Raw genomic sequence first — 72,089 nt, 5'->3', positions numbered from 1 at the left:
TCAGCAAATGGCCCGACATCATCCAGATGACCGGTACCAATGCTCTGAAAACGATCAGTGCTTTTCAAGATGTTTTTGTCCAAAACGGACTACCGGAAGTTCTCGTCACAGACAACGGACCGCCATTCACAAGTCAGGTCTTCGAGGATTTCTTGAAACAACGAGGAATACACCACGTCCTCACTCCGCCATACCATCCGCAGTCAAATGGTCCTGCGGAGAATTTTGTGAGAACTTTCAAGACCGCTCTACGTCGGTTCGAAGAGGGAGGTGACAAGGACAGACTTTGTGACTTTCTTTTTAAATACCGAGTGACACCGCATGTCACCACAGGCCGTCCTCCTTGTGAGCTGTTGAATAACAGACAGTATCGTTCTCTACTTGATCTCGTCCGTCCATCTGAGGTGGCGTGTTCCGGAAGAGATAGTCTGGCACGGGAGCGTCAAAAGCGAAATTATGACAGACGAACGCAGGACAGACAGTTCTCTGTCGACCAAGGAGTTTGGATGTTGGACAACTCCAAGAAGGGACACTGGAAGACAGGGACGATTGTCAGCAAGCAGGGCTCCGTCATCTTTACGGTGAGAGATGCTTCGGGGAAAGTTCACAGAGTCCATAAAGATCATCTGAAACGGAGAGAAACTGTGGAGTCCTGGAAATGTTCGAAGAACATTCCCGCTTCCGATGTACGATGTCGTCCTGCAGCGATTGACGATTCTAATGAAGAGTTTCCCTTGCCGTTTCCGGAAGTGGAAGGGTCGTCACGCGGGACCTCCTCATAGTTTCCTCATTCCGACCGCCCTCATATCTTATCGACAGAAGCGGATCACAAAGACAGTCGCACTTCGACGGAGCGTCCGAGCGCTGTCACGGGCAGTCGTCGCTACCCGTTACGCAGTCGTCGTGAACCAGACAGATACGGTGTTGCTTAAAGGGGGAAGTGTGATAGAGCTTCAGGTGACGAAGCTAAGGTTGATTTTGGCTCGCGCTGAGGGTTGTTGCTTAAAGGGGGAAGTGTGATAGAGCTTCAGGTGACGAAGCTAAGGTTGATTTTGGCTCGCGCTGAGGGTTGTTGCTTGTGTGCTTGTTTTGCCGGTCCGCGCTGCATTCCAGTCGCGGTTCCACCTTGGAATAAACGTTGCTGTTGCTACTCAATGTCTCTACTAGTTATCACAACTGGCGACGAGCCTGACCTTCTACGATGCTAGTAGCGGACGAAGAGTCATCCAGCTCGACGAGTGGAGTACCTCAGGGACTTCGCGGCTTTCGTGGACCGGGAACGTTCGATCCTTCGAAGGAAGAATGGAACATGTTTCAAGTGAGGTTCCTCGCTGCTATTCGGGTAGGGAGAGTTACCGACGACGCCGACAAGAGAGATCTCCTCATTTCTTCGTTGAGCCCGGAAGTTTTCAGGCGCCTGTACAATCTACTGCAACCCAAGGACGTTATGGAAGTTTCTTCCAGTGACATCATGGCAAAGCTGTCGGTATACAGGCTGGTCATATAGCTAAGATGTGTCAGAATGGACGTGCATCGATGTCCACCGGGAAACACAAGCCCAAGCACTCGAGCAGAGTCAAGCTAGTTACGGACGTGTTGCTGGCAGATGAACAGGACGGACGATATCTGACTTGTAACCTTTTGGGCAAGGATATCAGACTGCAAGTGGATACTGGGTCACGGGCCACGTTGCTGGATGACCGCACGTTTATAAAGCTTGGGAAGCCGAAGCTAGAGTCTTCGCCGTATCGACTACGCGGTTTGAATAAGGGCGAAATTCCACTTCATGGACAAACGGAATTGGATGTTTCGTTCGGAAACCGAACGCAAAGGTTGCAGGTGTTGTTCACACGAATGGAACACACGAATTTACTTGGAAGAGAGTGGATTAGGCGACTGGATATCGACCTCAACAGGCTGTTTGTGGGGAGCGTCGGTATTGCCAAGGAGTCACTAAACGAGATTCAACATTCATTCTCGATTCTTCATCCCACAATCAAATAGTGCTTCCCATCTTCCTCCAATCCTCCTTCCACGACCCTTCCACTTCCTGCAGAATATCCAGAAGTTTGTGCCTCAACTTGGTTGGCACAACTGTGCGCATTCCCCAAAGTATGCAGCCCTTGTGCATCGTTAGCTCCGTCTGCCGCTGGTAAAACGGGGATAGATCCGGTGCATCATGACCTGGCCATCCACTTTCTCCACTCCTCTCTTCTTCGACCTCAACAGGCTGTTTGTGGGGAGCGTCGGTATTGCCAAGGAGTCACTAAACGAGATTTTGGGAAAATTTTCAGCGCTCTTCCGCCCTGGCCTCGGAAGGTGCACCAAGTTGCTGGTCCATCTTCATGTACGTGAGGGGGCACAACCGAAGTTCTTCAAGCCACGTCCTATCCCTTTTGCCACAAGACAGGCAGTAGAGACCGATTTACAACGTCAGGTGAAGAATGGAGTGTTGCAACCGGTCAGGTCCTTTTCCCCTACTATCGCCTTCGCCTCCCTGCTTGTTTTGCCGGTCCGCGCTGCATTCCAGTCGCGGTTCCACCTTGGAATAAACGTTGCTGTTGCTACTCAATGTCTCTACTAGTTATCACAACTGGCGACGAGTCTGACCTTCTACGATGCTAGTAGCGGACGAAGAGTCATCCAGCTCGACGAGTGGAGTACCTCAGGGACTTCGCGGCTTTCGTGGACCGGGAACGTTCGATCCTTCGAAGGAAGAATGGAACATGTTTCAAGTGAGGTTCCTCGCTGCTATTCGGGTAGGGAGAGTTACCGACGACGCCGACAAGAGAGATCTCCTCATTTCTTCGTTGAGCCCGGAAGTTTTCAGGCGCCTGTACAATCTACTGCAACCCAAGGACGTTATGGAAGTTTCTTCCAGTGACATCATGGCAAAGCTGTCGGAACATTACACACCGAAGCGGTTCAAAGAATTTGAGCGTTTCAAGCTTTTCTCGTCTCGACAGGAGGAAAACGAGTCGGTAAAGGACTTTGTGGAGAGACTCTCAGCCATTGTTGGCCGCTGTGAATATGAAGGCGAGAGGGACACCCGGGCTTGCTCGTTGTTGACAGCCTTCATCGTTGGCTTACGGGATCCGAGGGTGCGAGCAAGACTTGTCCTGGAAAAAGAGTTGACGTTGGAGTCAGCCATTCGTTTGGCGGAGAGTTCGTTGGCGGCAGAAGCAGAGTCACGCCAGCTTCATTCTGAAGTTCCTGCGGGACAAGTCCACAAGATTGCGGGACCAGAGACCGTCCGTCGCAGGTGTTTCCGCTGTGGGAATACCAACCACGGACCCGATGCATGTAGATTCAAGAAAAAAGAATGCCACTCTTGCGGGAAGGCTGCTCATATAGCTAAGATGTGTCAGAATGGACGTGCATCGATGTCCACCGGGAAACACAAGCCCAAGCACTCGAGCAGAGTCAAGCTAGTTACGGACGTGTTGCTGGCAGATGAACAGGACGGACGATATCTGACTTGTAACCTTTTGGGCAAGGATATCACACTGCAAGTGGATACTGGGTCACGGGCCACGTTGCTGGATGACCGCACGTTTATAAAGCTTGGGAAGCCGAAGCTAGAGTCTTCGCCGTATCGACTACGCGGTTTGAATAAGGGCGAAATTCCACTTCATGGACAAACGGAATTGGATGTTTCGTTCGGAAACCGAACGCAAAGGTTGCAGGTGTTGTTCACACGAATGGAACACACGAATTTACTTGGAAGAGAGTGGATTAGGCGACTGGATATCGACCTCAACAGGCTGTTTGTGGGGAGCGTCGGTATTGCCAAGGAGTCACTAAACGAGATTTTGGGAAAATTTTCAGCGCTCTTCCGCCCTGGCCTCGGAAGGTGCACCAAGTTGCTGGTCCATCTTCATGTACGTGAGGGGGCACAACCGAAGTTCTTCAAGCCATGTCCTATCCCTTTTGCCACAAGACAGGCAGTAGAGACCGATTTACAACGTCAGGTGAAGAATGGAGTGTTGCAACCGGTCAGGTCCTTTTCCCCTACTATCGCCTTCGCCTCCCTGATTGTTTTGCCGGTCCGCGCTGCATTCCAGTCGCAGTTCCACCTTGGAATAAACGTTGCTGTTGCTACTCAATGTCTCTACTAGTTATCACAACTGGCGACGAGTCTGACCTTCTACGATGCTAGTAGCGGACGAAGAGTCATCCAGCTCGACGAGTGGAGTACCTCAGGGACTTCGCGGCTTTCGTGGACCGGGAACGTTCGATCCTTCGAAGGAAGAATGGAACATGTTTCAAGTGAGGTTCCTCGCTGCTATTCGGGTAGGGAGAGTTACCGACGACGCCGACAAGAGAGATCTCCTCATTTCTTCGTTGAGCCCGGAAGTTTTCAGGCGCCTGTACAATCTACTGCAACCCAAGGACGTTATGGAAGTTTCTTCCAGTGACATCATGGCAAAGCTGTCGGAACATTACACACCGAAGCGGTTCAAAGAATTTGAGCGTTTCAAGCTTTTCTCGTCTCGACAGGAGGAAAACGAGTCGGTAAAGGACCTTGTGGAGAGACTCTCAGCCATTGTTGGCCGCTGCGAATATGAAGGCGAGAGGGACACCCGGGCTTGCTCGTTGTTGACAGCCTTCATCGTTGGCTTACGGGATCCGAGGGTGCGAGCAAGACTTGTCCTGGAAAAAGAGTTGACGTTGGAGTCAGCCATTCGTTTGGCGGAGAGTTCGTTGGCGGCAGAAGCAGAGTCACGCCAGCTTCATTCTGAAGTTCCTGCGGGACAAGTCCACAAGATTGCGGGACCAGAGACCGTCCGTCGCAGGTGTTTCCGCTGTGGGAATACCAACCACGGACCCGATGCATGTAGATTCAAGAAAGAAGAATGCCACTCTTGCGGGAAGGCTGGTCATATAGCTAAGATGTGTCAGAATGGACGTGCATCGATGTCCACCGGGAAACACAAGCCCAAGCACTCGAGCAGAGTCAAGCTAGTTACGGACGTGTTGCTGGCAGATGAACAGGACGGACGATATCTGACTTGTAACCTTTTGGGCAAGGATATCACACTGCAAGTGGATACTGGGTCACGGGCCACGTTGCTGGATGACCGCACGTTTATAAAGCTTGGGAAGCCGAAGCTAGAGTCTTCGCCGTATCGACTACGCGGTTTGAATAAGGGCGAAATTCCACTTCATGGACAAACGGAATTGGATGTTTCGTTCGGAAACCGAACGCAAAGGTTGCAGGTGTTGTTCACACGAATGGAACACACGAATTTACTTGGAAGAGAGTGGATTAGGCGACTGGATATCGACCTCAACAGGCTGTTTGTGGGGAGCGTCGGTATTGCCAAGGAGTCACTAAACGAGATTTTGGGAAAATTTTCAGCGCTCTTCCGCCCTGGCCTCGGAAGGTGCACCAAGTTGCTGGTCCATCTTCATGTACGTGAGGGGGCACAACCGAAGTTCTTCAAGCCACGTCCTATCCCTTTTGCCACAAGACAGGCAGTAGAGACCGATTTACAACGTCAGGTGAAGAATGGAGTGTTGCAACCGGTGGAGGTATCAGATTGGGCGACACCAATCGTGGTCGTGCCCAAACCAAACGGGATCGTCCGTGTCTGCGGAGACTTTAGTGTCACGGTTAACCCGCAGCTGGCCATTGCACAATATCCCATTCCAAGGCCGGAAGAGCTCCTGGCGGTTCTCAACGGCGGTGAGAAATTCACGAAGCTCGATCTCTCAGAGGCATACCTTCAAATGGAACTCGACGAAGAAGCAAAAAAAATGCTGGTTATAAATACGCACAAGGGTCTCTTCCAATTCAATCGTATGCCCTTCGGGATAGCCTCGGCACCTGCTGTTTTCCAGCGCACGATGGAGCAAGTTATCTCAGGACTGCCGTCTGTGGCTTGCTATCTCGACGACATTATTGTCACGGGCCGTAACGATGAAGAACATCTCAGCAATCTGTCTGAGGTCCTAGCAAGACTGCAAGAATTCGGATTCACTCTGAAGCGGGAGAAATGTGCTTTCCTGCAAACCCAAGTGGAGTATCTCGGTCACATCGTAGATGCCGACGGATTTCGGCCCTCTCCGAAGAAGGTGTCAGCGATCCTTAACATGCCACCGCCCAATCAAGTATCAGAACTACGTTCTTTCTTAGGCATGGTTCAGCACTATGGCAAATACCTGGAAGGTCTGGCGGATGTGTGTTCACCTTTAAATGATTTACTCAAGAAGGGAGCGTCGTGGTGTTGGACTTCTGCGTGCGTCGAAGCCTTTGAGAGCATCAAGAGCATGCTAGCTTCAGCGAAGGTGTTAACACACTACGATCCCACTAAGGAAATTTTCTTGGCAGTCGACGCCTCTTCAAAAGGTCTCGGAGCAGTTATCTACCACCGGCTCCACGGGGTAGATAGACCAATCGCGCACGCGTCAAAGACACTCACAGTTGCAGAGACAAAGTATGCCCAAATTGAACGAGAGGCCTTGGCCATCATTTTCGGCGTTAGGAAATTCCACCAGTACCTGTGGGGCCGGAAATTCATATTGTACACCGACCACAAGCCCCTTACGGTAATTTTTGGGCCATCGAGAGGTATCCCTGTAACGACAGCAAGCCGGTTACAGCGTTGGGCACTCATCCTAATGTCCTACAGTTTCGACATCCAGTTCAAGGGATCGTCTAAAATTGCGAACGCAGACGGTCTCTCCCGGCTTCCGGAAGGACCGGACCATGAATTTGACAAGGCTGCAGAAGAGGGTGTTTTCAGCGTTGGAACGGACGAAATTTTTGCGCTCCAAGATTACCACATGTCAACCCTTCCAGTGACGGCTAAGGACATTGCCGCTGCCACACTTGAGGAGCCCATGCTAACAAAGGTAGCGAAATATGTTTCACGTGGATGGCCAGGTCATGTTGCACCGGATCTATCCCCGTTTTACCAGCGGCAGACGGAGCTAACGATGCACAAGGGCTGCATACTTTGGGGAATGCGCACAGTTGTGCCAACCAAGTTGAGGCACAAACTTCTGGATATTCTGCATGACTGCCGTATCGGCCAATCGAAAATGAAGATGCTTGCTCGTTCGTATATTTGGTGGCCTGGTCTAGATAAGGACATTGAATCCAGGGTCAGGAACTGCGAGCAGTGCTCGGCAGTGGCTGCGCAGGAGATCCCTGTTCCCTTACATCAGTGGGAGCAACCTGACAAGGCGTGGCATCGCCTTCCCCACCAACTTTATATTCTGGGAGATTTATTCTTAACAGTGGCTACTTTTCGGAAGTATTTTTCGAAGCGGATTGTTACTTTCACTCGCGACCATACCACGTGACTGTAGCAACCGTAGGGTGGGTTTGGGGAGATTCTGATTTATTTGTCACGGTATATTCTTAACCGTGGATTCTTTAGCGGTTTTATTCACACGAGGATATTTGAGAGATTATTTTTGTGCGTGGGTTTTTAAGTGTATATTCTGGGAGATTTATTTTTAACTGTGGCTATATCCGGACGTCCGAGAAAGGTCCCAACGTCCCAGGTTCCAGAAGCTGCGTTCCTGGGACGTGTCCCTCGTACAACGCGGCTCTACTTGTTTTTTTGTTTTTTTTTTGCTAAGGAAGTCCAGTGGCGGATCCAAGGGGGTGGGGGCGGTTGGGCGATCGCCCTAAAAACGTCAGTTTATACATTGGATTTCCCTCTCCCCCTCCCCCACTACGCGCTCCGACAAAGAAACCGCGTGCGAGGCAGCGCGAGCTCGTCGCACTCTCCCAAGTTGTTGAGAGAAAGATGGAAAGAGCAGGTGGCCTGAGGCGTCCGCGCGACAACGGATCCTTGACGCCATTTGATTTGATGAGTTTCCATCGCATTTCAGAATAGAGTACGAAGCGCCGCAGCGGTTGACATTAATCTTCTCGGCGATGTTTACGATTGTGGTAATAATTCGGGGTGTTTGTTCACGTTATGAGGAATATGACGAATACAGACTGTGGCTTGCTGAAACTGATCTTTGAAAGTGGCGGGAAGGCAAATTTCCGTTGACACCTTGTCCTCCATGTTGGCGGTGCGTGTGCCATCCTAGCTTGTGAAGCACAGGCGAGAGCAGGATGGCGAATAATGTACCTGATTACTACCTTCGCATTACTTAAATGTGACGTTATGTACTGTGGTTTAAATGAGCAATGATCTGGACGTTCTGCACAGCATTTTTTGTCCGACTCAACGCGTGTACGTGCCTGTGTGCGACAGAGCTTGGTTGATAGGACAAGATTCCTGGAATGCGCAATATGCAACACATGAATTGGGTGTGGATTTTGCAAATATTTAGTATATTTTTGCTTTGTTTCCAGGCTATTTGACTGAAAGTCAGGGTGCTTCTTCAATGATGCCACCATTGAAGAAGTTGAGCAAGCGACAATGTCATGGTTGCACCGCGCAGGTTGCGCCACGAACGACAAGTTACTGGGGGAGTACAACACACAGTGAATCTGAAGGAGGACAGTGATGTCTTTTGTGTGCATCGGATATTTTTCCGCATTACTTTCTGATAGGCGTTTAGTGATGCAATATTCATTGTGTGTGTTTGCAATAGTGGTCTGTGATGAAGTAAGCCCATAGCAAGCTACGATGCTTGATGCAACCCTGGTTTTATACTCTGGTAAGTGCAGTGACGGATCTGGGGGGAGGGGCGGTTGGGCTATCGTACCCCCGCCAAAACACATTAGTTTATGCATTGCATTTCCATTTCTCCCCTCCCCACTACCCGCTTCGACAAAGAAACACCCTCTCCCCTAACCAATGGTCTGGATCCGATAATGCCTTAGCTATTGAATTTATCACTTATTATACAGGGTGTTACCCTATAAAAGTATACCCGTGCCGCCATGCCGTACTCGCCAATTACCCAATGCAGGTGGCACATTGTGCGATCTTCATATAGAGCTCATAAGGACATTAAATGTTGGTAAATTTCGAAGTGATAGAGCGCCGCAGCACGAAGATATAACTCATAACGTGCAATTCCCTAGTCAAAGCAATCAAGATGGCGGTGTTGAGACGAGCACTTGATATGCTGCTCCCCAGACAACGACGTGTCGCATATCCTGCCAGTCGGATGGAACTGTAGTTTTCGTTTCCCTTTCGTGTAACTGTCGTATTTTGCTCAGAAGTAAGCAACGTGAGTAACGAAAAATGCCGACGTACTCGGCAGACGACACCCAAAAGGGATGTCGTCTGCTTACTGAGAGGCGCCATCTTATCTGTTTTGAGTAACGGGAACCTCACGTTTTGCGGTATAACTTTGCGTTACGGTGCACAATCACTTCGATATTTACCATGATGGAATGTCCTTATGAGTTTTACACGTAGGCAGCACATTGTACGGCCTGCATTGAGTAACTGGCGAGCACGTCATGCCGGCGCGGGTAGACTTTTATAGGGTAACACCCTGTACATGTAATCTAGTATGGGGAACTAATAAAGGACAAGCGTTGATTATGTCGGAACAAGTGAGCATTTTCTGTTGTTTGATATGACCGTAATCTCTTCAACAAGGCTCCTCTCAAACAGCATGTATCAGCACATGTCCTGATCGATGCTTGTTGCGGCTTTGCTTCAGTTATAACTTTTTATTAAACACAAGTTACATCAGGATTACACTCATGTCTCTGTTCCGCCCACTCCGAGCGTCCCGCTCTCTCCTCCGGCTCCTTTCTCTTTTTCCTTTTTCCCGGCTACCCTATGTGGCGCCACTAACTAGTCACTACCAGTCACTACAGTTCCTCCCATCTTTAAATGAAGTGTTTACAGTGAACATAACTGATGCAGCTTTTCTTAGTGCATTTAGAGATTCAACCGTGTGGGAGGCTTTACCACTCTACCCGAGCGGGTTATATAACTAGCATCTAGACAATTCTGTCTCAGCTGTAATTCACTCGGTTCCAAACAGTCTCTCGATGGTTCGGTAGATACACAGCGCGAAGGATTGTCCAGGAGAATGTCTCGGTTCCGCGTGTGATCTGGTGGTTGCGTGAATTGAGTGCAACGACGATGTTTCGCTTTACGAACATATAGCTCCCCAGTGTTAGAATTCCGCACAAGAAAGGATGACCGTGAGAGTTGCTTCTCTATCACATGAACACAGGCGTTGTAGGTCGGCTGTAGTCCCGTCCTGCTCTGGATAGCTTGTATACCCTGTCACCGACCTTGAAGATGTTGTCCTTTACCTTGTGTTTTTGGCCGTAATACTCCTTCATTTTCTTTCTGTACTTTTCATTGTGCTTCAGAGCTGGTGTCTGCACCCTCTTTTCTTCATCATTGTTCTTTTTTTCCTCCCCATCAAAACTACGAAGTTTGGTTCGTATGTTTCGGCCGTACAACAAGACAGCAGGAGTTTCGTTCATTGATCTTGTTGGAGTGGACCTGTACGCCAGTAGTAGTTACAGGACACAGACTGTCCGCAACTCTACACGTAACTCTGAACACGTTTAATTAGCAATTAGAGCTAATTGGGACCCCCCACATTAATCAGGACCCTCCAGGGAGTCATTACACTAATTAGGGAGCATCTAAGACGTGTCCAGACCACGCTGTGCGTGGCGGACAATCTGTGTCCATAAAAAATAAAAAAAATAGGTAGAGATAGGGTGGAGAGAATGAGTTCCCAGGCGAAAATTTGAGCTGGGAAGCCAACTGGTACCAGTTCGTTCCCAGTTCGCACCAACTGGTGGTCAACTGGAACCAACTGGTACCAAACTGGTGGCAACTGGAAAGTAAACTGGTACCAGTTCAAGCTGGGCTGGTGGCAACTGGGCACTTTGTGGTACCAGTTCAAGCTGGACTGGTTGCAACTGCGAAGTGAACAGGTACCAGTTCAAGCTGGGCTGGCGGTACCTGGAAAGTGAACTGGTACCAGTTCAAGCTGGGCTGGTGGTAACTGGAAAGTGAACTGGTACCAGTTCAAGCTGGGCTGGTGGCAAGTGGGCAATGTGTGCAACCAGTTCAAGCTGGGATCGTGGCAACTGGAAAGTGGACTGGTACCAGTTCAAGCTGGACTGGCAGCATCTGGAAGTGAGGTGGTGCCAGTTCGAACTGGACCCGTTTACATATTTGGGAGGAAGTTTCGGTTTCAGCGCCAGGACAGGTTAATATGAAGATTGCAAGACGAAGTTATAAAAACGATCAGAAAGTAACTTTATTAGTAGAAATAATTATATTTCAATTTTTGGTAAAGTTCATTAGTGTTAACAAACGTTATTTTGGAACTCTTATATTTGTATTTTGTGCGTTCCTGCTCCCGCGTTGAATGATGCGTTTACTGTGCAACGGTCGCTTGCTTAGCAGCGTGCTTGTACAGCGATTTTTGCCCGTTATGTTCTTAGCGTGATGTGTGACATAGGCGTTGGTTTTATAATCTAAATGATTTGTCTGCAAGTTACGACAGTGCGACAGTACAATGAGCGCCAGCGGCCGGCGGGTGGGTGCTATAGGATTGCAGCTTGACTACAACTGTGGAGACCGCTTTATATCGTGAGTACTATATACTTAAGTGCTTTTCCGTTGTGCACCATTTAGAAATATTACTTCCATTAGAACATCATCTCTTTGTTCCGCGTCACATTCGTGGCACCTGCAAATGCATGGCGTTTTACGAGTAACATCCGGTTTATGTTAACGCTACCAGCAACTTTTTTCATTCATGTTTTTGTTTTTGCTTTTTTTTTCGTTCATTCTCGTGTTTTAGATCCTTCACACCACGGATGTTGTCGAACTAGCGTAGTGCGCCAGAGTAGTACTCATTGCCCCCGAAAGCTGGCGAATCTCTTAGTTGAAAGGTCCAACTACTGCACAACGAAAATGTTGAGAGATTCGCGTACTTTCCGGGGCCACGACCGCTCAGATTGAGTGACTGTCCAGGCACACACTACAATTACATGTTGTAATTGAATGCATATTCACTTGTGCCCTTTCAACTTTCCAGAAACCTTAAGCTGCTGGGGCTCAAAGGAAAATATCGATCCATTATGTGCTATTAAGAACATCTCAAATACTTTGTTGAATGATTCAAGATGTCCACAAGGCAGTCAAGCAAGGGACCAATCAACCATGAAGTATTATCTATTCCATGTAACTCTGTAGTTCATCTACTGCTATAATTTAATTACATTATAGTTACGCTACATGTACATTGAAATATGTGTAATGTTTGACTACAAATAAAATACAATTTTGCATTGCAGTTCTTCGGATCTGCCATTGCTGGGAGCAGCAATCCTACAAAGGGGCACCGGTTACAAACAAGCTAACCTCTGTCCGAACAGGCCGCTCTAAGTGAAGGCACTTCAACCGGTCCCAGCTCAACAATGAGGTTTGCAACCAGTTCCAGTCGAGACTGCGGCTGGTTAGAAACCAGTTGGGCCAACTGGTACCAGCTGAGACTGGGACCGGCCAGAAACCAGTTGGGCCAACTGGTACCAGTTGATCGAACTGGTCCCTGTTCGATAACACAGCTCACCCAGTCCCAGTTGAACTGGTCCAGTTGCAACTGGGACTGGGCGAACTGTGTTATCGAACAGAGACCAGTTCGATCAACTGGTACCAGGTGGCCCAACTGGTTTCTGGCCGGTCCCAGTCACAACTGGTACCAGTTGGCACAACTGGTTTCTAACCGGTCCCAGTCTCAACTGGGACCGGTTGAACTGGGACTGGGTGAACTGTGTTATCGAACAGGGACCAGTTGTCCCAACTGGTACCAGTTGATCTGGGACCGGCTGAACTGGTCCCTGTTCGATAACACAGTTCAACTGGTACCAGACCACTGGTACCAAAATTTTCGCCTGGGTTTAGTTGAAGATCAACGACGCCATCTTGAAGGAAGCGGCCCCGAAAGGCCGGGCCCATCGCCGGGCGACGGAGCACAGAGGCAGGTTGCAAAGCATCGCAGCTATGACCACAAGTTCCGGGCATCCTGTGACGTCAGCTGTGACGTCATCATGACATGTCTGGGCAGGTTAGGACAGCTCTGGACATGCAAGGAGAAAAACACTCGTAATACAGAGGCTGGGAAAGCAAGAGTATGCAAACCATCAATAGCTAACAAGAAAATAGAATTAGTTACACAACAAATGATCCCACCACAACAGGAGCGCAGAACAATGCGACTCCTCCATCCGAGAGGCAGGCAGAGAACTGACTCGTAATGTTTTTTTTCTCCTGTATAAAGCCCCGCAGCTGCATCCCCTAGCGGGTACTTACTCAACTAATCTCACAACAAAATTATTAAGAATCACGCCAGCACTACTCCCGTTCCCAAGGCAGAAGAAGATAGAAAATGGAGGGGATGCCCGAACAACAGCAACCAGCACCCGACGTGCACTGACACGAAAATCGCAAACAAAGCGGGAAGAAAGTTGGCGAAAGCATTAGTTACACAACAAATCAGCTCACCACAGCAGGAGCACAGACCGATGCGACTGCTCTCCGCGACAGCCAGCGAGAAAATGACTGGGACGCCGCTCCGTGGCCGCTACGCATGCGCGCTCCTAGCGCCCTTTGGGGCGACCACCTCCGAGAGGCTAAGAGAAGAGCATTCTTGCGCCCCCTGCTGGCCGTTCTCATTGGTCGTGAGGCTAAGAGAGAAGAGCATTCCTGCGCCCCCTGCTGGCCGTTCTCATTGGTCGTGACGTCATCCTATTGTCTCAGGGCTACCCTGTTTTTTTCCACTAATGCTCCTCTAGACAAGGTCAATCTGCAGTGAAGCCACGGTATGACGTCATCATGCACCTGCGTGGCTCAAGGACGCGTGTGCTCTAGACAGGGGACCTATTATTTATTGACTCACTATCCCAAGATTATTTTCGTTATTCTTCTATAACGATTGAATAGGAAACTATTGCAGAAGAGCACCATGCATGAAAGCTGATCGTAGGAATTCCAAAGTCTTACTAAATGAGACTTGCAAAAGAACAAAATATCCTAACACGTAACTCCATCAACGGCAAATAAGAGGACTAGGCAGTCAACAAATCAACACAGAGTACGAGTAACCAGGAACGCAGAACTCAGGGCAGCATTATCGTCAAGACAACAATGTTCCTTGTCAAAAAAGAAAAAAATAGAAAGCGCCAACAAAGGAAAGCATGCATGTCGGGGCATGTCAGAACACGTCAGGACAAATTGCACGACAGCTGGGCAACAGAGGAAAACAAACACTTGAACAGAGTGAAAAGACACCCACCATCATTTTTCACGTACACAGCATTCCCCCATTGTAAATCCGCTCGTCACAAAATCCACCTGCATTGTCGAACACCATTCACCAGTGACGAACCACACATCCGCACCCCATCAGAGGCAGACAGAACCCCACCGAAGCTACGCTCTTCCACTGACGGCCAACGCAATTACCAGGAGCAGAATTTGTGTGTCCAGACCCATCAGTGTTCAAGAGAGAAGTGAATCCTTGCGCCCCCTGCAGGCCGTTCTCATTGGTCGTGACGTCATCCTATTGTCTCAGGGCTACACTGTTATTTTCCACTAATGCTCCTCTAGACAGGGTCAACCTGAAACAATAGTCTCGCGGTATGACGTCATCATGCAGGTGCGTGGCTCAAGGACGCGTACGCTCTAGACACGGGACATGTTATTTATTGAATCATTATCCCTAGATTATTTCCTTTATTCTACCATAATGATTGCATAGGGAACTATGCAGAAAAACACCATAGACAAGAGCAGATTGTAGCATTTCATTCCCAAAGTCTTACTGTACAGGAAAAAAAAAAGGTTCAGCAAGACATGTCCATCCTAGCCAAGAGCCATGCACCTAACTGAATAATGACGCTTTGTTGAACATCACCTCTTATGTAATATATGTAATATGTAATAACATCGTCTTATGTAATACATGACCCTTTCTATGCTCACACGAACGTTGTCTGAGGCTACACCTGCGAGCAAAAAGGCGAGAAAGCCGGGTGGGCAAAGTTCCATTCGCGCATTGCGTGCAAAAAGGCGTGAAAGCCGGGAGCAAAGTTCAATTCGCGCACGCCAAAGCGCAAGACACAGAACGCATTTACGAGAACATGATGGCATTCCCATCATTTTAATGATTTTCTATCTTGCATTGCAGTTCAAAAAAACTACTACAAAACTATAATTTTAGGAGTCCATTAAAATTCTACTTTCTATGGAAACTATAATTGCCCTATTACTTGGATCGCTATTAATGAAGCGCTCCAATTTTTTTCTCTCTTCCCATTTCAGCCTTGTCATGCAGTGAAGCAGACTCACATCCAAAATAATTAATTTACACTGAGGGTGCCATGCTTCAGGAATTCCTATCCTGCGCTCAGATGCAAGCATTTCTTCACAGATACCTTTAACAGCTTACTTCTTCAACATATTGAGCTCCTAACAACATCAAACAAACAATTTGAGAAACCCTCTTCTCAGCTGCACCATGCGACTTTCTTCTGCGTAAAATCGGTGATTTGAGGAAGAGAGCAGCGAAAAATTGTGCGCACTTGTGCTTGACTTAAAAAACCTGAAGCATATGCTAATAAACTAAGAAAAAGACACTCATGTCTGGTGTCTGATAGTGCCACATACACAGACGCATTGTCCCTTCGTAAAGAAAGCCCAGTACAGGGATGCACAAATTTCCTTAGGTGAGCAGGGAAAAGGCTTAAGACCTCAGGTCACCACACATCGCCACGCGGCTAGCACAACATGACACTAACAAGATACTAGCAGCGGGTAAAATTGCAACACTGCTAAACATGCCCCAACATGCCATGATGACGTCGCAAACCAGGAAAAAAAGCACGCGCGCGCACACAGCAGCTCAGGAATGCACAAGGAGAGGTGCTTTATTAGAATTTCTCCTCCACGCTCACATACCAGCATTTCTGCACAAATACTTATAACTGCATATAGCTTACTCCATCATCATATCGAGTAAAAAACCGGCCTCGGTGGCTCAGTCGGTAGCGTGTTCGCCTTCTGATCCCGAGATCGCGGGTTCGAACCCGGCCGAGTACGCCAGCAACTTGGTGGCAGGGTACAAGTTGCTTAGACACGCCGTCTTCCGCGAGGGACGTTAAATACGGGGTGCCGTGTGATGCGCTTTCATCGCACGTTAAAGAACCCTCAGGTGGGCAAAAGCAATCCACAGACCGACCGCTGTGGCGTCGCTCATGATCTCAGTTGTCTCGCGACGTAAACCCCCAATTATTATTATTATATCGAGTAAAGCGAATACTAGAGGTGTGATAATAGTGAAATTCTCTAATTCGAATAGTAAACGAATACCTGAGGAACGTTCCTCCGAATATCGAATCGAATATCGAATATCTCGGCCCGGCAAAAATGCCTACTGCAGCCTTGACACTGAATTGTCAGGTCCAATAACCTCGCATAAACACTACAAATATGGCACTGTTGCTTGTCAAAGAGGTAGGAGCATAAGAATGAAAAATAAATAAATAGGGCCCTCAGTTTCCTGGGCATATTTCTACGGGAATCGAGGGTAAAAATCAGAATACAATTTAAGATCCATTTAACTGATCAAAATTAAGGCAAAGGAACTCGAGTCTGTATTATCTTTAAAAAAAATAACGAAAGCACACATAAACAAAATCAAATCGGCTAGGTAGCCTACCAGACGTTATGCCTTAATGTTGGCTGCACGAAATGCGCGGAAAAATATATATAATATAAAACGGAAAAATATATATATATATAATAAATACAACAGTGCGCCCGAACAGCGAAGCGCGCGCGGGCCCGGTCTCGCGGTTTGGACTCGCGACGCGCACGATTTCCCGCGGCGCGAGCGCAAGGCAGACCCGTTCTCGCGGTTTGGACGCGCGCGATTCCCCGAGTGAGCGCACTGTTTTATCACTTAAACAGCAACAGAGCTGACATCGTAGTACCCTCGCGATGAATCTTTTATTCCAGCGCCGGCAGAATGTATTCAGAAAAGGCTTCGGGTGTGTAAGGTCAGCCCAAGGCGTGTTGATGGGAGCGCGCTGCTCTGTTGGGTACCCAAGCTTGCAGCCAGCGATGCTGGAATGATTATTTTATTTGATTTTATTTGGAGTCATTATCGGCTCACCTATTTAGTGAAGACCTATGAACACGGTTTGGTTTAAAAATGATGAGAGCTACAGTGTGTAGCGAATGATGTTCACATTTACGCGTCTGTATAATGATCGCTGCGTAGAAGCACGGCACCGTTTTCTTCGTAGCGAACATGCATTCCTTTCTTTCTTTATTGTTTCGCGCCGGCCGAGTGGCGATATCCTTTTACATCCGGAACGAGGACCGATTATCTTGCGTAAGCATACATGTCTGTGCTGTCTTTTGGCGATGGTAGGATAGTTATTGACCTGAGGAATAATATGGATTTATGTGGTTGTGAAAATAGACTTTGTGTTTGTGAGTGTGAAAATGTTAGTGTGTGTGTGTGTGTGTGCGCGCGCGCGCACGCGCTGGGACCCCACTTGACAAGTAAGTGTTTGCCTTTTCGTGTGACACAAGTGATACATTTATGTACTATTGCGTGAAATAGTGGTTTAAAAAATAAGGGCAGTCGCGTTTGCATTGCTATCTGTAGGATAGGACGAGCGTTTTTAATGGAATTGCCTCGCGAACCTGGTGAAGTCTTTGTTTTGGGCAGCGTATTTTATGAGTGCCTGACGCCGGTCCTGCTGTTGTTTGTTTGTTTGTTTGTTAGTATGTATCTGTCACGTTCGTAGCGCTGTTCAAGCGCTAGCCGCGTGGCGATAAGCGGTGATTCTCCGATTATTCATGAGCGGTATGACTTAAGCCTTTTCCCTGCTCACTTAAGGAAATTTGTGTATCCCTGTCCTGCGACACAAATGCGTGTAATTTTTCGCGGTTCTTTTCTTCTTTCACTGCGTTTACTCAAAATGTAGGTGAGGGGGGAAAAAGTCAGCATCCAGGTAGAGCAGGAGAAAGCCGCTCGGCAGAGGAGAGTTCACGAGAATGGAATTTGTTTGTTTTTTGTTATATGTTGTTGAGTGTCAGTATTCACTAGAGGTGTGCGAATATTCTAAATTTAGAATATTGTTCGAATATTGTTGATATTCGTACCCAATTCGTATTCAAAAAATTGATAATCGAGAAATTCGAATATTCGAAAATTTCGAATAATGGAGCACAAGCGCCAGCATTCCCGCTAAAATGAACAGAATTCCAGGTATTGGGATTAATTTTGCGAAAATTCCACGTTTGGCACGTCCTTAGCGCGATTTCCATTTGAAATCGGACTTCATGTGCATCCAGCAAAACCGCAAGTTGGCTTCACAGCATGCTTCCGCGCATTCCGTGCAGCCAACTTTAAGGCATAACGTCTGGTAGGCTACCTAGCCGATTTGATTTTGTTTATGTGTGCTTTCGTTATTTTTTTAAAGATAATACAGACTCGAGTTCCTTTGCCTATTTTTGATCAGTTTAATGGATCTTAAATTGTATTCTGATTTTTACCCTTGGTTCCCGTAGAAATATACCCAGGAAACTGAGGGCCCTATTTATTTATTTATCATTCTTATGCTCCTACCTCTTTGACAAGCAACAGTGCCATATTTGTAGTGTTTATGCGAGGTTATTGGACCTGACAATTCAGTGTCAAGGCTGCAGTAGGCATTTTTGCCGGGCCGAGATATTCGATATTCGATTCGATATTCGGAGGAACGTTCCTCAGGTATTCGTTTACTATTCGTATTCGAGAATTTCACTATTCGCACACCTCTAGTATTCACTTTACTCGATATGATGATGCAGTAATCTGTATGCAGTTATAAGTATTTGTGCAGAAATGCTGGTATGTGAGCGTGGAGGAGAAATTCCAATAAAGCACCTCTCCTTGTGCATTCCTGAGCTGCTGTGTGCGCGCGCGTGCTTTTTTTCCTGGTTTGCGACGTCATCATGGCATGTTGGGGCATGTTTAGCAGTGTTGCAATTTTACCCGCTGCTAGTATCTTGTTAGTGTCATGTTGTGCTAGCCGCGTGGCGATGTGTGGTGACGTGAGGTCTTAAAGGAGTACAAAAAAATTTCAGATTAAGACATCTGCAGAAAGTGTGTGTGTCATTATACCGAATAGCGCGAAAGGTTTTGATGTGTGCAATTTGTTTCCCAGAAAAAAACTCACATAAACATAGCTCCGCGCCTTCACCCTTAACTCGCCACTCCAGCTATAACGAGGATGAGGAGGTATGATGGCACCTCACCGATGATGGCATAAGGAGACTCTTTCTGGTTTGCCGATCAGTGGGGGTCAGCGCATTGTTCCTTTGCCGCCGTAAACCTGTTTTGCCAGTTTTCCCGGAGAATTGGGGATACAAGGAGCGCCCGAAGCATTACCGAGCAAGGAGAAAGGCTTTATCAGAACCCCAAACAGCCAAGTAGCAGATGACAGCGGAGTAGCAGACAACATTTTTTCTAGGCCAGTCAGCCAGCGTTCTCCTTATAGCGTCAGCGCGAGGTTCCAGGCAGATCACAGGCTGGTACTGCTCTTCACCACCGTTGCGCACGGTCGCTTTTCACGGCATATTTTAAATTCAGTTTCTGCGATAATTATGACTCTGTGGTGTAAATTACTTCGCATGGTGCATCTTACTGGCAAACTTAACAGTTTTATAAGAAGAAAACTGGGTGTTAAAAATGACTTCTGTGCTACTTTAAGCCTTTTCCTTGCTTACCTAAGGAAATTTGTGTATCCCTGTCCTGTGCTTTCTTTACGAAGGGACAATGCGTCTGTGTATGTGGCACTATCAGATACCAGACATGAGTGTCTTCTTCTTTGTTTATTAGCATATGCTTCAGGTTTTTTAAGTCAAGCACAAGTGCGCGCAATTTTTCGCTGCTCTCTTCCTCAAATCACCGATTTTACGCAGAAAAAAGTCGCATGATGCAGCTGAGAAGAGGGTTTCTCTGATTGTTTGTTTGATGTTGTTAGGAGCTCGGTATGTTGAAGAAGTAAGCTGTTAAAGGTATCCGTGAAGAAATGCTTGCATCTGAGCGCAGGATAGGAATTCCTGGAGCACGGTACCCTCAGTGTAAATTAATTATTTTGGATGTGAGTCTGCTCCACTGCATGACAAGGCTGAAATGGGAAGAGAGAAAAAATTGGAGCACTTCATTAATAGAGATCCAAGTAATAGGGCAATTATAGTTTCCATAGAAAGTAGAATTTTAATGGACTCCTAAAATTATAGTTTTGTAGTAGTTTTTCTGAACTGCAATGCAAGGTAGAAAATCATTAAAATGGTGGGATTGCCATCATGTTCCCGTAAAGGCGTTCTGTGTCTTGTGCTTTTGCGTGCGCGAATGGAACTTTGCTCCCGGCTTTCGCGCCTTTTTGCACGCAATGCGCGAATGGAACTTTGCCCACCCGGCTTTCGCGCCTTTTTGCTCGCAGGTGTAGCCTCAGACAACGAATGTGTGAGCATAGAAAGGGTCATGTATTACATAAGCCTGGAGGTGATGTTGATTGGTTTCACTTATTATTATTTTAAAAGAGCAGTGGTAGTTTAGTGTAATTCTAATGACCATGATGAGCCTTTGGGGTGAAAATTGTTAATATGTAGGGTGCTTTTTGTTGAATTTTAATGAGAGAATGAATGTCATTAAGAGTAGGACAAAGGAAATAATCTTGTGATTCAATAAATAATAGGACACTTTGCCGCTGTCTTCTTCTTCTTCAGACAGGATGTGATGACGTCATGCAGTCTGTAGCAATGCATTGACCGTTACTGGAAAAAAGTGTAGCAATAGAAAAATGGTGTGTATTGCCCTGGACGGATTTATGATGAGCACTGTTTTTGAATAAGAGGAGTGCGTGTGCTTAGAAATAGTTTGATACTGGTTTTCTTCTTTGTTTCTTTTCGCTTTTCCCCCCTTGTTGTCTGATAAACATGCGCTGACATGACCGGCCCTGTTCTGACATGCTTTCCTTCTACATGTAGTTTTTTCTTTTTGTACAAGGATTATTCTTGACGATGACGATAGTGCTGCCTTGAATGGAAGTAGAGCTATTCTTAATAATTTTGCGATTCATTTAGTTCTGAGAGTAAGCACGAGAGGGACAGGTGTCTGACTTTATTCAGGAGGAACAAAGCGTCATTATTCAGTTAGGTGCATGGCTCTTGGCTGGGATGGACATGTCTTGCTGAACCTTTTTTTTTTCCTGTACAGTAAGACTTTGGGAATGAAATGCTACAATCTCCTCTTGTCTATGGTGTTTTTCTGCATAGTTCCCTATGCAATCATTATAGTAGAATAAAGGAAATAATCTAGGGATAGTGATTCAATAAATAACAGGTCCCCTGTCTAGAGCGTACGCGTCCTTGAGCCACGCACCTGCATGATGACGTCATACCGCGAGACTATTGTTTCAGGTTGACCTTGTCTAGAGGAGCATTAGTGGAAAAAACAGTGTGGCCCTGAGACAATAGGATGGCGTCACGACCAATGAGAATGGCCTGCAGGGGGCGCAAGGATTCACTTCTCTCTTGAACACTGGCGGGTCTGGACACGCAAATTCTGCTCCTGGTAATTGCGTTGGCCGTCAGTGGAAGAGCGTAGCTTCGGTGGGGTTCTGTCTGCTTCTGATGGGGTGCAGATGTGTGGTTCTTCACTGGTGAATGGTGTTCGACGATGCAGGTGGATTTTGTGACGAGCAGATTTACAATGGGGGAATGCTGTGAACATGAAAAATGATGGTGAGTGTCTTTTCACTCTGTTCAAGTGTTTGTTTTCCTCTGTTGCCCAGCAGTCGTGCAATTTGTCCTGACGTGTTCTGACATGCCCCGACATGCATGCTTTCCTTTGTTGGCACTTTGTATTTTTTTCTTTTTTGACAAGGAACATTGTTGTCTTGACGATAGTGCTGCCCTGAGTTCTGCGTTCGTGGTTACCCGTACTCTGTGTTGATTTGTTGAGTGCCTAGTCCTCTTATTTGCCATTGATGGAGTTACGTGTTAGGATATTTTGTTCTTTTGCAAGTCTCATTTAGTAAGACTTTGGAATTCCTACGATCAGCTTTCATGCATGGTGCTCTTCTGCAATAGTTTCCTATTCAATCGTTATAGAAGAATAAAGGAAATAACCTTGGGATAGTGAGTCAATAAATAATAGGTCCCCTGCCTAGAGCACACGCGTCCTTGAGCGACGCAGGTGCATGATGACGTCATACCGTGGCTTCACCGCAGATTGACCTTGTCTAGAGGAGCATTAGTAGAAAAAAACAGGGTAGCCCTGAGACAATAGGATGACGTCACGACCAATGGGAACGGCCAGCAGGGGGCGCAGGAATGCTCTTCTCTCTTAGCCTCACGACCAATGAGAACGGCCAGCAGGGGGCCCAGGAATGCTCTTCTCTTAGCCTCTCGGAGGTGGTCGCCCCGGAGGTGGTCGCCCCAGAGGGCGCTAGGAGCGCACATGTGTAGCGGCCGCAGAGCGGCGTCCCAGTCAGTTTCTTGCTGGCTGTCGCGGAGAGCAGTCGCATCGGTCTGCGCTCCTGCTGTGGTGAGCTGATTTGTTGTGTAACTAATGCTTTCGCCAACGTTCTTCCCGCTTTGTTTGCGATTTTCATGCCAGTGCACGTCGGGTGCTGGTTGCTATTGTTCGGGCATCCCCGCCATTTTCTATCTTCTTCTGCCTTGGGAACGGGAGTAGTGCTGGCGTGATTCTTAATAATTTTGTTGTGAGATTAGTTGAGTAAGTACCCGCTAGGGGATGCAGCTGCGGGGCTTTATACAGGAGAAAAAAACCATAACGAGTCAGTTCTCTGCCTGCCTCTCGGATGGAGGAGTCGCATCGTTCTGCGCTCCTGTTGTGGTGGGATCATTGGTTGTGTAACTAATTCTATTTTCTTGTTAGCTATTGATGGTTTGCATACTCTTGCTTTCCCAGCCTCTGTATTACGAGTGTTTTTCTCCTTGCATGTCCAGAGCTGTCCTAACCTGCCCAGACATGTCATGATGACGTCACAGCTGACGTCTCAGGATGTCCGGAACTTGTGGTGATAGCTGCGATGCTTTGCAACCTGCCTCTGTTCTCCGTCGCCCGGCGATGGTCAGTGGCCTTTCCGGGCCGCTTCCTTCAAGATGGCGTCGTTGATCTTCAACTAAACACCTTCTCTCCACTCTATCTCTACCTATTTTTTTATGGACACAGATTGTCCGCAACGCACAGTGTGGTCTGGACACGTCTTAGATGCTCCCCAATTAGTGTAATGACTCCCTGGAGAGTCCTCATTAATGTGGGGGTCCCAATTAGCTCTAATTGCTAATTAAACGTGTCCAGAAGCCTTGTAGAGTTGCGGACAGTCCGTGTCCAGTAACTACTACTTACGCCATGAGACGTCAGGGAGTTTCTTTTTCCAGTCTTGATTCACAGCTTCAACACATGTAATTTGCTTCTTTAAATATTGGTGAAAGCGTTCTATCTTGCCATTGCTTTTCGGGTAGTAAGGTGAGGTGCGAATGTGCCTAATGCCGCACATTTTCAAGTACTGGTCCATTTAACTGCTCACAAATTGCCTCCCATTGTCCGTAACGACTTCCATGGGATAACCATATCGCGCCAAAGGACCATGTAATTACAAAGGCATCTAATGACAGAGGAAGACGTGACTAGAACAAAGACCTCTGGAAATGACGAGTAGTAGTCAATAACCGTTAGGGGATACTCTGCTCCTATTGGTCATACAATGTCCATTCCAAGTTTCAACCAGGGCTTGGTAGGAAGTTCAGTTGGCTCCAGAGGGTCATCTGGTAGTAGTGGTTGTGTCAGTGTGCACAATTTCTGACGAACCTTGACACACCATGGCTAAGCGTTGGCCAGAAGAAGCGACTTCTGATGACTTCTTTCATTCTTTCGATACCCTGATGAATCTCCTGAGACGCTGCCAGTACTCTTCTCTGTAGCTTTTACCGCACTACAATTCGCGTTCCTCGCAAAAGGAGATCACCGGCTACAGAAGGCTCATCAAAATACCTTTGAAATTCTTTGGCTTCATTCAAACAGTCAACAGACCATTTCCCTGATGTCACTGCCTGGATGACTTGCTGGATGATATTGTCTTCTCTTGAGGCGCTTCGTAAATCCTCCAAGGTAACGGCGCTCAATTCCTCTTTAGACACTTCAAGGATGTGTGCTACGTATTCTTCTGCCAGACTTTTCTCTGCTGTTTCTTTCAACGGCTGTCTTGACAGCATGTCCGCAGCATTCGCTTTTCCATTTATGTACGAAATGTTGAAATTGTATGGGAGCAATCTCCAACTCAGACGCTGAATTCTTGGCGCCAACACAAGATTTCTTTGGCGTTAGCATATAGGTCAGTGGCTTATGGTCAGTCAGCAAATAAAAGGAACGTCCCCACAAATATATGTGGAAGTTTTCAACTGCCCAAACACAGGCTAGGGCTTCCCCCTCAACTTGGGAATACCGTCGTTCAGTATTTGTTAGCGATCTGCTTGCATAAGCAACAGGTTTTGTAGTTCTGTCTGCCTGTTTCTGCCAAAGTATCGCTCCTAGTCCGAAGGGGCTAGCATCAGCCATAACTGAGGTTTCGGCATTCACATCGAAATAGGCCAAGCATGGTTCCTTGCTGAGTTCAACTTTCAGCTTTGAGAAGGCTTCCTCTGCATCAGATGTCCAGTCCCATTTCTGTTTTTGACCTGACAATTCAGTGTCAAGGCTGCAGTAGGCATTTTTGCCGGGCCGAGATATTCGATATTCGATTCGATATTCGGAGGAACGTTCCTCAGGTATTCGTTTACTATTCGTATTCGAGAATTTCACTATTCGCACACCTCTAGTATTCACTTTACTCGATATGATGATGCAGTAATCTGTATGCAGTTATAAGTATTTGTGCAGAAATGCTGGTATGTGAGCGTGGAGGAGAAATTCCAATAAAGCACCTCTCCTTGTGCATTCCTGAGCTGCTGTGTGCGCGCGCGTGCTTTTTTTCCTGGTTTGCGACGTCATCATGGCATGTTGGGGCATGTTTAGCAGTGTTGCAATTTTACCCGCTGCTAGTATCTTGTTAGTGTCATGTTGTGCTAGCCGCGTGGCGATGTGTGGTGACGTGAGGTCTTAAAGGAGTACAAAAAAATTTCAGATTAAGACATCTGCAGAAAGTGTGTGTGTCATTATACCGAATAGCGCGAAAGGTTTTGATGTGTGCAATTTGTTTCCCAGAAAAAAACTCACATAAACATAGCTCCGCGCCTTCACCCTTAACTCGCCACTCCAGCTATAACGAGGATGAGGAGGTATGATGGCACCTCACCGATGATGGCATAAGGAGACTCTTTCTGGTTTGCCGATCAGTGGGGGTCAGCGCATTGTTCCTTTGCCGCCGTAAACCTGTTTTGCCAGTTTTCCCGGAGAATTGGGGATACAAGGAGCGCCCGAAGCATTACCGAGCAAGGAGAAAGGCTTTATCAGAACCCCAAACAGCCAAGTAGCAGATGACAGCGGAGTAGCAGACAACATTTTTTCTAGGCCAGTCAGCCAGCGTTCTCCTTATAGCGTCAGCGCGAGGTTCCAGGCAGATCACAGGCTGGTACTGCTCTTCACCACCGTTGCGCACGGTCGCTTTTCACGGCATATTTTAAATTCAGTTTCTGCGATAATTATGACTCTGTGGTGTAAATTACTTCGCATGGTGCATCTTACTGGCAAACTTAACAGTTTTATAAGAAGAAAACTGGGTGTTAAAAATGACTTCTGTGCTACTTTAAGCCTTTTCCTTGCTTACCTAAGGAAATTTGTGTATCCCTGTCCTGTGCTTTCTTTACGAAGGGACAATGCGTCTGTGTATGTGGCACTATCAGATACCAGACATGAGTGTCTTCTTCTTTGTTTATTAGCATATGCTTCAGGTTTTTTAAGTCAAGCACAAGTGCGCGCAATTTTTCGCTGCTCTCTTCCTCAAATCACCGATTTTACGCAGAAAAAAGTCGCATGATGCAGCTGAGAAGAGGGTTTCTCTGATTGTTTGTTTGATGTTGTTAGGAGCTCGGTATGTTGAAGAAGTAAGCTGTTAAAGGTATCCGTGAAGAAATGCTTGCATCTGAGCGCAGGATAGGAATTCCTGGAGCACGGTACCCTCAGTGTAAATTAATTATTTTGGATGTGAGTCTGCTCCACTGCATGACAAGGCTGAAATGGGAAGAGAGAAAAAATTGGAGCACTTCATTAATAGAGATCCAAGTAATAGGGCAATTATAGTTTCCATAGAAAGTAGAATTTTAATGGACTCCTAAAATTATAGTTTTGTAGTAGTTTTTCTGAACTGCAATGCAAGGTAGAAAATCATTAAAATGGTGGGATTGCCATCATGTTCCCGTAAAGGCGTTCTGTGTCTTGTGCTTTTGCGTGCGCGAATGGAACTTTGCTCCCGGCTTTCGCGCCTTTTTGCACGCAATGCGCGAATGGAACTTTGCCCACCCGGCTTTCGCGCCTTTTTGCTCGCAGGTGTAGCCTCAGACAACGAATGTGTGAGCATAGAAAGGGTCATGTATTACATAAGCCTGGAGGTGATGTTGAGTGGTTTCACTTATTATTATTTTAAAAGAGCAGTGGTAGTTTAGTGTAATTCTAATGACCATGATGAGCCTTTGGGGTGAAAATTGTTAATATGTAGGGTGCTTTTTGTTGAATTTTAATGAGAGAATGAATGTCATTAAGAGTAGGACAAAGGAAATAACCTTGTGATTCAATAAATAATAGGACACTTTGCCGCTGTCTTCTTCTTCAGACAGGATGTGATGACGTCATGCAGTCTGTAGCAATGCATTGACCGTTACTGGAAAAAAGTGTAGCAATAGAAAAATGGTGTGTATTGCCCTGGACGGATTTATGATGAGCACTGTTTTTGAATAAGAGGAGTGCGTGTGCTTAGAAATAGTTTGATACTGGTTTTCTTCTTTGTTTCTTTTCGCTTTTCCCCCCTTGTTGTCTGATAAACATGCGCTGACATGACCGGCCCTGTTCTGACATGCTTTCCTTCTACATGTAGTTTTTTCTTTTTGTACAAGGATTATTCTTGACGATGACGATAGTGCTGCCTTGAATGGAAGTAGAGCTATTCTTAATAATTTTGCGATTCATTTAGTTCTGAGAGTAAGCACGAGAGGGACAGGTGTCTGACTTTATTCAGGAGGAACAAAGCGTCATTATTCAGTTAGGTGCATGGCTCTTGGCTGGGATGGACATGTCTTGCTGAACCTTTTTTTTTTCCTGTACAGTAAGACTTTGGGAATGAAATGCTACAATCTCCTCTTGTCTATGGTGTTTTTCTGCATAGTTCCCTATGCAATCATTATAGTAGAATAAAGGAAATAATCTAGGGATAGTGATTCAATAAATAACAGGTCCCCTGTCTAGAGCGTACGCGTCCTTGAGCCACGCACCTGCATGATGACGTCATACCGCGAGACTATTGTTTCAGGTTGACCTTGTCTAGAGGAGCATTAGTGGAAAAAACAGTGTGGCCCTGAGACAATAGGATGGCGTCACGACCAATGAGAATGGCCTGCAGGGGGCGCAAGGATTCACTTCTCTCTTGAACACTGGCGGGTCTGGACACGCAAATTCTGCTCCTGGTAATTGCGTTGGCCGTCAGTGGAAGAGCGTAGCTTCGGTGGGGTTCTGTCTGCTTCTGATGGGGTGCAGATGTGTGGTTCTTCACTGGTGAATGGTGTTCGACGACGCAGGTGGATTTTGTGACGAGCAGATTTACAATGGGGGAATGCTGTGAACATGAAAAATGATGGTGAGTGTCTTTTCACTCTGTTCAAGTGTTTGTTTTCCTCTGTTGCCCAGCAGTCGTGCAATTTGTCCTGACGTGTTCTGACATGCCCCGACATGCATGCTTTCCTTTGTTGGCACTTTGTATTTTTTTCTTTTTTGACAAGGAACATTGTTGTCTTGACGATAGTGCTGCCCTGAGTTCTGCGTTCGTGGTTACCCGTACTCTGTGTTGATTTGTTGAGTGCCTAGTCCTCTTATTTGCCATTGATGGAGTTACGTGTTAGGATATTTTGTTCTTTTGCAAGTCTCATTTAGTAAGACTTTGGAATTCCTACGATCAGCTTTCATGCATGGTGCTCTTCTGCAATAGTTTCCTATTCAATCGTTATAGAAGAATAAAGGAAATAATCTTGGGATAGTGAGTCAATAAATAATAGGTCCCCTGCCTAGAGCACACGCGTCCTTGAGCGACGCAGGTGCATGATGACGTCATACCGTGGCTTCACCGCAGATTGACCTTGTCTAGAGGAGCATTAGTAGAAAAAAACAGGGTAGCCCTGAGACAATAGGATGACGTCACGACCAATGGGAACGGCCAGCAGGGGGCGCAGGAATGCTCTTCTCTCTTAGCCTCACGACCAATGAGAACGGCCAGCAGGGGGCCCAGGAATGCTCTTCTCTTAGCCTCTCGGAGGTGGTCGCCCCGGAGGTGGTCGCCCCAGAGGGCGCTAGGAGCGCACATGTGTAGCGGCCGCAGAGCGGCGTCCCAGTCAGTTTCTTGCTGGCTGTCGCGGAGAGCAGTCGCATCGGTCTGCGCTCCTGCTGTGGTGAGCTGATTTGTTGTGTAACTAATGCTTTCGCCAACGTTCTTCCCGCTTTGTTTGCGATTTTCATGCCAGTGCACGTCGGGTGCTGGTTGCTATTGTTCGGGCATCCCCGCCATTTTCTATCTTCTTCTGCCTTGGGAACGGGAGTAGTGCTGGCGTGATTCTTAATAATTTTGTTGTGAGATTAGTTGAGTAAGTACCCGCTAGGGGATGCAGCTGCGGGGCTTTATACAGGAGAAAAAAACCATAACGAGTCAGTTCTCTGCCTGCCTCTCGGATGGAGGAGTCGCATCGTTCTGCGCTCCTGTTGTGGTGGGATCATTGGTTGTGTAACTAATTCTATTTTCTTGTTAGCTATTGATGGTTTGCATACTCTTGCTTTCCCAGCCTCTGTATTACGAGTGTTTTTCTCCTTGCATGTCCAGAGCTGTCCTAACCTGCCCAGACATGTCATGATGACGTCACAGCTGACGTCTCAGGATGTCCGGAACTTGTGGTGATAGCTGCGATGCTTTGCAACCTGCCTCTGTTCTCCGTCGCCCGGCGATGGTCAGTGGCCTTTCCGGGCCGCTTCCTTCAAGATGGCGTCGTTGATCTTCAACTAAACACCTTCTCTCCACTCTATCTCTACCTATTTTTTATTTTTTATGGACACAGATTGTCCGCAACGCACAGTGTGGTCTGGACACGTCTTAGATGCTCCCCAATTAGTGTAATGACTCCCTGGAGAGTCCTCATTAATGTGGGGGTCCCAATTAGCTCTAATTGCTAATTAAACGTGTCCAGAAGCCTTGTAGAGTTGCGGACAGTCCGTGTCCAGTAACTACTACTTACGCCATGAGACGTCAGGGAGTTTCTTTTTCCAGTCTTGATTCACAGCTTCAACACATGTAATTTGCTTCTTTAAATATTGGTGAAAGCGTTCTATCTTGCCATTGCTTTTCGGGTAGTAAGGTGAGGTGCGAATGTGCCTAATGCCGCACATTTTCAAGTACTGGTCCATTTAACTGCTCACAAATTGCCTCCCATTGTCCGTAACGACTTCCATGGGATAACCATATCGCGCCAAAGGACCATGTAATTACAAAGGCATCTAATGACAGAGGAAGACGTGACTAGAACAAAGACCTCTGGAAATGACGAGTAGTAGTCAATAACCGTTAGGGGATACTCTGCTCCTATTGGTCATACAATGTCCATTCCAAGTTTCAACCAGGGCTTGGTAGGAAGTTCAGTTGGCTCCAGAGGGTCATCTGGTAGTAGTGGTTGTGTCAGTGTGCACAATTTCTGACGAACCTTGACACACCATGGCTAAGCGTTGGCCAGAAGAAGCGACTTCTGATGACTTCTTTCATTCTTTCGATACCCTGATGAATCTCCTGAGACGCTGCCAGTACTCTTCTCTGTAGCTTTTACCGCACTACAATTCGCGTTCCTCGCAAAAGGAGATCACCGGCTACAGAAGGCTCATCAAAATACCTTTGAAATTCTTTGGCTTCATTCAAACAGTCAACAGACCATTTCCCTGATGTCACTGCCTGGATGACTTGCTGGATGATATTGTCTTCTCTTGAGGCGCTTCGTAAATCCTCCAAGGTAACGGCGCTCAATTCCTCTTTAGACACTTCAAGGATGTGTGCTACGTATTCTTCTGCCAGACTTTTCTCTGCTGTTTCTTTCAACGGCTGTCTTGACAGCATGTCCGCAGCATTCGCTTTTCCATTTATGTACGAAATGTTGAAATTGTATGGGAGCAATCTCCAACTCAGACGCTGAATTCTTGGCGCCAACACAAGATTTCTTTGGCGTTAGCATATAGGTCAGTGGCTTATGGTCAGTCAGCAAATAAAAGGAACGTCCCCACAAATATATGTGGAAGTTTTCAACTGCCCAAACACAGGCTAGGGCTTCCCCCTCAACTTGGGAATACCGTCGTTCAGTATTTGTTAGCGATCTGCTTGCATAAGCAACAGGTTTTGTAGTTCTGTCTGCCTGTTTCTGCCAAAGTATCGCTCCTAGTCCGAAGGGGCTAGCATCAGCCATAACTGAGGTTTCGGCATTCACATCGAAATAGGCCAAGCATGGTTCCTTGCTGAGTTCAACTTTCAGCTTTGAGAAGGCTTCCTCTGCATCAGATGTCCAGTCCCATTTCTGTTTTTGACGGGTCAGGCTGGATGCCAGTCTTGGAGATGACGTGACCGAGGAAACGAATCGAAGGAACACCAAACAGGCACGTCACATTCCGAAGGTAGATGAGTCTTTAGACCACATCTGTAGCATCCTTTCGCTGGCTCGTTTTCTTCTGAAGTTTTTGAAGAATTAGGTCTTGGCTTGCTGCCTTGATCCTTTGTGTAGCGATATTTCCTTTCTTTTTCTTTGTGGAAAACTCTGTGCAGGTTTTACTGTTCAGAAGGTTCACGCTCTTCAACGCTTCTTCATGCCTCTCGGCGATGGGTAGGGCACTGCTCAAGATTCTCTGCCTGCAGTAACTTGTCTCTCAGTGACTTCGAATGGCAATGCTCCACCAACTGGTCTCGAAGCATTTCATCCTCCAATGTCCCAAAGTCATAGGTTCTTGCTATTTCTCGTAAAGAGTTCACAAAAGCTGCCGCAGTTTCGTCGGGAAGTTGCGTTCGGTTCCTGAACATGTGCCGTTCCAACACCACGTTTTTCTCGGGGGTGTAGTATTCTTCTAACGCTTTGACTGTTTCGTCGTAGGTTTTCCTTTTTCCTGGCATATTCGCCAAGCGTTTGCGGACTTCAGGTCCGATGCAGTGTAACAGCGTCGCCTTTCTTACTTCATCCGCCGCATTTCGGAGACCCGTTGCCACTTCGTAGTGTTTAAATCCATCCATCCAAAACTTGTATTCAGTATGTAAGTCCTCAGCGTTGACATTCAAAGGCGGAGGGGCTTGTAGGCGGTTGAAAGCAAGCGTTGTCTGACTTGCCTGAGGCGCGCTGGTCGCCATTATCCTTTGCTCTTTCAACGTGGTGAACTCTTCTATTCTTTGTATGGTGGGCTCTCACCAGTTATTTCAGTTCGTTGGCAATAAGAACGTGCGGTGTTCATCCTCGTCGCCATTTGTTGTGGGTTTGCTTCAGTTATAACTTTTTATTAAACACAAGTTTCATCAGGGTTACACTCATGTCTCTGTTCCACCCGCTCCGAGCGTCCCGCTCTTTCCTCCGGCTTCTTTCTCTTTATCCTTTTTCCCGGCTACCCTATGTGGCGCCACTAACTAGTCACTACCAGTCACTACAATGCTGTTTGAAAACCTCTACCATGTTGAACGCGGTAATAACAATCAGGCTAGCACCTCTGCAGAGCTGACATGCTGTGCAGGGAAGCCCGCTTCCAGTGAATGCATAACATCCCAATAAGGACTCCTAGAAGTGCAATAGAGATCCCAATGGACGTCCCTATAACATGAAAAACCACATCCATCGGAGTTTCATATAGACGCGTTTTGGACTTTTATTGAACCAAACTCGCACATCGCTCGGACGTCCTCAAAATCCGCAGAGGGACGTCCCAGAGATATTCCTCGGATCATTTTGTGTTATCTGGTATTTACGCGTTTATTTTTGAAAGCTTGTTTTTAAGCATTTAAACGGGGTACACCCGATATTTCCTTTAAAGATACCGATATCGATAAAATATCGATTATTTTTTCCGATGTTGATATATATCGATATCGAAAATTTCGAGATTTTTGCATCTCTAGGAGTAGGGCGAGAGACTGCAGGAGAAGGGCGCACCACAATGGCTAGAAGAGAGGAGGTAAATAAACTGAGCGGCCGTGTGCTTGAGACAAGTTCACTCTCCCAGATGCGATGCTCTGGAGGATCTGGAGCGCATCCTTCTTCATAGCGCACACAACCAACCTTCCCGAACCGCACTCTCCTGGTCTCTTAGTCAGCTGGGCTCTCGCCCCTTCTCCATATCAAATTGCTTGGTCCCTTGCCGAATCCAGCCCACGTACGCTCTGCGCTCAAAGCTCTTTTGACCTTTCTGGATACAATCGGACTTCGATCCTTATTGTGAAGGGGCTCATTATTTCGTTCCCCGCATCACCACCACCTCTGGCGATGAAACTCTCCATTCATCATCTTAAAGTTGTTGTTGTTACATAAATGACGATGGGATGAGGTGTTTCACCACAACAACTGCGGTACCATACCTCAGTGCATGTGGGATAATATACGAGGGGAATGACGATGAAAAAGATGAGGCATACACACATGCACACACACGCAAATGAGATATCACACACATGGGTGCGCCGTAACTGATGGGGGTAGTAGTTCATCCGGTTGGACTCCGGAGATGCAGTACTGTGAAGATCACATCGCCGCATACAAACCAAAATCTGTGAGGTCAGACGAGTTCAAACAGGCTGGTTGACGACAAAAACAGATAGAAAGAGTGCAAGCATTGACGGTGCTGCAGAGAGTTCGAACAAGGACCAAAGATTGCGAAGGTTGAGCGGCTTGTTGTGCAGACGGGTCAGTTGGGACTGGAGCATTGCTTTCTCCGAACCGTATAGAGGGCAGTCGATGAGGACGTGTTGGATGATTGCCAATGGCAATCGCGGAACAAAATGCAAAAACAGGCGTTCAGACACCACAAACGACCTTATTTTAATGATGATGATTGAGGAGATCGCCGGGGAGAGAGAGAGACTCGCAGACTCGGAACGGAGACTGGCAAATTACCATTGTAACTCATTGTATTACCAACCAAGTGCAGCATGTCGCCACACAAATAGGCTGACTCACCTTACGTGGAAATCTCCTCCCAATTGTTATCCCTGCTGGAAACCGTCTCATTCAAAATCCTATGAAAATCTCATTGAACCTATTGGATATCATGTACACAAATCTCATCCAGTGACTGCGAAAATTCTCATTCCCAATAGATGATTTGGGACAAATATTATATTGCAAATGGTGCCATATTCAATGAGTCTTAATGAGAAATCACAGTATGTGTTAATGAGATGTAATGAGGAATCACAGCAAGTGTTAATGAGATGTAATGAGAAATCATAGAAAGTGTTAATGCGATGTAATGAGAAGTGGTAGCTTCAAACTCATTGAATGTCCCCGTCATGTCTTCTTGAACCAATGAGCCCCAGCAGGATATTTCTCATTGGAATGGTTCTCCATTTCGATTCGCCAGTAGGTTTGTTGTGGTATGGTCCCATTAGATGTGTAGAGCTTTCCAATGAGTATAAATGAATTCCGGCAAAAATGAATTAGACTCAATTTGATTTGGATAATTTACTGAATCAATGCACTACATATTGTATTCTATACCAGAACATATTTAAGCTTAGATGTAATATTCTCAGTCGCACTGTGCCTTCACAGATGCGCAATGTTTGGCTAGTAATACTGTCGTGCATCAGATAGCGGGAAATCGAAAATCTAGAAGATGTAATTAACATTTAGCAGTAGCTGAAGGCGCAGCCTCTTTCACTCCTGCTTCTTTTCCAGGGATCACCTCATAAAGCGCAACAATGCAGTGTAAACCGAACACTAGAGAAGAGGTTGCCGGCAGTCACTGTATAGAATTAAGAGAAACAAATTTGAAGGTATCTTGGACGGAGCAAAGTATGAAGCATTATCCCAGCCCGGTTAGGTCCTGTCATCAATTGACAACTTCTCTTATACATTTAATACCGATGGGGCACAAGTAGCACAAGTTAGCTAAGTAGCACAAGTAGCAAAAATCAGCTTGGTCAATTGATGTGATGATAAATGAGCTGCCGCAAACTGTGAGGCAGATTGATGGTAAAGGAAAGCTGGACATGAACACCTTCCTGGTTTTTCTAGACGATGCAAAGGATATTTTCAGTGATGTGAGATTGAAGTCATGAAAGTCATGGAAGTCAGGAAGCATTATTGGACAAAGCAGATTTATTGGACTATGCTGCTACTATCTCTGCCCCCCATGCAAAACAATGTCGGGTTTCACGGGTACTGTGGATGTAGTTGGTGCTACCATGAAGGAGAGTGCAATGCCTCAGCCACGGACCCTATCACCACTAACACCCCAAGAGAATCGACTGGTGAAGCAGCAGTGAGAGAGATTCAGCAGTCATTAAAGGACAACCTCTAATGCCTGCGGATATAAAGGACCAGCTGCACTAATAAACATGCCATATTTTGAATTTGCACACGGTGTTCTTGGGCGTTGTACGGACTGCCACAGGTACGTGGGTGTGTGAAGCCAAAAAAGCATTCTGCAGGTGCTTACTTATATTCGTCACATAAATTGTAGTTAGAAACTAGCAAGGCAAAATAGACGCCGTTTTTGCAGTTGAGTAATATGGACAGGTGAACATTCTCCGGAAGAAAGTATGTAACTACAAGGTCAATAATTACCTAATAATGATTAATTAACTCTTTAATTATGGGATTTGGCATAAAAGCGAGGAAACAGAAAGGAATATGTTCCTCGTTGAAAGACATTCCATGTGGAAATATGTGTTAAATGCGCACTTGTGTTGAAATGTTCATCGCTCAATTTCGCAATGCAAATGAGCCGAAACAAGAAATACGCAGTTTGCAAACGCAGAAACGATGCGACCTTCGCCTTATCCGGGTAGAAGACCGGACTATCTGGCCATTAGCTCCTACATCAATCAGTTTCATCGCTCCAAATTACGTGACCCTCCCACTTGGGTTGCATGTCGCTCTTTCTGCGCAAGAAACGTGCTTAGTTCATGTTCCGGCTCATTTGCATAGCGAAATTCCGCGACAGATATTTCAACGCACGTGCGCGTTTGTGTGTTTTTTTCAACATGAAATTACTTTCGACGCCGAATATATCCCGTTCTGTTATTTCGCCCTTGCGTGAAGTCCCCTAATTAAAAAGCTAATGAACTTTAGGTAATTCGTGATCATATAGTTGCATGATTTTCTTCGAGCGAATGTTCGCCTGGCCATATAACTCAACTGAAAAATGACATCTATTTTGCTCTACTAGTTTTTAATAAAAATGTTGTAGCGAATAAAAACAAACACCCTGTATGTTAGCAAGAAACAAATAATAATCATCATTAGCAGAAGAATAATGACGCCACGACGCTCTTTATCGAAACCACCAAAGGACTTCAGAGAATATAGCTCTTGGAAGCCCTCAGAATGGAAAGGTTGGTTACTTTTCTAAGTTCACCCATGTATATAGGGTATCCTTACTGAAAACTTACATCAGATCTCGTTGAAGCAACTGATTCAAGATAAACTGTTGCACGAGGAAGCTGAAAAGGCTGAAATATACAGAGAAAATTATGAAGTGACAAAGAGCAATAAATTGGAAGATTTATTGTAAGAATGTGAGACAGTTTGGCTGCAAATGAAGACGCTATCTATGCGAACTCGTTTAAAAGAAAGAAAGGTGCATGAAAAAGGAAGCTAAAACAATGAAAAACGCCACTCTGCTTCATTAATTTCTGATCCAAAGTTGATCCACACTAACAGGTATGAAAACAGAGATACTACAAATATCCAGTGTACATACAGGAACAGTGACAACACTATAAGGGGATAATGTGTGACACAATTTGAAGCAGGCAAAACCTGATACATGCATATGAGAAATCACGAATGTCACTTATCCAGTAGCACCTTCTCATCTAATTGTCCGACAAAGTAAGTCCGTCTAGTGCAAGCGGGATGATGGCACATCATGAAGGCACTTCAGAGAACTATGGATAAATATCGGGTCACTAGAACACCTCTTGGTTCGCTTGGGAGTTGAGGATCAAGCGTCCGAAACACGCCGCTTACCTTTGTGCTAACAGAGCTCGTGCACGCCCAGGGAACACATGGTAGTCTACTAGACGTCTAAATGACGTCTAAAAAAGAGATAAGAAATGTCTATAGAATGTCTAGGCAATTAGACCAAATGTCTAGTATCCCTCCACTAGACGTCAAATAACACGTCTAACGTTACGCCACCTAGCCATCTAGCCCTAGACATCCGATGTCTATGTACCTAGCCGTGATTTAGACATTCTTTTGACCTGGATGTCTGGAACAGGGTCAGACACTTAACCATGTATTAGACATGAAGTCTAGAGCTAGACCAATTTTATCCCTCCATTCAGGCGACAGGTCTAGGGTTATACATTTCCTGTACCTTGCTTTAGCCACTCTTAGACGTACTTTAGACCACTTGGGTTGCATGTCGCTCTTTCTGCGCAAGAAACGTGCTTAGTTCATGTTCCGGCTCATTTGCATAGCGAAATTCCGCGACAGATATTTCAACGCACGTGCGCGTTTGTGTGTTTTTTTCAACATGAAATTACTTTCGACGCCGAATATATCCCGTTCTGTTATTTCGCCCTTGCGTGAAGCCCCCTAATTAAAAAGCTAATGAACTTTAGGTAATTCGTGATCATATAGTTGCATGATTTTCTTCGAGCGAATGTTCGCCTGGCCATATAACTCAACTGAAAAATGACATCTATTTTGCTCTACTAGTTTTTAATAAAAATGTTGTAGCGAATAAAAACAAACACCCTGTATGTTAGCAAGAAACAAACAATAATCATCATTAGCAGAAGAATAATGACGCCACGACGCTCTTTATCGAAACCACCAAAGGATTCAGAGAATATAGCTCTTGGAAGCCCTCAGAATGGAAAGGTTGGTTACTTGGTTACCCAGGGAACACATGGTAGTCTACTAGACGTCTAAATGACGTCTAAAAAAAGAGATAAGGAATGTCTATAGAATGTCTAGGCAATTAGACCAAATGTCTAGTATCCCTCCACTAGACGTCAAATAACACGTCTAACGTTACGCCACCTAGCCATCTAGCCCTAGACATCCGATGTCTATGTACCTAGCCGTGATTTAGACATTCTTTTGACCTGGATGTCTGGAACAGGGTCAGACACTTAACCATGTATTAGACATGAAGTCTAGAGCTAGACCAATTTTATCCCTCCATTCAGGCGACAGATCTAGGGTTATACATTTCCTGTACCTTGCTTTAGCCACCCTTAGACGTACTTTAGACCATGACTAGCCCTGCTACAGTCCTCGCCCGTATTACTCACTCAGACACATGAGCCTGGGCAATATAATTTATTTCAACTGATAAAATCATGTACATTTGCACTTAATGCTGACTAGACTGAAAACAAGCACAGTTCAAAGGCATAGCTCCTGTGCATAGCTCAACAAAACAAAAATAGTATATGCACTATCTGTGGCTTCACAGAGTAGGATTTATGTAGTCACTGAGGTCACACCTGGATGACATGTAGTCCTCCTTGCTTTTTCATACATCTGCACAAATATGTCAAGCAACACGGGGCAGGTCCAAACAAACGTGTACAGAGCATGCCAGCGGTGTACTTCGTCCCTGGTACGACGCCCTACCGGCGAGCGGAAATGGGCTCATTTACTCGTTCAGAGGGAGGTGAGTGTGAGCTGATAGCAACACGCTGCAATTTCGGTGTGCCTGCATGTTCTCGAAAGGTGGTCGGAATTGGTCTCCCTGCCAGCACACTCCTCCACCTCTATAATGAGTGAACAAGCCCACTTATGCTTGCTGCTAAGGCGTCGGACAGAGAAAACAGTGCTCGCAAGTTCTGAAAATTTGTCAATACCTGTATTGTTCACTGTTAAAAACAAACAATATATGCAAATGTTATCGTGCTACAAAAATATGCTAGGAAGCATTGTATTCAAAAGTAAAATGTGGAATTAAAAAAAAGCTGGTTTTTACACAGCTCATACTGCTGTCAGCACAGAAAGGCTCCCCCAAACCCAACTTCCACAGTACTAAATCTTAAAATGCTTGCAAACATGTGAGTACGAAAACTGGGATGTTATATTCAAAAGGTAATGGCTACTGTCCTGTTGAACACTGCGTGCTTGATCATCAAAGAAAATACATCTCTCGTATACGTAAGTTATACGTTTCTATTTACTGCCCAAAATCCACAAGGTACACGCCAACGAGCTCTATACGGCTGACATCCCCGGCAGGCCAATTGTATCTAATAACAACCTAACACACCAACAGAAAGACTCTCGAAATTCCTGGACCACTATTTAAACCATATTCCGACAACACTGCCATCGCATGTACAAGACACACCCCACCTCCTCAGAATAATCAGAGATATAAACAACACTCGTACATTTGGTAGGGACACAATACTAGCCACGCTGGATGTGACATCACTGTATACTAACATCCCACACAACGACGGAATCACAGCCCTCTGCAATACCCTTTCTACTACAAACACCAGAAAAGACACGGAAACCATACTCGCTCTAATGGACTTGGTTCTTAAACTGAACTACTTCGAGTTCAATGGCGAATACTACCTAGAAGTACACGGTACAAGTATGGGCACACCTGTTGCACCCACATACGCAAATATCTTCATGGGGTTCCTAGAAAACAAAGTTCTCAGCGCCCACTCATTAAAACCCACGGTGTACCTTCGATACATCGATGATATACTGATAATATGGGAACACGGGGAACATGAATTTCAAAAGTTCGTAGACCTACTGAACACCGCGCATAGCAACATAAAGTTCACATCACAACAGTCAACTCACTTAATTAACTTGCTCGACACCACGATATCACTAGACAACGGCAACCTCGTCACAACCCTGTACAAAAAGCCAACTGACAAACAACAATACCTTCACTTCAAGAGTCACCACCCGCGTCACTGTAAGGTTGGAATTCCTAATGGGCAGAGTGTAAGACTACGCAGAATTTGTTCAAACGACACAGATTACACTGAGAAGCTTGACGAACTCTGCAGTACACTTGCCCAAAGGGACTATCCAGACTCCCTCCTAACCGAATTCCGTCGCAAGGCACTCACACTCGATCGAAACGAGGTTCTGGAAAACCGAAAAAATCCCGACGCGTGCCAAATAAGCTTCATCACAAGATATTCCAACGCACTTCCAAACATCAAAGCCATTCTACAGAAGCACGAGCCCCTCCTCCAAAGCAGTGCCCGACTTAACAACATATTCACAAATCCCATACAGGTGACATACCGACGCGCAAGAAACCTGGCAGACTCCTTGGTCAATGCCAAAATCAGCAAAACGAGCGCCCCGTACACGGGAACACGACCCTGCAACCTCCCGCGCTGCAAAACATGCAAGCACGTTCAACACGCTAACTCCATCAAAAGCACTGCGAGCAATTACACCCATCCCGTTAACCACGCATTCACATGCACAAGCTCCAATGTTATATACTGCATTGAATGCGGCGACTGCTCTATGCAATACATTGGTGAAACCGGCCAACAAATGAACAACCGCCTTACCGGACACAGAACCGACACGTCCAACAAACTCCCCAAAGCAGTCGCCGAACACTTTAACGTTCCTGGTCACAATTTTGACAACATTAAACTATATATTCTAGAAACCGGGTTTAGATCCACACGTGACAGACGTGATAGGGAGTCTTATCTCATATACAAGTTCAACGCTCTTCACCCGTCCGGTATCAACAAATCACAAGGCACCCTAGAAACACTTCACAAATAAAATATGCTTTTCCCATCTACCTCCATTATCATCTGTTATGTTCTGCATGGCCACTGCTTTCTGCTCTCTTTATTGCATGCCACAACTTTGCATTACAAATATATATTTAAAAAAAAATTGCTCGTTCTGGAATTTTCCCCACGTAACCACTAACATCCTTATCTTTCGCTATGCTTGCGAATTCTTGCCTGTTGTCCCGTTTCGTCCACGTGTTCGTGAACCTTCCATTTTTCTGTAACCGGTCTGTAGCCTAGATCACTACGTTCACATAATCCCCTCCACACTCTAACAAAGCAGCCATTCACTCCCGCCGTAAAAACCCGTACGGACCTTTCTTCCCTCCGGGCTGTTGACCCACAATTCGCATGAACCTTTAAACACGTCACACCTAACCCTTTAAATACCATGCCAATGATGAGGACGGTGCCCAGAAGAAGAACAGTCTCTGTTCGAAATATCGGCGGCTTCTGTCCTGAGGCAACTCCCTTCCTACATCTCTACCGGTTCGCTGGATTTCTACCCATCTATGTTATACACTGTTTTCCTTGGTTTCTTGACTGTTTCCTTGGTTTCTTGACTGAAGAGTCTAGTTCCTCTGTTGCTGGTGTCTTCCAAGTCGGTGGTCTGTGGTGCTGTTCGGTGTAGAAGGCGCATGGTTTTCAGAACCGCTGTAAACAGAATATCACTTGATTAGCATACGATGACATGAAATAGGAATATGAGAGGCCCTCAAAAGAGCACAACAAAGTATTTTATATGCTTGAAACCACCATGCAAGCACATTACACCATAGTTCACTTGTGGAAAATTTCCAATGTGGCATTTCAAAATGAACCTGTGTCAACACGTCAGAACATTTACAGCTATGTAAGGCATACAATGACTATAAATACACGAGAAAATGCAGAGCTGATGGACTGCATGACCTGTAGCTGAAATGTAACAAGAATGGCATAGCAAATAATACTGCTGACCATACAGTTACCACACATGCATGTCACAGGGATTTTGGTGGTAGTTTTACTGTAACAAGGCTTGACAGTAGTATCATGAAGATTGCCAAAGGATGAGAACAGGGTAAACATACTTACCCTTTCTGTCTCAGGCTGATACGCGTTACGCAGTTCTTGAGCCAGGTTCGGATACAAGACTCAATTTCTCTGTCGGTGGCATGTGCAGTGCCCCTGTTCCGTCGAATGGCATCTGGAAGAGGTTACGTCCACTCATCATGTCTTGATTGTTAGCAGTACTTAGTCTCTGATTAAAGTCTGTATTTAACGGCTACAACGAAGCTGTGACAGCTGTAGAGCTGAAGAAAGGTACAAAGATTCCCATCTCTGAGGGCCTACCAAGCAAAAGAAACCCAGTTATATCGGACTTTTTGCAAGCACATATTTTGGGGGTCTGGATGGTAGTTTACTGCTCCTTTCCAATATTTGTCAGCAAAGAGGTATCAGTAATTCCTTTTGTTCATGAAACTCAGACTCCAAGTGGCAATACAGCCACATGAACATTTCATTTAGAGATGTAAAGAGGGAACAGGATGAAGGAGCAAGGAACAGGAGGAAAACCCAAGGAAAACCTGACAGCGCAGCCAGTGCCAAGATTCAACCCATTTCACCTCTGGCCCAGGTCGTGGCATGGACGGACATCTTAACATACCTGACCTCATTCCATCTTGCTCTTTCCAAAGCTCTTTCAAGTACTAACTCAACAAAATTTGAAAGGAGCCACAGCATCATTTTTACAGTTAACAAGAATTTAGCAGGCATCATAGAAGACTGCATTAACAGAACGAGCCCAGTAGGTTACTTGCTCAGTTTTCACTGATTTTTATAAACATGAACCAGCAAGACAGCAGCAGTGCTTTTAAAAAAATACATTCTGCAGCACACATGCAGTCAGATACATACCCATAACACCACATAATAAACAGTTGAATAGTAAACCATGTGAAGATTCAGATACTACGAAGATATAGCGGCACAACTAATTTCATCATACAAGAAATACTATTGTAATGATCTGAGACTAACCTTTGAGAACACCACAGATGTTGAGACTACAGAAGGGTCTTTTGCCTTTCGCACCAAAGCAACTGTACTGCTGGCCTAGACTGTCTGATAGAAGGCGCCTCATCATGACTGTTACCTTTTGCCTCAGTTGGTTGCCTCCAAGAAACGAGAATGCAGCGACCTGCAAGGTGTATTAGGAGCCATCGAGGAGGAGGAGGAGGGGGAGTGTCGTTGGGAGGAACCCGAGAGGTCTGCCTGCCTGATTAGGCGGCATGTTTCTCGGGAAGGGAAAGGTGGTGGAGAGGAGGAGAGGAAAGGGTGAAGTGGAAGACCGAGCGGAATCCGCTCGGGGGGAGGATAGCTGCGTCCATGGGCCGACTTCAGGGGAACTGTGCCGGCATACGCCTATTACACATCTGAGGGAAACCCAGGAAAAACCCCAGACGGCACAGCCGGCCCGCGGATTCAAACCGCGGACCTCCCAGTCTCCAAGCGCACGCGTTACCGCTGCGCCACCGGAGCTGGTTAGGAGCCATCAATATCAGTTCTGCAAGCATTTTAAAAGAGCCAATAAAACACATTCATTCCAAGCTCCACAATCTGCAGAGAGCTTGACACTACTGCATGACTTGTGCCTCCTTTTCATGAGTGCGCCTACCAGATCCGAGTAAAGCTCTTTATCTTCAAGCCGGGACTCAATGCTCTTCACCTCCTCCTCTGTGTGTAGTGGGAGGTCTTCCATCATCACTGTTGATGCCTGAGTGCCTTTCTGCTTCACAATTTTCATCAGCGCAATATTTTGTTGCTTGATGTCGTGCAGCTCACGAAGGATGGCACGGGCAGTATCTGGGGAAACTGATAATGGTATAATACAGTTCGTAGATAACACTAGAGTAACACTTGTGACGTCACCTTAGACACAAGGCTTATCACACGGACAGCCTTACACAAGGTCCATTATTGCAACTAGTGAACAAGCCCACTTCAATAAGCAAGTTCGTGGAACCCATTCCAGTGGATTTAGTTCAACAATGACAAAGTGACACAAGAGCACAGACTTTCACAATATCACCACATTCTATACCAAGCTCCAAATGTACTGGGGCAAGATAGTTAATTTGAAAAAGGCACGTATGTCTATCTTGCTTATGACAGCAGCTACAATCTCAGTTACCTTTGTCAGAACATGTGGGAGCAGAGCGGTCACCAGAATCTTCAGGGGCAAGCCAAACATCAGGGTTGGCCTCCTCTGCATTGGAATGATAGTACTTGTTAATGAAGTTTTCCCGTTAAAAAATTTATATTGATTTAAAGCAGTGACTGAACAGCAGACTTACCAGACAAACTGTCAGCAAAAACATTTTCAGAACTGCAACAGAATTGATGTCCATATGTGATCTAGAACACAATCCCTCCATTACCTTCTGATTGTGCGCGGCGCCAACAGTGGAGAGAGGTCGTCTGCGGCCTCATCGTCCCGAAAAGAAATGGCCCCAGCATCATAGCCTAAAACATACAGAAAAGTACTGTGCTGCGCTTAAAACTTCACAGTCGTAACTAATGATCTTTTGTAATGTCTGTAAAGTTTATAATGATGACAAGAGCAGCCAAACACGTCTTCTGTGTTAGGCTGGGTTTTCATCTTCTAGACCTTAAAACTTCATTTCATAGGACATTGTACAGTTCCTGTTCATATAAGAAAATGCTCTGAAGCCGTCATCTATGACAACCTATGATTTGCTTTATACAGATACAATAATTAACTTCTACTCACTTGTGGTTTTCTCTGGCCCTTGTCTCTGCTCGGGCCTGCAATAAAGGTGCAGTTAGTTTTTTTTCTCTTTCTTATAAAACATAACCACCCGTGTTTTACTTAGTTTTTAGCCTGAGGTAATTCAGCCTACGTTCTTAAAAATGAACTTCACCACATTGCACATTCCTCGTCTAGCATAATCTTGAATGATAACGTTATTTCCCGTGGCTTCAGGCGTACACCTTTTGGAGTGAGAATCATGAAAAGCATAAATGTCACAAAACAGTGTATGCCTCCAGTTTTCAACAAACCAGAGCAGATAACAATATCATTCGAGATTATGGTGGGCAAGGAACATGCTACACGGTTAAGTTAATTTCTAAGAGTGTACAGCTGAAAGCAGAGTTAACTGGAAAGCAGTTCCGACCAGCCGACGAAGGGGGAGCCACCTTGGCGGCATCTAGTAGAAATAAAGGGTGAGGAGGTTTTGACATTTCCATTCTAGCCTGAGGGGTGCTCGCTGTGACGTGCCGAAGAGTGTGCAATCAGGCTGGAGTTATCAACGCTGTGCTTGTTTGTTTTGTGCGACCATGTCTGAGGGATTGCGAAGAATGAATGATATCCCGTGCCAGTCCTCTCTCGCCTCTCCTAAACTTCTAAAATTAAAATTAAGGTGGAGTGACCCACATGTGGAAAGCTTTAGAAGGATTGATGTTGGGGCAAACAAAAAAAAAGCGATTTACAAAAGGTGGGAGAGGCAAAGGTCATGGTGAATTTGTCTAGCTCTGTTCATCATTCATTACACCAATAATAGAAGACCTTCACGGTGACTCCCTGCACTGTGTGCCAGCAAGCACACAAATCCCCCTAATTAGTTGTTCTTCCGAGAAACGCGAGATGCTACATTACGAAAGCATTGTTTTATTATTATATAAAAACTCATTACGATCCCTGCTGCGAACAAGAACAATGGAAGTCTGCATTCTTGCGCCAGTCTGTAAACATTACAGGGTAATACAGACAGCACCTGAATCATGCCCCACTGCTTAGAGGGAGACTTCGGAAGCATTCGAAAAAAATTTGGTGAGCATCATACCAAACACTGACCACTCCCTTGATACCGAACACAACATTTGCATTCATTTTGTGCGAGTAATTAATCCATAAATGAGAATACCAAACCAAAACTACCATGCAAAGTGCACAGCCGTCCACCAGAAGGAAAATACTGTGACGTCACCCGGCATTGTCGTCTGCTATGAAGCTTGCATTCTTCTATGCAATGGCCTGCAACTGACTGAGCCACAGAGGGGTCCAGAAAGACGCCACTTTGGACAGCACAATAAAGAAAATCGTGATTATACCTCAAAATGTGATTGAAATGCCAGTTTCACTGCAAAAGAAACTAAGTAAATATGGCGTTTTGCCCAATTGAAAATAAGCTGCCTAACATGCACAGTCGTGCGCGGGACTTGAGCTTTAACATTAATATTTAAGACTTGAGCTTTAACATGCCACAAGCGTTCTAGCTACCAACCTTTCGATTTTGTCAGTTGACTAGCACATATAAAAAAAAAAACACATGCTGATGGCTGGAACTAGAAACGCGGAACAACTTCATGAATTTCCCCCTAAAATGCTCTTACCTAAAACCTCGTGTCAACTGGAATGTAAAGAATGGAGTATCTTTGGTCTTCAGAATTACTGCCTCGAGAATGCCGAAGTTTGCCGACGGCGGATGCTCAGACATTATTGCACGGACCAGCTTTTGGCCTCTGAACGCTGACGGCGGCCAGTAAAACATGCCCTGTAGATAGCCTTTGGAGTTTTGTTTCGCATTTCCTTTCAGCCAGCAGGAGGGAACTACCGCTACAGCGTCCTCCTCCACAAATCTCACTACGCAGAACTTTTTCCTAAAACACAAACAGACGAAACTGGTAAAAAGCTACTGTTATGACTCCAACTTATAATGGACGCACAGCCACGACTGGCGCCATATTGTTCAAACGTTAGTTGAAAATGCTGACGTGAGGAATGCACAATACTCACATTTTGCACAAAGTTTACGAAGGACAACGGACGTACACAACTCCTGTTTCAAAATATTAATGTATATCTATTTAGTGTACTACACTGAACAATGAAAAGCACCACTTCCACAACTAGTTAGGCCTAGCTTCTTAGCGTTCGTCACATGTTTTGCAAGTGCGAGATCTAAATATCCTACAAATATTTAGACAAGACGTTGTCGACACAACGTTGCAACGAAAGGAGCGCTCACCCTTTTACGACGTGGCAACTTTTTTGTTGTTGCTGGCAAAGTACAACGTTATTACCGCGCACCGCCGTAGTCTAGCGACCTAACGACCTAACCACCAGCTTCTCCATTGTGGCGCACTCGATCGACTCACTCGCGTAGCTCGCGCGCTCGCGTTTCCTCTCGCCCACGTGACTCGATCATATGACAGCGCCACCGCTGCCGTTGTGTGCGTACCTGCACATTACGCACATGGCACGATGTGGATACGGTGGATACGCGCGCGCTTTCGACGCCGTCGTTCTTGATTGAGTGGTTGGGCTGGCGATCAGGCTAATAAATGTAACAGAAAAAGCAGTAAAAAACCACGTGGTTAACCGAAAAAACAACACTGTTTTCCTGAAACATTCGAGCGATGCTGCTGTGAAACGCGCCCCGTACAGTGCTCCTTCTTTCTTTTCTCCTTCTCTGTCTACTTTTGATTATTTCAGGGTGTTCCACACGAGATGATGTAACTAAATTCCGGGAAAAAAATACTACTTTGCTTGAAATACACGCTACAGACTGTTTGCATTCGTGTCACTCTATATTTCGGCTAATTTGCGTAATTAAACTCGAAAAATTGCCAAGCAAATGCGGCATTTCTTCCTGATTTCGGAAGGTTCTGTCTATAAAGCACTATTCCAATTCAAACATAGCAGTTTTTCACAAGAAGCCAACAAAAATTCGACAGACGAAAATCAGTCACTGAGAGAAGCACGCTCGCTGATACTTATACGTTTGCGCAACTGTTGGCTCCGTTCACTCAGTCCAGATACCCTCCCTCCTGTGTAAAAAGAAAAGAAACCACGCCACAATCACACAGCGATTACACCTTTAGCCTTTACCGACGTGACGCAAGCAGCGCGAAGAGGCTCTCGATAGGAATAAAACTGTCTCGCTCTGTCCACTTCGCATCCGTAAAGATGGAGTCAAGAGTTCCGCAAATGCAAATTTCACCCGACATGCTTCGGCCAGCGACTGATTTTTGTCTTTCCTTTTTTTCCCCAGAAATCTTGTAAAAAAACATCCATATGGGGCTCTTGGTAGAATGGCTTGACGATAGAAACGCTAGAAAGACGAACACAGACGACAAAACATAGGGCGCTTTATGTGGCGTCGTCTGTGCTCGTCTTTTTAGCGCTTTTATCGTCAAGGGTAGGATGCATTCCCCTAAACTTACGAATAAAAAGAGATCAAAATTGAGGTTGCGAATGGTTAAATATAGGTGTGAAATCTGGGGAGGAGGGAAGAAGATTTGACTTGAAGGAACATTCCACAAAAATGACAAACACCTATATAACGACATACCAAATGACATAATACCAATACAGGAATGGTGCACAGTGCCTTTGATCATAAACAATTGAAACACTGTCTCTTTCTCACGACAACGACTCAGCACCCTCCTCCATTTTCTTACGGAATTGATAACGTCAACCTACCTCGAACAGATCCTTACAAATTTCTTAGCATTCATATTCAACAATTACTGCACCATGACGTTAGTAAGCGCACTGAAAGCCAACCTTACCTCTCGACCTTAGCACCTTCGTGCCATTTCAAGGTTCTCCCTCTTTCACGGATTTTTCCATACCATTCCCACAGATCAATCGCTAATCGTTCGTGCCGATATCATATTTCCCCGTCTAGATCATGCTAAGAAATTGCGCGTATTCGTTGTAATAGAAACACATTCCCGAAGTCATTCTATTGTTCCGCCTTATTCATTTGGAATGACCTCTCAGAACACATAGCCACTACATCACGACCACCAGTCACTTCTGAACATCATACGCCCGTTAACCTTTTTCTTTTTAGATTACTTGCAAAGTATATGGAGTATGAAAGAACAATAAAGAACTGATGAGCAAAAGAGTGAGCAAAAATGTAAGAGTGAAAGGAGGATGAGTGAGAGAGAGTGGCTGGTTTGTCCCTTCAGATGACGCACCCTGGAAGTCGCTGCGAAGGCGTGTTAGCTTAGCTCAATTGGTAGAGCCCTGGACCGGCAATCCAGAAGATGTGGGTTCGAGTCCTACAGCTGGCTAACCTTTTCAGTGACTTTCATCTTTCATATGGAGTATGTTCGTGTTGTTCAATGGCGTAAAAACTCTTTCTGTATTATGTCGTCTTCTCTTTTCTTTCTCCTAATTGCAAAATGTTCACTGTATTTTATATACTGTATTCACTGCTTGATCACTGTATTTGTTCCAAAGTAACTGTACTGCAATTGGAACTCTGTTTTTCCCCATCCCTGTGTAATGCCCGTAAGGATCCTTGGGGTCAAATAAATAAATAAATAAATAACAGAGATCATGCTGTGCCGAACAAGAACGTTTTGGGAACCACTTGTGCGAAACTCAGTTTCACATTTCCATATCGGAAGACAACCTAGTGTTTGTGACGGCTGGTGCAATGCACGCTGACGCAATGCTCTCGTAATTCGAGGGTCACAGGTTGTCAGAAGTGGAAACTTATTAAATGAGTGACGCGGCCAAAAGACATGGAAATACGGGATGTCGCTGTACGACAGCAGACAGAAAGAGAGCTGTCTAGACGACGGCCTTGAGGCATCCTATCCCCAAAAGGGACTGTGCCCTTGGCAAAGAACACCTGCTGCAGACGACCAGCGGGAACAAGGGGTTCTGGGCAGAAAGCTGAGAGCGCCCACCCTTTATAAGGAGGACCCAAGGTCGGCACCGGGGAGCGTGAGATCGGACTTCGTCAGTAAGACACCGGCCCTTCTCATCGGTATATTCTCTTGTGTATTTGTTCGTCACCGCACATAAAAGTTGTTCGTCCAAAGGAACATGACATCATGTAAAACGGTGAGCTATCTTCCATTGACAAATTGTTTGCAGTGCGCTTGAAGAGTTCGCCAGAGGAAATCGCGTATGCCTGAAGTAATATTTCGAGTAGGGTTTCAGGGAACCTATGGCTTCCTTAGATCAAAATGCCTGCCTTAGTGACCCAATCACTCGAAAAAAATATCCAAATCACGATGCGTCTCTTTTTCTTTACTTTTTTTTCTATTTTGCTGAATCTGCCGAGCCATTACTGCATATGTGCCGGAAACATTCGATGTAACCTTACAAATTAAGACCTATTATTTCCGCAAATGATCCCTTCATCGCTCTTCTCCAAATAATATTTATACCAAGACAGGTAGCAGTTAACATTAAAAATTTTCACCATGTATCAGCTGGCCTGCACCCTTGCCCTTTTGCCATTAGCGGTAAACACGCCACGCTCTTTCCGAATTATTCCGCACTGGGGTAGTTTGCGTGAGACACACTGTATTGGCGATGTCACACGACAAGTGATACTCATTACAAAAGTACGGTAAACAAGGCTGAAAGGAAAACGACACTGCGCGATTTCCAACCGAATGCAGAAACGGCCACTGCTGCGCGCCCGCCCACGCCGGAACGCCAGCTAGCGCGTAGCGGTTAGCTCAACAGGTCACTGCTTCGTCATTGCTCCAGGTCACGTGGGATTCTCTGGCACAGTGCGGTTGCGGTCTCGAACTCTCGATTGCGATCACTGATCTCTATGCATAAAGGCTGGATCGCGCATGGGAGAGGGGCTTGTGGGGGAGAGGCGTGCATTAGGGCCGCCATGTTGGGAGGCCCTAAAACGCAGTGTGCGCCCATAGAAAACAATGGGAGGCAACGGAGATTGTATTTATTGCGCTGCAGGCGTTGATCGTTGTTTGTCATCACACAATTTTGTAAGGTGCCAGTATACTGATGTATCCTAACAGTGTTTCACAGGTGTCCTGTCGTTCGATTCTTAATTACGTTATGTTTTGCATTCCGAAACTAGACCGTCACGGCAGTGCAGCGCTGGCGATTGTACTACAGTACGTTTCCCAGCCAATATTTCAATAAGAAACGATGTGAGGTTAACAACAACCATGTATGTAATATCCCGTGCTGCGTTCTGGACAAAAATTGTTCCATAAAGAACGGTCGGGGATGATATATACTCGCATGGCAGAAAGAGATCGTACTGTAGAATCACAGCCGTTGTCTTAGTCGTGTATGGGTTTAGTATGATTTATATCAAGCATCGCTGCAGAAACAGTATTTTAGTAAACGACAGCGGTGCTTTGCCTCGCAAATATGGACACACCGAAGCAGCCCTAAATACTTCACGCAATTAGATCAGGCTCGTTAGGACAGTTAATCAGGTAGTGATGTAAGCTTAATCAATTAAGTTACTTAGAAAGTGGTAACACCTCATTGAGGCACAGGACTTATCTCTTTTTGAAGTACAGCCCTTCTATGTTTGTTTGCTTCTTCCTTTATTTGTTCTGATTATTTGCAGGCGCGGTTGTGCCAAACTGAATGTCCTTCTCCAGCACTCACATGCTTTTGTTGAATACAACTGCAGCGTGAGAAAAGTTGCTTGGGGACGGGGTCCTGCTATCCAGCGCTGACTTTGTCATGCTTGTTATGTGGAGCATGTTCCAAACAATGCAGCTCCACGTATGGTCTTCAAATTGCAACAGGACTATTTGGAGGTTGAAACAGTTGTGATTTTGTCATTTGGCCCTCGTGTGCCCAGTCTGTGAAACGCAAACAAAAAAGTCTAACACGATATGCTTTTGTAATGAAGATCACTGATGATGAGTAAAGAGAATATACGAGTTCAAGTTTATTCAATATTTTATATCATTCGTTATATTATTCAACATTTTATGTCAAGTTTATACAACATCAAGTTTATTCAAGTTCAAGATTTATTTCTTGCACTTATGCGTTTCAGGATACAATGAACGTGCAGGGAGGTCGCAAAAGGCTACATTTATTGTTTTGTGACCTTGCTACAATGGCAATATATATATTAGGAATGACAATGGTCAGGTACGCTCTCTAAATTTGTAGCACTCAATTTTAGGTTGGAATGAGCAATGAATAGCAACTTCCCCACTGATATTTTCTCATATATGCTAAATTTTAAATTTAATGTGATCGAATATGTGATAATATAATAATAATGTATAAGAATATAATATGTGATAAATGAATGTGATCAACAGTAGATGTAAACAACATGAGTAGCCAGAAAAGTGCATTTTCAATAAATACTTTTCTTCTTATAGCGTATATGTGCATGCCTATTAACTGAAACAATTATCACAGTTCCCTGACAAGTTTTAATTTCTGAGAGTGTACTGTAGAGGCTGCTTAGATCTACAACAGTTCATACAAGGTATTATATACTGTGAATGCCTTTAAAAATCCCATGTGACACATATGCCTTTACTTTCTGGAGGTGCTGTGGTAGTCAAGGTTTGTGGGCATTACGCAGGTTCTGCACCCATTTCTTGAGTATGTCGAGGCAGCTGTGAAGTAACCTGCATTGATGATGATTATTCCAATTTTTATGGTGCATCGACAACAAAGGAAATAATACATCAGAACATTGGTTTGGGTGCAACCAGTTAAAAATGAGTATGTTGTTTAATAAATGCATTGGACAAATGTTAAAACATCAGTTTAAAACATGGTTTACAATTCCTGTATCTTCTAAAAATTAAAAAAGATTAAAAACTATTCTATAAAGAATATGGGGAACTCTTCTAAAAAGAATTATAATCTCTAATTATTATATTGCTGGGTGAAGGAGCCTAAAGTGTAAGGTGTGATTCTGATGTGAACATGTAAGAAAATATGCAAAACTGAGAGAGGCTAACCACAGTGCGTGCACTGAGGTTGTTCCTTCCTGTAAAGTAGAAACCAGTGGATGAGGAACGTGATACTTACCTGTACACCCAGCCGTATCACACTGCACAGATTATTCACTGGGTAGCCCTCATGACGAAACCTGTATTGAGAGACCACTTTTGCCTTAAAAACTGCTACAAATAGCACGACACGCTACAGATTATTACTATTGTAACAAGCTGACGATACAGCTCAGACACAAAGGCGTTATTCAAGTCGCGCCACACCACCGTTACGTAGGATTCTTTGTCACAAATCAAATCAAACCAAGGCACAAAACAATACCACTACATGAAAAAAGGTGACAATCGTGGTCTCATTATGACGTAATACTGAACTTGTGCGCGAAGGTAATTCAAAGAAATGAATGTGGCACTTGCTTCCGCAGAGAACACCGTGTACCATGCTAGCAATGCATGCAAAAAAGCGCTCGAGTGCTTGCACATATATTGATGACAACACTACCTGTGTAGTGTAACATGTTCTTTCAAGCATATTATGCACTCAAACTGTATTTGCCGCCGGGTAAAATGCAAGTGTGCTCGATTGAACGTCGGAAGATCGATCAAGCAACCTGCATCCAGTGCTCGTTTTGGGCAAAAAAACACTTCATAATGGTCAACTAAATATACAGAATGGACGCCTATTTATTCCTTGACGAAGAGTGACTCACCTGTATAAATTTTGGCCCTGTAACCTTGCCAGTACGGTTGGTACGACCGTAATTGCAAGAAGTTGCCATGATCGCTGCGGCGACTGTTGTGGGTACAGTAAGATGGCGGCCGGTTTCTTCACGCTCGCGCTCCCTATCCGCGATCCAGCCTTTTACAATCGAGATCAGTGATTGCGATCCCTGAGTTGGCGGTAGTACCGCAAAAACTGGCATACATATTCGTACAATAGATAGCTCGAAGTAATCTTTAAAATTAATAAAATTTCGTTTTATAATTTTTAAATTGTTGGATTAAAATATATTTAGTACTGACGAATTAAACGTTGAACCGTACAACCGGAACAGCTACCGTTGTCGTGTGGATGTGTGGGTGGCGAAGGCATTATGGAGGTTTGGTCGTTTGGTGTCTTTTCTTGTTACGCAGGTTTGTGATAGATTTGCGCATATGGTATGCTAAAAACGGTAGGGAAGCTTCCATGCAGAATAATAATAATAAAAAAAAATACAGCAGTGTAATACCTGTTGAAATGCAAGTGGATGCTCATGGGAGTGCCTCGCCGTTGCTACGGGTGGCATAATATTCGGTTGATTCTGAGCAATTTAGCAGTAATCTTAGTGGCAGCATGACCCATCTTAGCGTTAGATGAGACTAGCTCGTGTATCTGTGCTTATACTTGCCAACAGATGTGAAATAGTGATTTTGAATTCTAGGTTTTCTGCCTCGGCCTGTCTGTGGAGCGCCGTTAACGGCACACCGTAAAGGGAAAGAAATGTCACCGCCGACAGTCGTCGACAGCCGTATGCTGCAATCAAAGATGAAGAGTAGGTAATTTTTGAAAATTCTTTCGTCATGATTAAGTCAATACAAATTAACTGCCTTGAGGAAAGTCAGGTTCTTTGAGATTTGTACTGCACAATATGACCCAGACTGTCGCCATGTAGTAGTAACATGTTCAGAAGGGCACTACATTTCCACCCATAGTGATTGCGACTCTGTTTCTGTTCAACTATGTACTATTACACCCCTGTCAATCTGCGCACTAATACCTGTGACATACGAGCAGAAGTAATGGCAGCCTCTCATGTTAGTCGGGTCCCGAATGCCATTTCTTTCGTTACTCACGCTACACATCAGATTGGATTAATATTAAATGTGATGATGGCTCTCTCGGTAACTGCGCAAGGGATGTCGTACTTGAAGAGCATAAACATGTTTAAAAAGATTGAAAAGATACTTATAATACCCCACAAAATGGGAAAAATTGGCTTTATTTCATAATCGATGGTCTATACAGGCGTCTCCACCATTAGCCTGAGCGTGTGGCCTACTTGCATTCCAGCGACACCTTGTGTCGACGCTTGGGCAAGCTGTGGTGGAGACTCTGGGGCCCCTGGTACACGAGCACACCCTCTTGACATGGACTCTGTTAGCATGTGCGAATCACCTACTCAGTTAGCTTCTCTGCTGACACCTCAGCGATAAGAAACTTAGTATACAAGTAAAAATGTCAGTGTGCCTTTGCAGTATTTGCATCCACACAAACACGTTACCAAATCTTTCCTCAGCCCCATCAAACAACATAAAAATTTATATGATAACACATATCATAGTGAGCAGAATGCTTAGAGCAAACATGGGTGGGCCTAGTGTGTTTGCATATTTCATAATATTGTGCCCCTCAAGATCACCCTTCCGCAAACCAGCATTTACATAAAGCGTGGTAGATAATGCACACGCACAGTTGTTGTGCTTTTCGGGTGAGAGTTGTTAGGTGACACTACACAGCAGGTGATCCATCCAACAACGCCAATTCCCTGAAGGCACGAGGTTGGCAGAATCTGCAAAGTTGGATGGATCTCCTGCAAACACTGTAGGCCCACCCATGTTCGCTCTAAGCGTTGTTCCCTATGATATGTGTTATCACATAAATTTTTATTTTGTTCCATGGGGCTGAGTAACGATTTGGTATCGTGTTTGTGTGGATGCAAATACTACAAAGGCGAACTGACGTTTTTATTGGTATACTGATTTTCTTATTGCTGAAGTGCTGGCAGAGTAGCCAACTGAGTAGGTGATCCGTACGCACTTTTGTATTGTGCCTTTCAGCTGACTTATCATCCCTTAATATATTTATACATATTAAAAGGTGTGAGTGTGACACGTTGGATTGAAATGCAAGTGTACATGTTCCAATCCCTCGCCATTGCCTATTGTGACTGTTAACATGATACAGTATTCCATTGCTTCTGATCAATAAGCATTCGTCTTAGTGTGTCGTGTCGTCCCTCCTCTGTCCCTTTCTCGGGTTCCAATTTTTTCACCATGTACCAGCTGGCCTGCACCCTTGCCCTTTTGCCATCTTAGTGGTAGTGTATCCCATGGGGGTGTTAAAGAAGAACTGTTTGTGTAACTGGGCTTGCCGACAGATGTGAAATGGTGGTTTTTAATTCTAGATTTTCTTCCTTGGCCCGTCTGTGTTAAAGAAAGGAAATGTCACTGTGGATCGTTGTAGACAACAGTCTGCAGCCATCAAACATGAAAAGTGAGTAATTTTTCCTGTCTTGTCCTGTTTCCTTTCCCAGTAGACAATTTCATTTTATGATGACTAAGGCACAGCCTCCACTGTAACGTAGACTGTCATATTCACTAAATATCTTAAACGTAAATAGCCCCCTCTTTTCCTTGCTCCCAGTAGCCTCATAGCGTGAGCCTCATTCCTATTTTAGCTACATAAGTTCACAGTCAACACCACTTTCTCTCAGAGGGCATGTAGGGTGTCCTAGGAAATGTCATTGAATTGTAATTTAAAAAAAATACGCCACCCAGAATCATACGGTCAATGGGATTTGTTCTAACTAGGTTTTTGCCACCACCTTGTTTGAATGTCATCTCACTTAAGTTTTATTATGTCAATTCTTATGAATGCAACTCAGAATTTACCAAGTAAATGTCACTTTTTTACCCAACCAATGTGAAGCACATGCCAAAATTATTCAATCTCACGATAACTAACACTGATTTTGAGGAGGTATTCCATCACAAAAAATAGCCAAACATTATGCATTTTGGAGTACCCTGTGCCTAGCGCTCAGTGGCTTTTTGTGTGTCCTTCGACGAAAGGAGGTTTCTAAACTCATCCCACAGAGGGATAGCAGAAAGAGATAAGACAGGCACGGCTTATCACATCTGGCTTCTGCTGGGATCATGTCCCAATTTCAAGGACTGTCCCTTTTTCTACTATCCATCTGTTGGTTGGGTTTAGCATGCCATCCATTTTAATGATTGACTGGCTTGCTGACTCCAGCTCTACTATCTCGTCTTTTTCCCCAAAATATCTAATAAGACCGTTAATGAAATTTATGTAATTAGTTGTCTAGTAGTTACATAAGCTTTCCCCAGGACGTCCACCTGGCTGCACAAACCTCCTGCAAAAATGGTGTCAGTGCTGCTCTCAACGTAAAAAAAAAATCACGTTTTATATGCATGTACACATAGCGCACAAAAAAAAGGAAAGTTTTATTAAATTTGCGGTTCATTTCCTGAAAAGGTTGATGCATATGGGTATTCCTGATATGGGCTACTTACAGGTAATAATGTGGCAGTAATTAGGATATCCTTAAGCAGTGAAAATAGGTTGAGGGATGAAAAGCATTGTTGTAGAGCACAGCCTTGGTGTTTCCAATCTGCAAAAATCAAAACTGCTATGAAACTTCTGTTCTCCAGTATACAAGTTGCAAAAATGTAAATACCAGTTCCTGTTGCTGTTCTTGGCAGTGACATTGTATTCTGCATGTAACCGAGCAGCATTTGAATTACATTCACGGACATAAATGTCCTTTAAGGTGCAATTTTCTTTCGGTTTGAATTTCCTTAGCTTAGTATGCACAGCTTAATACGAGACCTTAAGCCCTGCGTCATCCGTCTTTCCAGGGTACTGAGAGCTGCACTACCTGCCAACCAGAGACACCACAAAATGAAACGCTCGAGACGCCCACTAGAGGAGGTAACACGGACACAAAGGCGCAGACGCCGTGAAGAATACATTGCATCGGTCTTGCACTCAGTTGGTGAGAGGCATGAAGACACAGACTCGGACACTTCCGTTCAGCACACAGTTGGTGAGAGGCATGAAGACACAGGCCCGGACGCATATTTCCAAACCCGCTCCTGTACAACGGATCGCTGCCGCCGCCGCCTCCAGTTAGCGCGCCGGCGGCGGTACACTGGGTATTCCGGCGGCGGCAGAAAATGTCATGGCGGCCGCTATATTTGTGTTCGGTGGTTAGGAGCGTGTTACTGGACAGCTAATGAGTGAGAAGTAAATGATAGACGTGTTTAGGTGTCTTTGGATGGCATTAATCAATGTACAAGTCCTTCGGACATTTATGTGCCTTGCTTTTGAGAACGTGGGACCACGGATAGTCAACGTTTTGAGTGAAAGTGAAGACGTGCTGCTGCTCCGTGCCTCCGGTTTGCGATGGCATGAATGCCCATTGTCGTTCAAATTATTTTGAGAAACATAGCGCGAACAGGGAAAAACCGAATTTAGATGAAAGCTTTGTTGTGTTTAAGCACCTTCGATGGACTGTGTAGCAGTAAGAGAAATAACGGCATTCCTTTGGTAGGCGTTGCCATTCTGCAAGTCGTGTACCGTGGTGGCGTAAACACAACTGTTAAGTGTGTACGGATACGTTTCGAACAGCCTGCAAATTACCTTTAGTGCCCTGATACACAAAACACAATGGTTTGGTTACATGGCAGTGGCTGACATTAGAAAATCCACTTGTTCAGAGGTTCCAGGAAGCGGGGCAAATGGTCACAATTGTTGAAGTTCATATAAATCAGAAGTAAGTATTAAACAACAAAATGAGCGTGTGCACCACACTTATAATGCAGCGTGCAACTTTTTTGTTTGCACATTGACATTGCGCGTTGGCAGCACAATATGTAAAATACCCAGTTATACTGAAGTGAGGTATGTACTATACAAGTTAGAAGTCAGTGTTGGTAATCTGGGACCTGTACTTCTGTTTGATTATCTCAACTTGGTAAATGCCTAATATTAGCATCGGACATTGGACATCCTTTCATATTCACGCTTGCTCGTGCAACAATGACCTACTCTCATTAGATGTCCTGAATCTCCCTGGCAGGACAATTGAAAGGGCTGAAAGCCATAATGCTCATCACGGTCCCTTTGTAGCCCTTTACAACAAGCCAATACATGACTTTTGGCATGGGAAGTTTGGCATTGTGGATCAGAATAGTCTCAATATTTTGTACAAAATTTCATTTTAAAAATTACTGGTGGTGTTTTCAGAGCTTATCGGATAAAACCAAAGCCGTATCCCTAGTCATGCGATACTACCATCATTAATGTGCCGTGTTCTGCCCATCAGACTGAGATAATAAAAAGATACTGTAGTGGCAAGATAGGGAGAAGGCTGTTCAAGCGTTGGAGGTTGTGTGCAATAAGGTTTCAGTACCAAAACAAATGTTCAGTTACTAACACAACGACTTTATTTCAGTTACTATAATATGCATGTAGACCAAGCAAGTAATTCACTCTGCAACATATAGTGATTTTATGGAAAAGACACAGCTGTGCAACATTGCAATATCAGTCTGTCAGCACTTTAGATTGTGGAAGCTGGCATACGTTAGGAAACATGGTGAAGTGACGAAGACAAAGATGACGCATTACTTATCTGACATGAATAAGTTATGCATTTTTTTCATAGCACGGTAGCGCATGCTGTTTTTTTACAGGACTGCAGTGCTCTTGGAATTGCAAACACAGCATCCTGTGGCACTTAAACCTCAATTTACATGCATACATGTACGTGATGTAAGGAAGTAGCGACATGATGGTTTGAGTATGACCAAGATGAGGTCAAGTGAGTGTGAACACCGGTACTGGATTTTTAATATTTTTTTTTATTTAACCCCTACGCCGTCTACATATTCGCTGTCGGTGCGCCATATGTGCTCCGCAGTTCCGGTCCTAAACTACCACATACACATTGGCTATGACTACATTGTCTGCAACGCTTTCACCATAGGAACACCCTTCGTTGCCATCACTCCAGATTGGCTGTAACAACTTTTCGTTGGCTGCTCTCCTTGGCCTTGTCTTGCACCCCAACAGGTGGACTGTCACTGCCGCTCTCCTCGGTTTTTCTCAGAATCTCAGGACTCGTGAACTGCATGTGCCGTTGTTCTCGTGTCTCTTTCCTTCATTCTTTTTTACCTTTTCCTTCTTTTTCTTTTCAGTTTTTTTTTTCTTGTTTGGAATAGCAAGCCGGCTCTTTGCCTGGCTAACTTTTCGAATCTATTTTCTTAATAAAGATACGCCCCCTCCCCCTACGGCCTTGACCAGTAAACATGTAGACCTAGAGGTTTGCTTGCCCACTGTATCACTTCTTTCCTGGATAATAACCTGAGCAGGGATTTACACGAATATACACGTATGTTCGTTTTGCTCATACTCAAGCTTGTTTCGTCAGGGGTTTCGTCCAGTACCTAGACTGCGTTTATGTACTGAACTTTTGCGTAACTGCTTTATGCTAGTTTATCAATCACAAACGCCTTAGCTCCATGATTTATACCTGTGGCGCAAGTATCCGTTGCTGTGTTCTGCAGAATGAATGCGGCTTTATTTTACCTTATTATCCCTAACAAAATACCCACTTTTCTTTACAAAAAAATAGGATTTTGGTGCATTACTTTTGTACCACAAACCATGCAAAACAGTGCACATATTAAGGATTTTTACTGCATATTTCGAAGATTTGCATTGCATAGTTGCATGCTTATTTTGGCAGTGTTTAGTGCACATTGATTCATGCTCTAATAATAATAACAAGGATCAGTGTTGGGTGTAACTCATTACTGTAAAGTTACCTTTCTTTATTCAGAGAGCTGACCAGAAGCTGACTACATTGCGGGTCCCCCTGTATACTTCTAAACCTAATTCGTTGATTTTGAGTTCCGGTAACTTCTTGAAGAACTTGTTCCTTTTTAGGCTATTTTGTCAAAGTAACTTGGGGTAAGTTCCAAGCTCCTTTTGAGCCCCAACATTCCCACAAGGAGAAAATCCCAGCAAATCCCAGTCTTGTATTGTATTTCCTACATGATTCAGAACTGACAGCAGAAGGGATGCTGATAATTTGACCAGAACAACCAGCGAGACAAAGTACAACATGACGTAATGCACTAAACGCAGGCACTCCTCAGTGTTTGATGAATTCATTGCTATTGAGAGTGGGATATCAGAAGGAAAATCAAGAGGGAAGCTCAGCAGAATTAATTTACGTGAAATGCATGCAAAGGAGCATGCAGGTTCACATGGCGAGTGACAAAGGGCTGACTGTGGAGTGTGCAGTGGAAATCACGCTGCGAAGGTATACAGGCAGATCTGAAATTGACACATGATCATGACAATTGATCTGACACATGAGATACAAGGCGAAAATCTAATTGACAGACTGTAGTCGTCACAGACTGTAGGCAGTCGGCAGCAGTCATACGCTGTGCTAAAACTCTATCGGTACCTTTCTAGGTTTCACGGATACCTGTCTACGATATCAGCTGATAGGCAAGTTTTTCTTTTTTAAGAAGTCGCCGAGAACAGCATGTGATACAAGTCTCGCTACGCAAGTTGACATTGCAAAGGTTACACAAGAAGTGCTTCCGAGAACGGCGCAACCTTGTCGTCATCGACATCAAGCCAGCTACTATTCGATAAAAGCACGACGATCGACGAAGCACTCCGCAGTCGGCAGCAGTCATACGCTGTGCTAAAACTCTATCGGTACCTTTCTAGGTTTCACGGATACCTGTCTACGATATCAGCTGATAGGCAAGTTTTTCTTTTTTAAGAAGTCGCCGAGAACAGCATGTGATACAAGTCTCGCTACGCAAGTTGACATTGCAAAGGTTACACAAGAAGTGCTTCCGAGAACGGCGCAACCTTGTCGTCATCGACATCAAGCCAGCTACTATTCGATAAAAGCACGACGATCGACGAAGCACTCCGCAGTCGGCAGCAGTCATACGCTGTGCTAAAACTCTATCGGTACCTTTCTAGGTTTCACGGATACCTGTCTACGATATCAGCTGATAGGCAAGTTTTTCTTTTTTAAGAAGTCGCCGAGAACAGCATGTGATACAAGTCTCGCTACGCAAGTTGACATTGCAAAGGTTACACAAGAAGTGCTTCCGAGAACGGCGCAACCTTGTCGTCATCGACATCAAGCCAGCTACTATTCGATAAAAGCACGACGATCGACGAAGCACTCCGCAGTCGGCAGCAGTCATACGCTGTGCTAAAACTCTATCGGTACCTTTCTAGGTTTCACGGATACCTGTCTACGATATCAGCTGATAGGCAAGTTTTTCTTTTTTAAGAAGTCGCCGAGAACAGCATGTGATACAAGTCTCGCTACGCAAGTTGACATTGCAAAGGTTACACAAGAAGTGCTTCCGAGAACGGCGCAACCTTGTCGTCATCGACATCAAGCCAGCTACTATTCGATAAAAGCACGACGATCGACGAAGCACTCCGCAGTCGGCAGCAGTCATACGCTGTGCTAAAACTCTATCGGTACCTTTCTAGGTTTCACGGATACCTGTCTACGATATCAGCTGATAGGCAAGTTTTTCTTTTTTAAGAAGTCGCCGAGAACAGCATGTGATACAAGTCTCGCTACGCAAGTTGACATTGCAAAGGTTACACAAGAAGTGCTTCCGAGAACGGCGCAACCTTGTCGTCATCGACATCAAGCCAGCTACTATTCGATAAAAGCACGACGATCGACGAAGCACTCCGCAGTCGGCAGCAGTCATACGCTGTGCTAAAACTCTATCGGTACCTTTCTAGGTTTCACGGATACCTGTCTACGATATCAGCTGATAGGCAAGTTTTTCTTTTTTAAGAAGTCGCCGAGAACAGCATGTGATACAAGTCTCGCTACGCAAGTTGACATTGCAAAGGTTACACAAGAAGTGCTTCCGAGAACGGCGCAACCTTGTCGTCATCGACATCAAGCCAGCTACTCTTCGATAAAAGCACGACGATCGACGAAGCACTCCGCAGTCGGCAGCAGTCATACGCTGTGCTAAAACTCTATCGGTACCTTTCTAGGTTTCACGGATACCTGTCTACGATTTCAGCTGATAGGCAAGTTTTTCTTTTTTAAGAAGTCGCCGAGAACAGCATGTGATACAAGTCTCGCTACGCAAGTTGACATTGCAAAGGTTACACAAGAAGTGCTTCCGAGAACGGCGCAACCTTGTCGTCATCGACATCAAGCCAGCTACCAGGTCCTACATGATGAAGGAACCTACATACAAATAGGATCCTGTTTAATTGTGGGTCCTACATGCAAATGCGATCCTACATATAAACAGGATCCTATTTGATTGCGGGACCTACGTTGGGTCCTACATGCAAATAGGTTCCTACATATACGCTAAAATGGCGGAATACCAAGTCTCGCGTGGTGATCCCGTATAATTTGTGCACCCTATTGTGCTGTGTATATTAGGAAATAACAAATCATGCAGCTTCTTTCTTTTTTTTTATTGATATCGTTCATCATCCCTCTGACATGTCTGTTGAACAATCACACTCTTGCCTGATGTACAGCGTCTTCAACACCTTTACAGATCATGCTAGATGATAGCTCTAAGATATATTTCTTGGAGGCACCTGAAACAATAAAGCGAATTAGGAAGCTAGATTTAACAAGGAATAATACATTATGTGTCACATAAAATGTGCCAAAACCCGTGCACAGGTTAACCAGACTTCCCACATATGCTGTTACTTGAGGTCCAAAGACAATTGTTTTGTTTGTTAGCAGGAAGATCAATTAACTATGACAACTGGGGCTACAGCAAGGGTGTCAGTAAGGTATTACCTGAACAGGGTGAAAACAATGCACGTTGAGTTATAATATCCGCGATTATTTATATTCTGTGCATATTTCTTCCACACTCGGGGAAAATATGCATGACTCAAGCTGAGTTATTATGAATTAATAACCAAAAAAGGAAGATCTGTATCTTTAGAGCACCGGTACCCTGTAGCAGGGCCGCTGAAGCATCACACATGATATCTTCAACCTGATGTTAATTGATGATACAGGTTAACCAACAGGGTAAGAGCACAAGATTACAAATGGAGGATAAGGCAATAGGTAACAATAGGGTAATAATCGCACTGAGCGGATAAAGTTATAGGAACCCACACGCTAGGAAGAATACCAAGCAAAAGGTGCACGAAACATGGCATTACATGCACACAACTAACCTTCAATTCACGAAATCCAACGGTTTCGGTCTTCCAAGGTACACACACAGAAACAGGTCCAGATACCACTAGTAAGGCATGAAATACAGTCACAGCACTGCGGGGCACCAAAACCACCAAAACTACGACGAAAGACGCTTCCCGAACGAGAGCTCTCTGGACACACGTCCGAACGCTTCTAAGATTTCCCTTTCAAATGAGCTGGAGGCATTCCAAGCTCCAAGGCCGCGCCCGCGCCGCCTGTAACGGCTCTCCTCGTCTCCTCCATGCTCTCCTCGCGCTACATCCAGAAAGCAGAAAGTCGCGCGTACGGGCGACCAGCGCCATTGGAAAGAGGACGTTTTCCCCGTCAAAATAAGTCTTCAATCATATTTCTACGCCAACAAACAACCGATATCGAAAAAAATGCCCCCAGCCCCATGTATAACGAGCCGCTGTTGCCATGTTGTCCTCACTCGAGAATGGAGAGAGATAGAAAGATCCCGCAAGTTTCTAGCCGTTCGGTGTTCGGAGTGCACGAATCCGTTAATAGGTGATTCACATCTCCCGCAGGGTTCAAACCTAAAAACAGGGACGAAGGTTGCAGAAGGAGAGTCAGCCTAAGGAATTTCGGAAATAGCGCCATAACCTGTAGTAAATAGACGGGGGGTGCGAATTGAAAAGTTGTAGAGCAAAGAACGGAGAACGCGCATCCAAAATTTCCAGTAAATTGGACATTAGGTAAGCGAGATTACGGCACTAAAGGAACGGCACCCACGGAAGCGTCTCCGAGCGGGCGTCAGCCAGACTTGCTGGCGCCAGCTCCATAACCCTCCAACTCCAAAGCCCATATCTGGGGAACGGAACGTCGCGCGCTTACGGAATTAAAGCGGTTAGTAAGAGCACGTCGAGAGCTTCAAAACTATGTCAAACACGACTCTGTAGGTGCAATGGAAACGTTTTTAGGGAAAAAACGGCCGGCAGACCCATGTATTGGGAGGAGTGTAAACACGGAAACCGGCAGCTCGAGAACCAGAAGACTTTGACAGCTGTAGTAAATTTTGCCACGTTCACCGAGTTGAGGCGAGTACACTCCAGAAAGATGAAAACTGTCCGACGCGGGCTTCCTTCCGAAAAAGGGCCCCAAAGTTTAGAAAAACAGAGTTACGAAGGCGTCTCTGCCCACAACACCCGAACCGCTAAAGACCGATCCATGGTTCCATTTGACCGATCGTAGAGCGACTCAAGTCCTACTAGGACGGAAATTCTGGCGTCGACCTGACTAGCGGGGCGGATGTTACGGAGCTCCGAATTATCGGAAGTGCAGACGGAGGCCTGGAATTTCCAAGTATCTCGACTACTTTTAGGATTTCCTGCCAGCCGTGAGCGTGCACGTGAAGGGGAAGGATTGGGGAATCCGTCACAACAAACCACGTCCTGATAGAACAGGTTTAGTCCTAGATATTAGACCGAGAACCCCATCGACACCGCAATGTCGCTCGATGGGGTTCACCCGCCACCTCGACCGGTTGCGCATTGCTGTCGAAGTCTGTGCTTAAATAGCACTGAAAGGGATGCACGCATCATTGTATGCTTGATATTTCGTCGACTAGTAATGGACGTACTCTATGCATGTTCCATAAATGAATGCAACCAGTCCATTCAGTTGTTTTCAACCTTAAAAAATATATCATGGCAAACATGATTGAATATGACTAGTTCGTTCTGGGCCCCAGTTTTGAAGGATATATATATGCAATCAAATAACGTTTGTTGCTGTGTTAATATATCACTTCCATATCTCAAAATAATTCCCCACGTCCTCCCCACATGAAACCAAACAGGTCACGTAAGATCTGCTATAGCTCCTTTTTGATGCCTTGTAGGATCCTACAAGTCTCCTCGTAGCCGGATATAGGCAATGTAGTGTCCTACAACTCTCCTATATTGCCGCATATGGGACAAGTAGGACACCACAACTCTCCTACATAGCCTAATATGAGACATGTAGGATCGTATGACTCACCTATATGTGAATGAATATAGGACATGTAGGATCCCACAACTTTCCCACATGATACAAAATAGGACATAAAGGATCCTACATCAATTTGTATAGGATAAATAGGATCGCATACAACCTATTTGGCTTTTTTTCAACAGGGATTGCAAAGGTTACACAAGAAGTGCTTCCGAGAACGGCGCAACCTTGTCGTCATCGACATCAAGCCAGCTACTATTCGATAAAAGCACGACGATCGACGAAGCACTCCGCAGTCGGCAGCAGTCATACGCTGTGCTAAAACTCTATCGGTACCTTTCTAGGTTTCACGGATACCTGTCTACGATATCAGCTGATAGGCAAGTTTTTCTTTTTTAAGAAGTCGCCGAGAACAGCATGTGATACAAGTCTCGCTACGCAAGTTGACATTGCAAAGGTTACACAAGAAGTGCTTCCGAGAACGGCGCAACCTTGTCGTCATCGACATCAAGCCAGCTACTATTCGATAAAAGCACGACGATCGACGAAGCACTCCGCAGTCGGCAGCAGTCATACGCTGTGCTAAAACTCTATCGGTACCTTTCTAGGTTTCACGGATACCTGTCTACGATATCAGCTGATAGGCAAGTTTTTCTTTTTTAAGAAGTCGCCGAGAACAGCATGTGATACAAGTCTCGCTACGCAAGTTGACATTGCAAAGGTTACACAAGAAGTGCTTCCGAGAACGGCGCAACCTTGTCGTCATCGACATCAAGCCAGCTACTCTTCGATAAAAGCACGACGATCGACGAAGCACTCCGCAGTCGGCAGCAGTCATACGCTGTGCTAAAACTCTATCGGTACCTTTCTAGGTTTCACGGATACCTGTCTACGATTTCAGCTGATAGGCAAGTTTTTCTTTTTTAAGAAGTCGCCGAGAACAGCATGTGATACAAGTCTCGCTACGCAAGTTGACATTGCAAAGGTTACACAAGAAGTGCTTCCGAGAACGGCGCAACCTTGTCGTCATCGACATCAAGCCAGCTACCAGGTCCTACATGATGAAGGAACCTACATACAAATAGGATCCTGTTTAATTGTGGGTCCTACATGCAAATGCGATCCTACATATAAACAGGATCCTATTTGATTGCGGGACCTACGTTGGGTCCTACATGCAAATAGGTTCCTACATATACGCTAAAATGGCGGAATACCAAGTCTCGCGTGGTGATCCCGTATAATTTGTGCACCCTATTGTGCTGTGTATATTAGGAAATAACAAATCATGCAGCTTCTTTCTTTTTTTTTATTGATATCGTTCATCATCCCTCTGACATGTCTGTTGAACAATCACACTCTTGCCTGATGTACAGCGTCTTCAACACCTTTACAGATCATGCTAGATGATAGCTCTAAGATATATTTCTTGGAGGCACCTGAAACAATAAAGCGAATTAGGAAGCTAGATTTAACAAGGAATAATACATTATGTGTCACATAAAATGTGCCAAAACCCGTGCACAGGTTAACCAGACTTCCCACATATGCTGTTACTTGAGGTCCAAAGACAATTGTTTTGTTTGTTAGCAGGAAGATCAATTAACTATGACAACTGGGGCTACAGCAAGGGTGTCAGTAAGGTATTACCTGAACAGGGTGAAAACAATGCACGTTGAGTTATAATATCCGCGATTATTTATATTCTGTGCATATTTCTTCCACACTCGGGGAAAATATGCATGACTCAAGCTGAGTTATTATGAATTAATAACCAAAAAAGGAAGATCTGTATCTTTAGAGCACCGGTACCCTGTAGCAGGGCCGCTGAAGCATCACACATGATATCTTCAACCTGATGTTAATTGATGATACAGGTTAACCAACAGGGTAAGAGCACAAGATTACAAATGGAGGATAAGGCAATAGGTAACAATAGGGTAATAATCGCACTGAGCGGATAAAGTTATAGGAACCCACACGCTAGGAAGAATACCAAGCAAAAGGTGCACGAAACATGGCATTACATGCACACAACTAACCTTCAATTCACGAAATCCAACGGTTTCGGTCTTCCAAGGTACACACACAGAAACAGGTCCAGATACCACTAGTAAGGCATGAAATACAGTCACAGCACTGCGGGGCACCAAAACCACCAAAACTACGACGAAAGACGCTTCCCGAACGAGAGCTCTCTGGACACACGTCCGAACGCTTCTAAGATTTCCCTTTCAAATGAGCTGGAGGCATTCCAAGCTCCAAGGCCGCGCCCGCGCCGCCTGTAACGGCTCTCCTCGTCTCCTCCATGCTCTCCTCGCGCTACATCCAGAAAGCAGAAAGTCGCGCGTACGGGCGACCAGCGCCATTGGAAAGAGGACGTTTTCCCCGTCAAAATAAGTCTTCAATCATATTTCTACGCCAACAAACAACCGATATCGAAAAAAATGCCCCCAGCCCCATGTATAACGAGCCGCTGTTGCCATGTTGTCCTCACTCGAGAATGGAGAGAGATAGAAAGATCCCGCAAGTTTCTAGCCGTTCGGTGTTCGGAGTGCACGAATCCGTTAATAGGTGATTCACATCTCCCGCAGGGTTCAAACCTAAAAACAGGGACGAAGGTTGCAGAAGGAGAGTCAGCCTAAGGAATTTCGGAAATAGCGCCATAACCTGTAGTAAATAGACGGGGGGTGCGAATTGAAAAGTTGTAGAGCAAAGAACGGAGAACGCGCATCCAAAATTTCCAGTAAATTGGACATTAGGTAAGCGAGATTACGGCACTAAAGGAACGGCACCCACGGAAGCGTCTCCGAGCGGGCGTCAGCCAGACTTGCTGGCGCCAGCTCCATAACCCTCCAACTCCAAAGCCCATATCTGGGGAACGGAACGTCGCGCGCTTACGGAATTAAAGCGGTTAGTAAGAGCACGTCGAGAGCTTCAAAACTATGTCAAACACGACTCTGTAGGTGCAATGGAAACGTTTTTAGGGAAAAAACGGCCGGCAGACCCATGTATTGGGAGGAGTGTAAACACGGAAACCGGCAGCTCGAGAACCAGAAGACTTTGACAGCTGTAGTAAATTTTGCCACGTTCACCGAGTTGAGGCGAGTACACTCCAGAAAGATGAAAACTGTCCGACGCGGGCTTCCTTCCGAAAAAGGGCCCCAAAGTTTAGAAAAACAGAGTTACGAAGGCGTCTCTGCCCACAACACCCGAACCGCTAAAGACCGATCCATGGTTCCATTTGACCGATCGTAGAGCGACTCAAGTCCTACTAGGACGGAAATTCTGGCGTCGACCTGACTAGCGGGGCGGATGTTACGGAGCTCCGAATTATCGGAAGTGCAGACGGAGGCCTGGAATTTCCAAGTATCTCGACTACTTTTAGGATTTCCTGCCAGCCGTGAGCGTGCACGTGAAGGGGAAGGATTGGGGAATCCGTCACAACAAACCACGTCCTGATAGAACAGGTTTAGTCCTAGATATTAGACCGAGAACCCCATCGACACCGCAATGTCGCTCGATGGGGTTCACCCGCCACCTCGACCGGTTGCGCATTGCTGTCGAAGTCTGTGCTTAAATAGCACTGAAAGGGATGCACGCATCATTGTATGCTTGATATTTCGTCGACTAGTAATGGACGTACTCTATGCATGTTCCATAAATGAATGCAACCAGTCCATTCAGTTGTTTTCAACCTTAAAAAATATATCATGGCAAACATGATTGAATATGACTAGTTCGTTCTGGGCCCCAGTTTTGAAGGATATATATATGCAATCAAATAACGTTTGTTGCTGTGTTAATATATCACTTCCATATCTCAAAATAATTCCCCACGTCCTCCCCACATGAAACCAAACAGGTCACGTAAGATCTGCTATAGCTCCTTTTTGATGCCTTGTAGGATCCTACAAGTCTCCTCGTAGCCGGATATAGGCAATGTAGTGTCCTACAACTCTCCTATATTGCCGCATATGGGACAAGTAGGACACCACAACTCTCCTACATAGCCTAATATGAGACATGTAGGATCGTATGACTCACCTATATGTGAATGAATATAGGACATGTAGGATCCCACAACTTTCCCACATGATACAAAATAGGACATAAAGGATCCTACATCAATTTGTATAGGATAAATAGGATCGCATACAACCTATTTGGCTTTTTTTCAACAGGGATTGCAAAGGTTACACAAGAAGTGCTTCCGAGAACGGCGCAACCTTGTCGTCATCGACATCAAGCCAGCTACTCTTCGATAAAAGCACGACGATCGACGAAGCACTCCGCAGTCGGCAGCAGTCATACGCTGTGCTAATACTCTATCGGTACCTTTCTAGCTGAGAAATTGTGTTTATTGAACCTACATTCTTGCTTATATTGCTGCCGACTGCTCCAGTGACTGCTCCAGTGTTCATTTTTATAGTGTGCATAAGTAATGTCGCAGAGTGAAAGTTGTCTAGCGTGTAACGAAATATGTGCCGAGGATGAAACATCACTAGAATGTTCTGAGTGCGGGTACTGTTATCACATTGGGAAATGTTCCGGCATTAATGAACAAACGCTGGCAAAAAGAACATTTGACAAAGCCAAATGGAAGTGTATCACCTGCAATGTGGCCAGAAACCGTTCTAAACAAATTGTAAAAGAACCGGACGCTCAGATGAAATCTATTCAAGAGCAACTGTCCTTAATGAGTAAAAACCTTAGCTGCTTAGCCAACATCAAAGCGAATGTAGATAAGCTCCTATCAATGAAGACTACTGTGGATCATATCGAGGCAGCGGTAGATATGCTGTCAGCCAAATACGACGAAGTTATGTCGCGCATATCGCAAAATGAAAAGGAAGTAGAAGCCGTTAAGAGGCGTGTCAACGTGCTAGAATCCCGGGTTAATCCAGAGGAAATACTCGAAGTAAGGGCTGACATTGATAAGCTTGAGGAGTACAATAGAAGAAATAATCTAGAAATACATGGTGTCGAACAGGCAGCGAATGAGGACCTTTTCGTAAAGGTTAACGCTGTGGCAACTGCATTGAATGTACCGCCTGTGAACTGTGATAACGTGGAAGCTGTGCATCGCGTACCTACGAGGTCAAACAAGACTCCCCCTATTATTGTCCGTTTTGTAAACCGTCTTCAAAGGGACACATGGCTGGAGCGCAGGAGCAAACTAAGAGCCCTTATGGACATGAGAACTGTATATATCCAGGAGAATTTAACAGAGCAAACAAGAAGGTTGTTCTGGTTGGCTCGTATAAAGGCAAGAGAAATGTCATATGCATATGTCTGGGTATCACGTGGAACTATTCTGGCTAGGAAATGCGAAGGGCAGCGCTCCATCAGAATTGACTCGGAACGGGATCTTGACAAGTTACAATAGCGCTGGTGTTTCCCGTTTCCGCGCCTTTGATTTCCTTTTTTGTCACTTGGGTTAAATGAATGCGAATAAATACTTCTCTGCAGATGACTTAGAGGCATTCCATAACTCCAGAACTCTGAGGTGTGTTCACTTCAATGCGCAATCGATAAGAGGCAAGTTCGATGAAATTGAATCACTCCTTGCTCAATTGCAGAATAGCATCGATGTGCTCTTCATCTCAGAAACATGGTGCGAGAAGGACTGTGATTACTTTACTCATGATGCTTATATGCATTTTTATCTAAATCGGATGGGCAGAAGAGGCGGAGGGGTTGCAATTCTTTTAGATAAACACAAAAAATGTGAAATTCTGGAAGAGTTTTCTGTTACATGTCCCGAATATGAAATGTTAACCCTGAAGTACCAAATATACGTCTTTAGTGTAGTGTATCGCCCACCTCAAGCAGATACATCGCTCTCCTGCTAATCCTTGAAAGACTGTATTCTTTTGTAAATGATCACGCGCTGACACTTGTACAGGGTGGCGATTTCAATGTTGACATGTTGACGCCGTCAAGACTACAAAGAGAGTTCACTCACACCCTGCAGGTACATGATATGTATAATGTGATTGATGTTGCGACAAGGATTACTCCGACAACTTCAACACTCTTAGACTTGTTTATAACAAACTGCTCTCATGAACTACTTGCCGGTAGTGGAGTCATTAATGCGGCCATTAGTGATCACATGCCATATTCATGTTTACAAAAACGACGCGTATTGAAAACGAATACAAAGAGACCTGGAGCAGAAGTATAACACCAGCCACTCTTACGATATTTAGGGAGGCTATACAGTCAACAGATTGGGAGCAAGTACTGCACATGAATGACAGCGAGGAAGCTATGTCTAAGTTTCTAGATAGTTATAATGCTATATTCCCACTACAAAAACGTGTCACAAATAAAAAAATAAGAAAGCCTTGGGTAACCAAAACGATACTAAAGATGATTCGGAAACGGAATAAAAAATATAAAATTTTTTTACAAACTAGATCACATGAACATCTGCATGCATTCAAACTGTTTCGTAACACAGTCAACAATGAGCTGAGGCGTGCTAAAGCGGACTATTACAGTCAGCTATTCTCTGGCACAAATGATTCGCGAATAATATGGCAGAAGCTAAATGGGCTACTTGGTCGCCATGGAAGAAACACAAGTAATGTTCCAGATACCATGTCTGTAAACGGTAGAGTCATCAGTGGCAGTGAACTGGCTGATTCCTTTAACTCGTACCTAACTTCCTTTTCGACAAATCGAACTGAAGAGAACATAACAATTCCCTGCAATACAAGTACAAACTCCGCGTTTTTTTCGCCCACAGAGGAATCTGAGGTTGTCGAAATAGTTAGAGGCTTAAAGGGAAGCAAGAGTCCTGATATTGATGGAATTCAAATTACCCCTGTGAAATATACTATCGATATACTATCGCCATATTTGTCGCATATTTATAATATGTCATTGAGTACTTTCACCTTTCCTAGCCGCATGAAAGTAGCAAGGGTGACTGTACTGTACAAAAGTGGGGACAAGAATTTATTTTCAAACTACAGACCGATTTCAATACTCCCTGTGTTTTCAAAGATACTCGAAAAAATAATGTATCAAAGGCTGCTGTCGTTCCTTATACTACACGGTATTATCGCAAAGGAACAGTTCGGATTTCGGGTTGGGCGCTCAACAGAACTGGCACTTTTGAGTGCTAAGGAGAGGATTATTTGCAATATTGAAAATAGGTTGCTTACGTTAGCCATATT

At 45.1% G+C, this 72,089-nt stretch overlaps 1 protein-coding gene and 1 long non-coding RNA gene across 6 annotated transcripts; one reads left to right on the top strand and one right to left on the bottom strand.

Moving 5' to 3' along the window:
- Positions 1 to 37,679: 37,679 nt before the first annotated feature.
- Positions 37,680 to 46,309, bottom strand: LOC135396568 (uncharacterized). Of its 5 annotated transcripts, XM_064627602.1 has the most exons (11): positions 46,204 to 46,309; positions 45,972 to 46,014; positions 45,569 to 45,835; positions 43,944 to 43,978; positions 43,591 to 43,675; positions 43,507 to 43,538; positions 43,344 to 43,418; positions 42,828 to 43,024; positions 42,191 to 42,350; positions 41,246 to 41,357; positions 37,680 to 40,822 (listed from the first exon to the last, which is right to left on the bottom strand). In XM_064627602.1, coding segments are annotated over exons 2-11 (1,047 nt in total). In that variant the 5' UTR covers positions 45,974 to 46,014; positions 46,204 to 46,309; the 3' UTR covers positions 37,680 to 40,740. The 5 variants fall into 5 exon arrangements, with proteins under 5 accessions (XP_064483672.1, XP_064483671.1, XP_064483673.1 ...); XM_064627601.1 differs by having other exon boundaries at positions 45,972 to 46,309; XM_064627603.1 differs by having other exon boundaries at positions 42,828 to 43,015; positions 45,972 to 46,309.
- A 6,664-nt stretch (positions 46,310 to 52,973) lies between these two features.
- On the top strand, positions 52,974 to 57,131 carry LOC135397890 (uncharacterized). The gene is made up of 4 exons (XR_010423840.1): positions 52,974 to 53,047; positions 53,335 to 53,445; positions 55,078 to 55,166; positions 56,555 to 57,131. It is a non-coding gene; the product is annotated as an uncharacterized LOC135397890 (long non-coding RNA).
- Positions 57,132 to 72,089: the final 14,958 nt, after the last annotated feature.

This window comes from Ornithodoros turicata, chromosome 6 (assembly GCF_037126465.1).
Source record: "Ornithodoros turicata isolate Travis chromosome 6, ASM3712646v1, whole genome shotgun sequence".
Lineage (NCBI taxonomy): Eukaryota > Metazoa > Arthropoda > Arachnida > Ixodida > Argasidae > Ornithodoros > Ornithodoros turicata.
Note: the sequence above shows the minus strand (reverse complement) of the source record. Positions and strands in the feature narration are given on the sequence as shown.

Coding starts and splice junctions, on each gene's coding strand:
- LOC135396568 (XM_064627601.1), bottom strand. Junction 42,351..42,827: donor AAGAGCTTTACTCGGATCTG/GTAGGCGCACTC, acceptor TACACCTTGCAG/GTCGCTGCATTCTCGTTTCT. Junction 40,823..41,245: donor ATCAGCCTGAGACAGAAAGG/GTAAGTATGTTT, acceptor TTCTGTTTACAG/CGGTTCTGAAAACCATGCGC.